A 72,089-nucleotide genomic window follows, 5' to 3' on the forward strand; every position below is an offset into this window, starting at 1 on the left:
GATGTTACGATGTTTGAGGAAACCCGTTTGACTAGAGCTAATAACTCGTTGAGCGACCGGAGCCAAGCGCGAGGCATAAGCTTTCGCACGGATTTTGAACGGGACGTTAATCAAGGTAATGGGTCTAAAAAGCTTAATGTTATCCGCCCCTTTCACCTTAGGAATAAGGCTAATGGCTCCATAGTTCAAACGGGATAGGTCAACCGTGCCTAAAGCGAAGCCGTTGACAATATCATAGAACAAGTGTTTAAGGCAGGGCCAAAACTTCTTAAAGAACTCGACAGGCCATCCGTCCGGCCCAGGCGCCGTGCTCGTTTTCATGCCGTGTAAGGCCTGGTCTATTTCCTCAGGAAGGAAAGCAAGGGCAAGCCTATCGTTCTCCTCCTGCGATACACGTTCCGCGGTATCCCACAGATCACTGCGCAAACGTAACGGTTTTTCGTCGGCCGTCCCCAAAAGACCTATGAAAAACTCGTAGATATGAGTCATAATTTGTTCCTGCGTCAACAGGATACCGTGATCTGTTTGGAGACGCAGAATGGAGCACTTCCTTTTCCGCCCGTTCGCGTAGGCATGGAAGTATCCAGTGTTTGTGTCTCCTTTCGTGACCCATTTGACTCCGCCCCTGCGTCGCCAATATTCCTCTTCCGCGCGCAAAATCGCCGTTACTTGATTTTCTAATGCGTACCTATGAGCCCACTCGGCCTCCGAGAAGGGGCGGCGATCTGCCTCAGCATCTAACAGCGCAATAGTCTCTACAATGCGCGCGCGCTCTTTCTTGGACTCGCTACCGTGGTTAGCGCCCCACCCACGAAGGAAGGCACGAAGCTTGCCGGCAGCCGCGTTCCAGCTCTCTGCTGGCCCGCGTTGAGGCCCCAGATGAGTGCAAATCTCGCCCCAACGCTCTACCACCAACTCGGCAAATCCCTCCGCTTCGAACCAAGCCGTTTCGAAGTAAAACCTAGGACTACGTCGGATGAGATCCTCCCCTGAGGAAAGAATCAGCGGAACATGGTCTGATCCAATGCGCGTCTCCGCCACGAGAGAGCACATGGGAAACAGCACCTCCCATTCAGGCGTAAAAAAGACCCTGTCCAGCACGCTACGGACCGGCTGCGTTTGTTTGTTAGTCCAGGTATATCTGGCACCAGTCCGTGCTGCTTCCCGCAATGCTGCTGCCGCAATGGCATTATTGAATAAGGACACCCTAGCCCAATCAATATTAGCATTATTCTTATCCTCCCCCGAGCGAATCAAGTTAAAATCACCCCCCACCAGTACTGGGAGGTTGATTGCCCTTTTGGCCCCAACTAGGTTGGTCAGTTCTAGTAGGAACGCCGGCGATCTGGCGTGGTCAGCAGGTCCGTATACACAGACGACCACCCACGACAAACCTGATACACGATGTTTAATAGTAGCGGATAAAAGGAAAACGCCAACATCCCACTGCAGAACATCACATACATCTTTATTACAACCCAACAAAATGCCACCAGAATGCCCAACAGAGGAAACCCAATGCCAATCAAAACGTTGTAGGGGGTCATAAGCAAGCAATTCTCTGAAGGTAAAATCAGTTTTAATCGTCTCTTGGAGCGCAACCACGTCAATACGTTCTTTGGCCATGTATTCTTTAAGTTGCGTGCGTCGACCACCGTGGCCACAGCCACGGGTATTCCAGAACATGTACCTCATCTAAATAACCCGGTTACGTAGGCGCACACCCCGAGAGGTCACCGCCTTCGCCACTCTCTTCCTAGTCGTCACTCGGCCATTAGAAGGAAGGACACCAGCTTCCCTAGCTTGTGTCACCTCGTCGGGCACTCTCTCGTCACCAGCCTCTACTGGCACAATAGCTAACTCGTTGTTGTTAGCGCAGCGCACGGCGGCGGCCGTCAGCGCAGCCTGCGCCTCTTCCCTAGCACGCACGAGCGATATAATATCGGACTCAGACCCTCGGGTCTCCACACCGCAATCGTGTAAAATGCTCGCCAGGTGCTCATCCAAGAAGGCATTTAGAATGCGGAAAGATGGCAAGGGGCTACCTGCGGCGTCCATGTTCTTGTCGGCGATGCGGAGTTTGGCGCTCTCCAAGGAAGAGAGATCACCGAGCTTGGCCTTGGCCCGAACGCTAGGAGCGCGCTGCACCACCGGGATCGCCTTGGTGCGCCTGGCCTTGTTGTTAGTACCCGTCACCCCCAGCGCCGCCCCCAACTCGCCACCAAGGTCAGAAGTCTCCACCTCCGCCACCATCATCGCCTGCTTGTTAGCCAGTTTCCTCCCCGCCGTTTTCTTTGGTTGCCTACCACCGCTGTTGGAGCCCCGACACGGAGCAGGCGTAAGGTCGCCACCCTCGATCACCACACAACCAGAGTCCGCCCCCACGGCCACTGGAGAGGATGAGGCAGGAAGAGAAATAGCCGAGGAGACCCCGCCCGCGCCACTCGTAGTCGCCGCCACCTGGATCGGAGCAGGGTTGGTCCCGAACTCGTTGAAGGAAAGCTCCAGCGACCGGGCTAGCGGAGGCACGCTCACCGCGGTGTCCTGGGTCGCCACCCCCATGGCACCAGTCTCAGCCGACAACGCACCCAACTTATCCCAAGTTTCCGTGTCAATGGATGTATCCTGTATGTTGTCATCTTGTTCCTCCCCCCTGTCTTGCATCTTGGCATCCTGGTTCGCCGCATCACTAGGGCCGCCCTCGCACCCATGCAGCTCATTGCCTAGTTCAGCCCTACCTTGTTTGTCATTGCCCAGCAGCCGTGCGCCTGGATTCGCGTCCTTGGTAGGAGGATTGGAGGGGCCAGATCCAAGCCCAGCCCGCTCACCACCCCTTTTGGGCAGGGTCTCACGCTCCACCTTGATTTGATATCCCTCGTGGTTGAACCACACCTCGACGACACCATTCAGCTTCTCCGGAGCTTTGCAAGCGAGCTTCATCCGAACAGGCCCCAACATGATCAGAGACAGTTCATCGACCACGATTGGCCGGCCCAGCATCCGGAACCCCTCCCTGATGCGGTCTTCACGTCTGTGCTTCTTTGGAATGCCATGGAGTCGCACCCAAGTCTCCGGCATCACCATGGGTTGGACCTCCTTGTGAAGCATGTCGCGCACACGCGCAGTAATGTCATTGATAGACAAAAACAACTTACCACTTGATTTCGCCATGTGTAACAGATCTGCAGAAGGAAAGACCACCACGAAATCGTCGTCGCCCACTTGTGTTACCTGCCAATCCCAATCTCCGGTCACCATGTGCTTCAGTTCTTGCTTGAGAATCCGAAGATTAAGCTTCCCCGGCTCCGCAGAGAGGATGGCAGCGTTCTTGATGCGAGCATCGATGGGGGCTTCGGTCTCGTCCGCATCCTCGAACTCTAGGCAGAAGAACCCTTCCCCAGATATGGCACTTCCCATGATTTGAAGGTGAAGCTGCCGGCCCCTCGTCGGACAGTGAGCGGACGCGTGCCCTTCTTCCTTGCAGAGCACACAGAGGGGCAAGAACTTGCACTTGGATTGGAAGTGACCGAGGCGCCCGCACTTGAAGCACTCCACGTCCGGTGCCTCCTCCACTGGGATGGGCTCCTCCGTCGTCCCCTTAGATGCAGAGGGCAGCGCCACCGCCAGTGGATCTGCAGGTGCACGCGGCTTCTTGGCCATTGGATCCCCGTGGGCCCCACCACAGTAGGGGTGAGTCTCATGCTTCCTCTCAAGCTCGCGCCGTCGCTGCTAAACCTTCTTTTTCTTCTTGCGCTCCTGCTGCTGGATCCACCACGGGGGAGGAGGACCCCAATCCCCCTCACGCCCGCCATGGTCACGAGATCCGCCACGTTCTTCTCTGGCCTCGCGGCCACCCGAATGCTCGCGCATCACACGCTTCGCCTTGTCGCGCAGCTCCCGCTCCCTGCGCCGCTCCGCCTCCGGATCTGACACCTCCATCGGTCTCTTGTCTGCACGCCGATCTCCCATCACCACCGCCGCGAAGGATTGGAGGAGGGGGGGAGGGGGCAGATCTTGATCGTGCGGGCGGAGTGAGCGAGGCGCCGCACCTCGCGAGTGGTAGCTGGAAACCCTAAAAGGGGATCCAGGCAACCCCTCCTCACCCATTTATAGCCAGTGGTCGAGCGAGTACCGGGCCGAGGCGCGTTGGGCCGCTGGGGCACTTGGGGCCGTGTGTCCGAGGCCATCTCCAGGCCCAGCCCCACTGGAGGGTCAGATAAGGGCCCAGACTGTCCCCCCAGCCCAGGCCCAGAACCCTCAGCCAGCCCCACACCCGACGTCAGCCCAGGAAGACCCCCCGCAGTCGGCCCATCCGGCCCAACCCTAGGGCACGGTGCCGAGTGCATCGTCTCCAGACCGCACGGCGCCCCCGCCGCCTCCGCCGCCGCCACCACAGGGGGTGCCGGCAGGCACGGCCAGTCCTCCCTGGACAACTCCGACTGCGCCACCATCAGGCTCGCCGCCGCCTTGGCTCTAATAAGCGTCGCCGCCCCCGACGAACCGCCAGCTCCCGGGCCCGAGCTGCACGACCTCGACGGCAGCCAGATGTGCGAGGCCATGGATCTGGAGCCACGGCCGCCCGGCGCGAAGCGCCTTCCACGCCCCGAGCCCGAGCCCACACCACTCTTCTGCGTCGCAAAGGCCACGAAATCTCCAATCGACGGCCCTGCAGGCACCGCGCACAGGCCCCGCTCCGACTCCAGCTCCCCGTCCTCGGCCTCCTCCTCCGAGTCCTCCGCCGCCAGCGCCCAGAAGCGGTTGTGTCGACCGTCGTCCACCGCTGCTGGTGAGCCGGCGCGGCCCTCCCCGCCGCTCACCTGGTGGCTGCTCGCGCTGCGCCGGACCACAGACCAGTCCGCCGTCACCGCCGTGGTTGGCTGCCCCACCGTAGCAGCCGCGTCGCCCGCGCTGTCGCCTAACCCCATTGTCTCACTCATCTCCACTTGCCTAGCTAGCTAGCCAGTTTCGTAGTAGTCTGCTAAGTAATCTCTTTGTTTAACTCTTACCTTTCTATCTGCCATGCGAAAAGAGGAGGTAAGAGGGATGCAATGTAGGAGGCCTGAATTTATATAGATATATGTATTATCCTCGATGATGAACATATATAGTTGTGTAGTATCTTTTGTGAACAAAGAGTTGACGCGTGAGGAACATGCTTTTACAATGGTTAAAAAATGCGCTGATACTTTTCGCTCCCCCAGTTGATACGGTCTGATCCTCTCTATAGAAAAGCCTGATTCGTTCTGATCACGAATTATTTGGTACCTGCAGACTAATGATGCACCCTTCGTGCTAGCTTTGCATTGAACCTGTCATACCCGAGCCATGGCTCCGGAGTACAGCTAGTGTATAAGTATTATATAATCAAACCAGATCATCCTCCCAATCTCCATCCAATTAAGCGCGTAGGTATCTTCACGGACAGATCCGACTCATGCTTGGCATGCATGATCGATGAGGCTTTGCTGTCCCCCCAGGGCCGGATCGGCTTTCATGGTCGGATCGACTCAAATTGCACAAATCCCAAATGGTACTTTTCAATCAAATCTTTTCGGTCATCATCGCATGCATGTGTTGCGCGCTGCATGCATGGATTATATAAAGAGAAAAAGAAAGCTCTACTAATTTGCAACTCGATCGATCCCTAACTAACATGATAGTTCCTCCTCATGTGAAAAGCACTATGTGCCTCTTCTCCCTCCCCCACCCCATATATATACGTACTACACAACTGACAGGAACAGGATGATATTTTATATACGTGCGTTTCACCCGCTGGGCGTGCATGCATGCACGTTACCTGCAGCAAGTTGCATGCCAATGGACTAGACCGCGTCCATCGCCTAGCAAAAGGGTTTAGGGCTTCTCCAATGCAAACCCCTAAAACGTACACGGTATCCGTCCACGGACATGTCCGCCAACAGTGATATGGGAGCCGGCCATTTAATCATATCCGCATACATTTTAAAACAAAGTTAAATAAAACAGACGGATTTTATTAAACATGATGAATTCACTAAAGTTCGGTCATAATTTACGCCGTCGTCTGTGTGTCGCCTTCGTCGCCGGAGTGGTCCCCCTAGCGGTGGAATGGCGTGGGGGCGCAGCAGCCCTACCCGGCCGCCTCCTGGCGCTTGTGCCGGAGCCGCTCCACTTCCTCTTGTGTCATGCAAAGGGCCGCCACAGCTAACACCGACAAAGGCCGAGGAGCCTTGCCCATGCCCATACCGGCGGCGGCGGCCGTCTCACCGGGAGACCACTGCTCGCCGGTCTTGACGAGCTCGCCATGCGGCCGTCACGGCGGTGGTGAGCCACTCCTGCGCGCGCTGCCTGCCTCGCAGTCCTCTTATCTGCTTTGACGGTGCTCTTCGACGACGAAGATCCACCGCCACCACGGCCACCAACGTCGTGGAGGAGCCCACAAACCTTGCCGATCGCCGGCGGCACCTCCTCCTTCACGGCGTTGTCGTGCCAGTGCGGCGACGATGTCGGCTCCTCCGTCACACAGTGCCTGATTTGGACGCCTCGGTTGTGTGAGTGGGACGCCAGCTCAGCCTTCATGCGACAGAGAGGAGGAGAGGCCGGCTCATGCTTCACGCGGTAGCACAGTGGCGACGAGGGCTCCTATTTCACGGACCACGGTCATGGAGAGTCCCATGCGTTATGAGCTCGATCTGTCGCACAAACGCATCGTCCGTGATCGCGGCTTCCGAGAGGAGGCACGACTGCTGCAGCAGCTGCTCCTCCTCGTCACTGGAGGAGATTGTCATCTCCTCCTTCTTGAAGGAGCTGATATAGTGGAGGATGAGGGCCCCAGAAAGTGAGGGCGACGACTCTAAGATCTGGAGCCGCCACCGCCTGTCGACATGGAGATACGGTACTTGGCATGGTGGAGACGGTGGTCTGGTGCCGGAGGGGAGGGGAGAGGGTGGGTGCATAGAGGTGGGCGCAATGCGGACGGTGTCGGAGTGGAACTTTATAAATAGTCCTGGTTAGGCAAAGTGACGCAAAAACGGCTTCAATGTGGCGCACCGGCCGGAGTAGGCTTCTTGTCCGCCATGTCAGTATTGAAGCGGAGCCGCCCGCTAGATCAGTCGCGTCGCTCTGACCAGAATCAATGTCGTGGAGTCGTGACCGCTCTAGAGTGTCGATGATTAGCATGAATGTGTGGCAACCGCTTCGTGCGGGAGAGGGTTTTGGGTGGAACCGGGGTGTTAGATGCGGGCATCACAGCATTCCAGACACCCGCAAAGGCCCCCGATTTGCAGGAAAATGGATGTCTGGACCTGTCCGTGGACCAATGGGTACCGCGTTGGATTGCAAAACCTGTCCAGACCGCTCGGTCCAGCCGAGAGCGTAGGGTGGTGCAGCCTTGGTCGAGGAAACTGTGCAAGGTACGCCATGGTCGAGGTTGAGTCCTGGGTGGCCGATGTTGAGGTAGTCATTGGGGAGCCGCGGGTGCAAGGAAGTGTCGTGTAGTCAGGAGTGCAGCGATGCGCTAGAAAGAAGACAGTGTTGACGAGGCACTGCATCGGGTTTGCTAAGACTGGACACATCGTGGACGAACACACGCGTCGGTATTCAGCACCGGACATCCGTAGATGAGGATAAGTAAATATTGGCGAGGGGTCGCACCGGATTTGCCAAGCCCGGGGACACGTCATGGAAGAAGGCACGTGTCGGTGTTGCCAGCACCGAGCATGCGTAGACAGGGACCAACATAAACTGTAGACCATGTTGGAGGGACCAGCAAAGGAAGACTCGACGATGGTTGTGGCGCAAATGCGGGGGGGGGAGACAAGGTGTCAATGTTGCCACGGTTGCCAGAGTAGATGAAGTGGTCAAAAGGAAGATGACGGCGGCGCTGGTGATGAGCTGGTGCTAGACGAAGGCGAAGATATGGTCGGCGATGTGGTCGGCGGAACCAAAGGTAGCCCGTGATGGGCCACGTCGATCGCCTATAGAAGCGTGGCGGCGGTCCTCGAAGTAGGCGAGGAAGAACCCAACATATTTACGAAGACTGTGCGCGGACTGCACCTAGGGAGGTGGCACCACACGCACCACGTAGACATCGACGCATGAGGACGGCGTACCACGACGCTACGGCCCAAAGGGGCGACACAGCAACAACGCATATGTCGGTGCAACGACGGGGAAGACCTCTGGGCGGTGGCGTGGACCCCATGCCATGGTGTTACGACCTGAAGGGGCGACCTAGCGGCAGCGCGCAGGGTCGGTGCATCCGCGGGGAGAATCACGGGGTAGCGGCGCGGCGGTCTGTTGCTCAATCGGTGTAGAGCCGCGCAAACTCGAGGAAGATCTCCACGGGAATCTGCGGAGACGTGCGCAAACGACTGATCAGGTCGGTCCCGCAGCGTCGATGGAGCAGATCGCGGGTGGGCGAGTGCTCAACCGATAGCTCCCGAGGTCGGGGTGTCCGCTGGATCAGATGAGGTGGCCGGTCCAAGCGTCGTGGATTGGTGGTTGGCGTGATCGGCCGACCATGGCTGCGCCAACTACCCTCGTGAGGGGCGTGTGAGTTGGCCCCGTGCAGACATAGAATGACCGACGATCAACGTCGACGGAGACGGGGTTGATGGAGGAGCCCTAAGCGGAGCAGGACGATGACGAGCGACGCAGAACGACGGGCGGACGGACGCGTTGACGATGGCCGTTACGGGCCGACGTTGTCGCGCGAGGCGCCGTGTCAAAGAAGAGGTTGGGTAGTCGTGCCGGTGTCAGAGTAGAGGCGCACGAGGGTCGACGGGCGGCGGACGATGCAAACTGATCTTAGATCGGAAAACCAAAAAGAACCACCGATCAAAACGACCAGTGTGAGAGAAAAACCCGGATCAAATGATTGGAAAAAAGACTCTCCAAGGCAGTCGATCAACACGATCGTAGACGAACTCTAAGTACAGGCGACGCGGCCCTCGGTGAAGATCATGGAGATCGACTTCCTGGGGCGCACAGTGCGGAAGCGGCGACTGCTCGGGTTTAGGATCGGGGTTACGCTGATACCATATAAGAGCAATAGAGATGGATTGGTGGAATCGACGATGTATTGCTTGAGCCGCATGAATGTATATAAGAGTACATGATCTTTTTAGAGTACAAGACAAGTTAGAATAATTTCTAGTCTACTCCCTCCATCCCATAATATAAGAGCGTTTTTTAAATGGAATTAAAAGATTTGCCTCTTCAATTAAATAAGGGAAAGTAGAGTTTAGAGTTTTACGACGCACTCACAAATAAGCGGCATGACAATTACTCATACAATATGATGTTTCCTAGTTTTCTTACGTCGGCAGTAACCCAAAGTTTAACATCTCCTAAAATGTTGGTTAGGAGGACCGACGGGGGTGCGCTTTTCCAACGGAATACGCGGACGTTTCTCTCATTTCAAATGGTCCAAAAAACAAGCATAATGAGGAAAATCATTGTATGGAGGTGAGGGTTGCGGTCGTCGGTTCTCTTTTGCCACCACTCAGTGACAATTTCATCTAACTGTCATTCGAAGCTGTCCATGTGCGCGAGCCCAAGCTTCTCTATGATTGATCTTCAGAGCCTAAGAGCGTTTATGACATTAATAAGTGTCAAAAATAATTTTATATTATGAGATGGAGGGAGCATAATACTCAAGAATTTGCGCAAATTGCACTCCTTCTGTATTATTTATATACTACGTGCCAACTTAAAAGTGCGTACTTTGAGTAGTTGGAGGCGCCGGCCATTTGGTCTTGCAACTGGGAGCTGTCAGTTGATTTCTATATTGCCCAAAGCAGGCCGCAGCGCCAGCCTTCTCGACTTTAGTTTCGTAGTTCGTACATCCATGTGTATGGCTGTGCAGGGCCGGTCCTGGGATTTCGGGGGCCGGGGCGAAATTAGAACCAGGGGCCCCTTAATATAAACATTTAACCTCTCCTGCCACATTTACATACCTCACTACAATTCTTTGTTGATATGTGGCTATCTAAAAGATCTACATGTTTTACATAATAAAGCAAAAAAAGTCACTTTGGAAGCATACCTCGGCCATCAGCAACACATCGGCTGCCTCCTTGTACATGTTCTTTGATAAGAACTTTGCTTTTTCGTGAAATATTAGAACCTTCTGATAAGCTTTAGAGATAAGTTGGATAATTAGGTAAATGTCATATGCTATATTAGAAAATCATTGAACAGAAAATTGATCAATATATTACTTGATATGTCACATGCAAATCCAAGAACATTTTATCTCTACTTTGATCCTGGAGACCTAAGATGAAATCTTCTACATGGAAGGAGCCATTTGAATGCCTTTCAGATTATGCTTTTGCATCATCCCCAAAATTGACCGTCTGAGTTAAACAGATGAGTTCATAAAAAACTTGATGCAACTTAGTGGTTAATCCTGCTTCAAAGACATCGTCCCATACTTCTAATTTGTAATCGAACAATCACAGCATGGCTCTTAATTTTCGGATACGAAGCAAATAATGCTCGTGGTGACTTCTTTTTTACGGTGGAAAAAAGGAAGGGCAGAAATCTAAAAAATCTGTACTACTCCACAGGATTGGATCAAAAAGTAGCAGAGAGATCCTCACCGGAGTGTGACAAGAAGCCTACTTGCGCGCCCTTCCTCCGTTGCTGCTGCTGTAGAGGCGGCGGCGGCGAAGGCGGCGGCGGCGGCGATTGGGGAGGGTTTGGCGTGCGCGGTGGGCGTAGAAGACGGGGAAAACGCGACATGGGTGTTGAACGCTACTACATGGGGCCTTCCGTAGCGATCAACATGCCACCGGTGCGCTAGGTCATGCCTAGTATCTCCGTGTGGGAATTGTACGGGGCCTACGCTTGGAAACAGTACGTGGTGGGCTATCTACTTCGTGGCTGAGTGTCCGCGTTAGGCTTCCTGTGCATCCCTTGCCGTGGGCTATTTGCGTACCTGGAGGGGGGCCCTGGGATATTGGAGGCCTGGGGCGGTCGCCCCCCCTGCCCCTCCCCAGGGCCGGCCCTGGGCTGTGCTTAGTGGGTAAACTAATTTAACCTGATAAAAATTCATATTAAACGCTGTGTATGCTACAATGCGCACATTACTTGCTTCGTTTTCTTTCATAGCGGAATATTACCTGGTTCTCCTGATAGTTGTGATCGTCTAGGGCTACATCGACCATGTGTACGTTCATGATTAGCATATTCAGCTTCAGTAAGTGTTGGAATTCAGACTTTTGTTTCAGTGTTTTTTTCTGGAAGAAAGTTACAAAAGGAACCTCTCGACAGTTTCTACAGTTCTACGTGGAGCGTTTATCCTCTGTGATTTTTCATTTGACTTGTTGCAAGTTTAAGCTCTATCTTCCCTGTTTGTTCAGATGGGACGTGTTAGAAGTAATCTCGGTGCACTGAGAGTAGTCACGTAGATGTTATTTCTGTTTCTGAATATGCTGAATAATAGCCAGAAGTGCGCTTTGTTCGTGCTGCGGTTTAATAGCTTCAATTGTTAGTTTTCTTCTGTTATCTTCTCCTCTGTAATAGGAAGAGCGATGACCACGATCTGGCCGTGGGATGGCGCGGGTATAACGGATTGTGGGCTTCCAGTTTGTTACCATGGAATAAAAGGAAAGAAGAGAAAAGGACGCAGGGTTGAAGCGTCGCAAAACTGCTCCGTTGTAGAGTCTCCTCTTTTCTTTGTTCGTCTAAACTTTGCAAGGTTCAGGTGTGTATGTGTGTGTCCACCTTGCGTGTGTTGATCCAGGACTTGATCCAACAATTGGTATTCAGAGCGTTGGTTCACGGGAGGCGGTGCACGGCGGCGGAGTGAGGAGTTGCGGCGGCGGTGATCGGCAATGGGAGATACGTCACCGAAGAAGGATCAGATCAGCGGCGGCGTCAGCGGTGGCGAAAAGTACATGCCGCCAGCAAGAGGCCCGGAGATAACGGTGCCGTGGTCGTGCAGCGCGCGCCGACGAGGACCGGCGGCGTCTCGATCCAATATCCGATGCTCAACGACTCCAACTACGGTCTCTGGGCCGTGAAGATGAGAGTGTTGCTCCGCCCGTTCGGTGTTTGGTCGGCGTTGGAGGGCACTGCGGAGTTTGACCAGGGAAAGGATGATGAGGCGTTCGCCGCTCTCTCCCAGTCCGTCCCAGACGCGGTGATGATGGTGGTGGCCAACTACGAGACTGCTCACGACGCCTGGGAGGCCATCCGACGCATGCGCGTCAGCGAAGATCGCGTCCAGAAGGCGCGAGTGAAGCAGCTCAAGCGCCAGCTCGATCTTATGGAGATGGCGGACAGCGAGTCAGTAAGCGTGTTTGCACAGAAGCTCATGACGCTCGTCGGACAAATTCGTCGCTGGGCGAGATGGTGTCGGATGAGTCGATCATTGAGGTCCTCTTCAACGTCGTGCCGAGCCGGTTTGGGGATATCGTGAACACCATTGAGCAGTGGGGTGACCTTACTACCATGACCGTGTCGGAGGCAGTCGGTCGCCTCGCCGCGTTTGAAAAGAGCCAACGCGGGTGGCACCGTCACTCTGGTGGGAAGGAGGACCAACTGATGCTGATGACGCAGGCCCTTGAGCAGTTGATGAAGGGCAAGAAAGGCGCCCCAGGTGCGAGCAGCAGTGGTGGTGGACGTGGCCGTGGTGGCGGCCGCGGGCATGGCCGTGGCCGTGGTGATCATGCCAACGGTGGGCAAGCTGGGCGCGGCAAGCAGAAAAAACACAGGAAATTCGACATAACCAAGGTGAGATGTTTCAACTGCAATGAAATGGGTCCTTTCAAGTCTGACTGCCCGGAGCCAAATAAGGAAAATGCAAATTTTGCTCAAGCAGAAGAAGATGATGACCCTGGTTTGCTCATGCTGGAGACATGTGAGCTCATGGTTTCAGAGACGGTGCCGACATAACAGGTGCTGCTCAATGAGGAAAAGGTTGTCCCAAAGCTGTCAGGTGACCGTGACATTGCCTGGTACTTGGATACAGGGGCAAGCAATCATATGACAGGAAACTCAGACAAGTTTGCTGAATTGGATCAAACAGTGAGAGGCAAAGTACGTTTCGGTGATGGCTCGGCTGTAGAAATCTGTGGACAGGGTTCGGTTTTGTTGCAGTGCCTCACCGGAGAACACAGGGTCCTATCTGATGTCTGCTATATACCGCGGTTCAAGAATAACATAATAAGCCTCGGGTAGCTGGTTGAAAATGGGTGCAAATATTCAAGCAAGAATGGAGTCATGACAGTGTGGGACAGGCGGCGGAATGTGCTGGCTCAGGTGCCTCGCACACGCAACCATATGTACATTCTGAACATACAACCGTCAGTGCCAGTGTGCTTGCTCACACACGCAAAGGAAGATGCATGGTTGTGGCATATGCGCTTTGGGCATGTCAACTTCAGATCTTGGCGAGCACTAGCAGCTGGTTGCATGGTCGATGGATTGCCATTGATAGACCAAGTTGAACAGATATGCGACGGCTGCATGATCGCGAAGCAGCGTCGTCTGCCTTTCCCTATGCAAGCTGCATATCGCGCAACTGAACATTTACAGCTAGTGCATGGTGACTTGTGTGGCCCAATCACACCAGAGACCCCCGGCGGTAAGAAGTATTTTTTGCTCCTTGTCGATGACTACTCCTGGTATATGTGGGTAGTCCTACTGCGCAGCAAGGATGAAGCGCTCGGGGCCTTGAAAAAGATTCAGAAAGCAGCCGAGACCGAACGGAATCTAAAAATGAAGGCACTAAGGACTGACACAGGTGGAGAGTTCATGTCAAAGGAATTTGTTGAACACTGTGATGAACACGACATCAAGCATTTTCTCACAACGCCATACACCCCGCAGCACAATGGTGTCATTGAGGGAAGAAATCAGACTGTAGTTAGGATGGCCAGGAGTCTTCTCAAGAGTTTGGGTGTGCCTGCAAAGTTTTGGGGAGAAGCTGTGTGCACTGCAGTGTATCTCCTCAACAGATACCCTACAAAAAGTGTGAAGAACATGACGCCATATGAAGCATGGCATGAGAAAAAACCAAAGGTGCAGCACTTGCGTACGTTTGGTTGCGTCGCTCATGTAAAATTAGTTGGACCTGGACAAAATAAACTCCCTGACAGAAGCAAGAAAATGGTGTTTATTGGATACGAACCTGGCTCAAAGGCATACCAGATGTATGATCCGGAAGGGAAGAAGTCGGTGGTGTCTAGAGATGTTGCGTTTGAAGAGGGTAGGTGTTGGGACTGGGACCCACAGTCAAGTTCAGGTGAAGAAGAACGAAGCACTTTCACTGTCGTGTTTTCAGATCAGGGCAGAGTCCAAGAGGAAGCAAGCTCAGCCGAAACGGCCACCGTGGCAGAGAAAAGTGCTGCTGGAGAAGGTGATTTCAGAACTCCTACCGTGGCAGCATAAATTTCCACGACAGTGAACTCCACGACCATGGAAGCACCACGGCTGGGTGTGAAGACGCGGCCTTTCGGTGTTGGGGTAGCAATTCCTTGCGACCTCGGCTCCTCACCCATGACTCCTGCACCTGCATCACCCTCACTAGAGTCACCATGGACAGAACCGTCACAGGGGCCGCAAGGTAAACATCCTCTTGAAGATATTTATTAGGAGACAGTGGAGATAAAGCAAGCTGATTCCGGCTTATGCCTGTTTGGTCTGGGAGAGCCAGCTAGTCATATTGATGCAAAGAAAGAAAAATGTTGGGAGAAAGCCATGAGAGAGGAGCTGACCTCGATTGAGTCTAATGGGACATGGGTATTGTGTGATCTCCCAAAAGGGCATAAACCCATAGGTCTGAAATGGGTGTGCAAGTTCAAGAAGGACCCGGATGGTGCCATAGTGAAACACAAGGCAAGACTAGTTGCGAAGGGGTATGTGCAACGTCAGTGGGTGGATTTTGATGAAGTGTTTGCACCAATGGCTCGTATGGAGCCAGTCAGATTGCTGGTGGCGTTGGCAGCTGAATTTCAATGGAAAATGCATCATATGGATGTTAAGTCGGCATTTTTAAATGGTGATTTGAACGAAGAGGTGTATGTTTGTCAGCCCCCAGGATTTGAGGTAATACGTGAAGATAGCAAAGTCTATCGATTGAAGAAAGCATTGTATGGCCTCAAACAAGGCGCCAAGGGCCTGGAATTCAAAACTAGATGCAACCTTGAGAAATCTTGGTTTTGAAAGATGCTCTTCTGAATCTGGACTCTACAAAAAACAAGTGGATCAATCAGGTCTGATTGTCGGTGTGTATGTAGATGATCTCATCATAACAGGAGGTAGTGATCGAGCCATAGAAGATTTCAAAAAGCAAATGAAGTCTAAGTTCAGTATGAGTGATTTGGGACTGTTGAGCTACTACTTGGGGACAGAAGTGAAGCAAACAGAGGATGCAATCACTCTATGTCAATCAGCATATGCAGCTCGAATCCTTGAGAGGATGGGAATGTCGAGATGTAATCCTATACATACACCGATGGAAGCCAGGCTGAAGATGAGCAAAACCGGCCAAGCAGAGGCTGTTGATGCAACCCAATACAGATGTGTAGTGGGAAGTTTGAGGTACCTGATTCATACTCGCCCCGATTTGAGTTACTCTGTTGGTTTTGTTAGTCGCTTCATGGAGAAACCTACAGCAGAACACATGAGTGTTGTGAAGCACATTCTAAGGTATCTGAAAGGAACATTGAATCTTGGATGCTGATACAGTAAAGGTGAGAGGAGCAAATTTCAGCTCATTGGGTATTGCGACAGTGATCTAGGTGGTGACATTGATGATCGCAAGAGCACTACAGGGGTGTTGTTCTACCTCGGAAAGAATCCAGTTACTTGGGCATCTCAAAAACCGAAAGTCGTGGCTATGTCATCATGTGAAGCTGAGTATGTGGCAGCTGCATGTGCAGCTTGTCAACGAATTTGGTTGGCCCGGCTCCTAGGTGAATTACTTGATCGTGAGCCGGAAAAATGGACACTAAAGATCGACAACCAATCAGCAATAGCCCTGTGCCAAAATCCTGTGTTTCATGAGAGAAGCAAGCACATCGACATACGTTATCATTTTGTGAGAGATTGTGTCAAAGAAGGAAAAGTTACAGTGGAGCATGTTAGGTCTGAAGAACAACATGCAGACATCCTGACTAAACCTCTCCCAAGGTCTCTATTTCAGGAAATGAAGAAGAAGATCGGCATGCAGGATTGAAGCCAGTGCACCAAGTTTAACGGGGTGAAATGTTACAAGTAATCTCGGTGCACTGAGAGTAGTCACGTAGATGTTATTTCCGTTTCTGAATATGCTGAATAATAGCCAGAAGTGCGCTCTGTTCGTGTTGCGCTTTAATAGCTTCAGGTGCTAGTTTTCTTCAGTTATCTTCTCCTCTGTAATAGGTAGAGCGATGACCATGATCTGGCTGTGGGATGGCGCAGGTATAACGGATCGTGGGCTTCCAGTTTGTTACCATGGAATAAAAGGAAAGAAGCGAAAAGGACACAAGGTTGAGGCGTCGCAAAACTGTCCCGTTGTAGAGTCTCCTCTTCTCTCTATTCGTCTGAACTTTGCAAGGTTCAGGTGTGTATGTGTGTGTCCACCTCACGTGTGTTGGTCCAGGACTTGATCCAAGTCAGGATGCCTCTGAACAGTACCCCCAATTCTTGTTTTCAGTTTCAGCTTTGTTTGTTTAAAACAATTTTGGTTTCAGCTGTACATACTAGATATGGACACAAATCTCTACATACATTCATGGCCACCGAATTAAACTTATTAGGAAACTTGCTGGCCAAGAGTCAAGATGTTTCACTTGAGAAGTCACATGAAGCTAGCTCGGTAATAAACAGTTGATTAAATGACCTCACAGTGGATGCGCATTGTTATAACATAGACTAAACGAGTGACCGGGCGTGTCCGTTTTGAGCTCATATTTGTCTATCCGCACAGCCACAATCCTCATTTTCTTCCTTATATGTCCGGTCATTTGCACGTGATTGGTGAAGACGAAGAGAGAGAGAAGAGAATGAATAAAGAAAGAAAAATGTGGTCCGGTGTGGGACCGCGTCCTATGTGGCGGGCTGACCGAGCACGCCCAGACGAGTCCGTGAACCCTCATATCCTCCCTGCATTTGTGATGGATATGAGGGTTCGCCGACAACCCGGACGTATAGGGATGATATGAGGGGTCTGGTTGGATCTTTTTTTATCTTCTCTCTCCTGTCCGATCACTGACGGGGCGCGTCCACGGGTGTATGAAAAATGGTTTGAGGCGTTTGGTTGTAGATGCTCTTAGGGTCGATCTCCCTATGGCGACACGGGCGGCCACCGAAAACACTAGCCTCTTAATCCTTGCCATCATCCGGAGAAGCCCCACACATGGAGGGCGGAGGCGGGGTCCTTCCCGCCCCTTTTGCATCAGAGGATAATGGCAGGCTTGCACACGGTGGATTGACTGCTGGGCACCATCGCCAAGTGGCATGTATGGTGGCATACCCTGCCTTGTGTGTGCGGTCTAGCGGTGCTCACCTGGTGCGAGGGTCGCCAGAATGTCAAATCGGTGCACCGCACTCCAACTCGGCGGCGGTGGCCGATTGACAATGGTGTCGAGGCATACACCGCAACGATCCTTTTTGATGGAAAAGTTATAGTTGTGTGACTACATAGCTGCATCTCTTATCTACACCATCCATTTTGCACTAAAATTCGTGCATACGAATTTCTCTTTTTTTCCCAAATAATAAATTATTTGAACTTGAAACTTTGTAGCTCAACATCACACAAGTACTACCATGTACAGATTTTTTTTAGTTTATTTTGGCACAACAGAAATATATAAGATAATAAAATTCATTTTAAATTTATAGGTTGACAAATTTTTGTTGCATCAAGAAAATCGGAAACATTTTACTCCTAGAATAGTACTTGTATGGTGTTTACCTTTTTTGCGAAAAGGATCCATATCTATTATGAAAATTCAGCAGAAGTACAAAGGATCTCGAACATAATAAAAATTACGTTGAGACTCCAAGAACCCCAAACAATCACTACTGCCACCAAAATGAGCGGCCGATGCGCCGTTGTCGCCGCTCCCCTACCAGAGCCGCCTTAACCTTGTCGATGACAGTTGGGAAGTCTTCATGCACGTGCCCCTAAGGGCCAGCGCCCTGGAGCCGCAGTGGTCGCCGTTGAACCCTTGCATAGATCTGAAACTCCTGGCACCAAATCTCGCCACAAGACGAAAAACCCTAACCTCACCGCCCCAAAGAGACGGCAGAAATCTTGGCCGGAGCTCCGTCGATTCCGTCCAGATGGACTAACTCGAGGAGGATCAGAGTCCGGAAGACAAACTCAAAGAAGTAGCACTACCATCCACCCGAGCACCGCACCTGCAAGGACTAAAACCCCTAACCTAAATTACTAACTGGAGCGAAGGCACCAACATTCCCATCCCCGCCATCGGCCGCCAGAGCGGCAGGTAGAGGGGAGGTGAATCCATGGGCTCGCCCGCGAAGTTTGGAGGGGAGAGTTTGCCCTAGCCACTTAGGGTTAGGGAAGGAAAACAAAGAGAGATCCCAACAAAGCAAATTCTTGTATGGTGTTTACCTGCAAAACTTCAAGGTAAGATGTTCTCTTTTTTGGAAGAAATGAAAAAGATAAATTCATATATGAAGACATCACGGATCTTGATGCAAGTTGGATGTCCTAGATAGAAGGTGTAGCTACATGGTATGATACAAAATCCACCACTCCTTTTCTACCTCTCAGGCGCCCAGATTTTGTTAGGTAAGTCGGCCCATTGCGGGGCGGCGACGGATTGTGGCATTCTACAGTGGCAGTGTGGCGTGGCGGAGGTGGTGCTCGATAGCAGTGTCGGTGATGCTGGCCAGCACTGCGAATGGCTGGAACATGGATTTAGAAACTTGATACATCGAATCCCATGGCATGGTAGTTGTTCTTATGAAAACCCTAGTATCTATTATAAAGACTTGTCAAAAGTATAAAGGACCCCAAACATAATAAAAATTACATCAAGGTCCTTAGAGCTCCGAACGACCACTGTCGTCTCTAGAATGAGCCGCTGACGTGTCGCTGTCGCCGCTCTATTACCAGGGGATGGACTGACCTTGTCGGTGGCATACATGTAGTCTTCGCGCATGTGCCCCTAAGGATCAACAACATAGATCCATAGTCGTCGTTGTTGGACCCTCGAATCGAATTGAAGCACCTGACACCAAATCTCGCCATCGCGCATGCACAGAAAAAATCTAACCTTTCGGCCCAAGGAGATGACAAGAATCTATGCCAAAGCTCCCTCGATTCCGTCCAGATAGAAGAACTCGAGGAGGATCGAAGCTGGGAAGACCAACTCAAAGAAGGAGCCTGCCATCCACCCGAATGACACATCTGCAAGGACTAAATAAAACCCTAAGCTAAACCACTAGCCAGAGCCATGGCACCAGGATTCTTCTTCTCGCCACTGGCTGCCGAAGCAACAGACAGAGGGGACACATATCCACGAGCTCATCGGCTAAGCCTAGAGGGGATGAGTGTGCCCTAGCTGCCCAGGGGAATGGGAAGGAAACTCTTCACATATTCATATACCATGATATGTCGGTTCTTGTCTTTAAAGGAATTTCTAGGACTTGATCCTCAGGGCGAAAGCCCATGGTGTGGTTTTTTACTGGTCGGATGCGGCAACAACAGTGTTGGCGTGTCATTCCCTTCCTGGAAGCGTTGCTTTTGGATAACCATTATTGCGGTCTTGGTGCTGTCAAGGGTGGTCGGTCGGCTGCTTGGTGTGGATCATCGTTGCTTTTCTTCTTTCTGTTTTGTACTAATTTGGTTTTGTGTATCCTTAGTGTCTTTAATTGCTCTTGGTTTCATGTTTGCAGAGGCATAGCGTAATTGATATAGTGTTGATATTGATATAGTCCCTTTACAAAAAAGTGCCTAAGACTCGGACTAGATTAAACATAAGCTCAATATCTTGTGAATACTAGAAGAGCAAGCCGTCAGAAATATAGGTAGAAACTATGTGGATAGAATTGTTAGCTATCATGCTATGTATGAAATTGTGATATCTTTTGGATAAAATTTAAACTTGCCCTTACAACATCAAATGATAATAATGCCTCAAAAACTAAGAAATGAACATTCAAATATCCTTTGAGTTGCATATATTATGTGTATAACACTAATTCTAATGACCAACTATAAAATTATGATCACTCGCCTACCGATGACTAGTTAGCAAACAAGGCCAATGGCAAACATCGGACAACCCTGAAATGCATGTCTTCCCCACAACAAATGCATGTGGTGAAGACATGACATATATTAGGACTTGACTTGGGGCTGAACTAACCAGCAAGTTGGCGTGCTTTTCGAATTTCTCAATAGAAATTAGCACTTATATTATCTTAGAAGATTTAGTTACCACTGGCACTAGATGCGCAATCCGTGAAAATGTATAATCAGGATTGCCTATATATGTTTAGGTTATAAACATATTAATAGAAAACATCAACAAACAAACTGTGAAATGCTATCCCTTCCTCACAATGCCTTCGTTGATTCAACAATGGCATCTAGTGAAGGGGTAAATTTGTTATGACATGGTGTTTCTCCTTGGTGTGGTATGGAACCCATCAATGTGTAAACAAGCTTTTGCTAGTCTTTTTTGTCATTTAGCTAGTTTTGCAACAAAATATTTGGCTAGAAATGACATTCTTTTTTTAGAAAAAGGAGGATGACCCCCGGCCTCTGCATCTGGGCGATGCATGCAACCATTTTATTAAATTTACAAAGACCTTACAAAGTAATACATCAGGTAGTCTGAAGCAATCATCTTGGCAACATTTGCCGCTACCACTATCCACTTGATGAAGGGGTGCCCATAGTCTGAGCCTAATACCAAACATACACCACACCAAAGCCTAACATCTAAACCGAGAGGCCCCAACCAAGCCGCGTTGCTAGGGCACACACCGGTCCGGCAGACTCACAGAGGTCGTCGCTGCCGTCTTCCACCGATCCATCTCCAGAACAGACACTGATGCATCACCCTTGCCAGGCCTGCCGTCGATGCCACCATGGCGCCAGACAACACCACCATCCTGCACGTATCCATCCATACACACCCGTGGCCAAAACTCCGCAATGCCATGCCACCGAGATCCGCCATCAGCCTTGCGGTAGATGTAACACCGCTCCTCCTCTAGTCCCCTCCAACCAGTATTTGCTCCAAAACGATGCCCCCAGGAGGGAGAACACACCAAAGGCGCCGCCATCGTCCGATCTAGGAGACCCAGATCTAGGGTTTCCCCAGGAGCATCCCGAGCATGCTGACGCAAAGTGCAATGATGATGCCTCAACAAGGAAACGACATCGGAGAGGCCACCATCGTTTGCCATGATCATAGTCGGCGTGATTTTCATCGGCAGTCGCACCATCAGGCTGTGCGCCGCCGGCGCCACTGGTCCCTTCAACCGGAGCAAACTCCAGAAACGGTGCCCTCAAGAGGGACGGCGACGCCAAAGCACCACCATCGCTCGATCCCAATGACATCTAGGGTTTCCCTCAGAGTTGCCAGCGGTGTCAAGCACCCAGACAAGGGTCAAATCCCGGCGTGATCAGAAGAACCCGTCAAGATCCGCCTAGTTGCCGACATGCCGCACCCGCCACCGCGCCGGCTGCAACCCGGTGCCAGCCGCCGGACATCATAGACACGTCCAACCACTAGCCACGGCCAGATCTGGCCGAGGCCAGCGACACCATCCTTGTCCTGGTCGCAAGCACCAAATCTCCCCGATCTGGCTGGAGAGCACCACCATGAGATGAACCTTGACCTCCACCGCCGACCACCGCTCGCTGAGTCCCACCGTTGTATGCCTAGATGTGCATCGGACTGGGATGCCACCGGCCGCCACCAGGTCATGTCTCCCACAGAGCAAGGGGAGGCTGTGAGAGATGTGCCACGCCGCCGCCATCAGCCACACGAGCTTCGCCCGACAGCGTCTTCTGGCGGTGGCAGGTGGGGAGAGAGGATTGGCAGCGGCGGTTGCTGGTGGGGAAGCCACCCTCGCGTCACCCTGGGTAGGGGCGACCGAAGGGTGTGGGTTCAGATCTGTTCCTACCAAAGTTTACATCCTAGAAAACTCAAGGAAAAAGCAGTAAGTACTCTTTCTCTTGTTGGATCATGTAATTACGAACTATGCCAACTTAGATAGTTAGTCATGCTAGCAAATCAGATAGGAGACATACACGCTTATGAACGAGGGGATTACATCATTGGTCTAAGCTATTCTTTAGAAAACCAAGTAAACTAAGAATCAAATATACTCCCTCCATTCCCTTATACAAGGCCACTTCATATTTTTATATCTATCTTTGACCATTAATTTCACCAACACAAAGTGAGTTATATGACAAAAAAATGTGTCACTATGTAACATGTGATTCATCAAGATTTTAGTAGTTCCAATTTCTTTAGCTTTAGCAAGTTGAGCATCCAAAACTCCAAGTGGAACAGATTCACTAAGCACAGTAGAAGCATCATCAAAAGTATTAGCAGAAGTAGAAGCAGTGACTACTTTATGTGACATAACAGTGTGTCGAGCATGTGATGGTGGGGGTCACAAGTTCACTCAAAATAGTAGGTGAATCAAGAGTAGAGCTAGTAGGCCAGTATGCACCTTGGCTTGTCTTAGAAGGCTTGATCTTGGTCTTAGTATCCTTGAATTTTCCCATAGTGAAATATAAATTTCAGAAAATAAATAAATCCCAAGTGAACTTAATAAATAGACCTATGCTTCCCGACAACGGCACCAGAAAATAGTCTTGAGGACCCACAATTGTAGGGGACTACAACAGTCTTCGAGGGAAGTACTTCAACCAAAATTTATTGAATCGACACAAGGGGAGCCAAAGAAGAATATTTAAAAGTCTTAGTGTTAGGGCATATTTCTCCCTTAGTGGTTTTGGTGCTTGATGACAATGCATTTGTTGACTAATCGTGTGCATTGAGCATTTTAGATATTAAAGACGATTCGAGCCCCTCAGAGTTATAGAGTGAAGTCTGTTTTTTCCTGCATTTCTTTTTCGATGCACTTGAGTCGTGCGAAATCATACTATCAAGATGGGGTCCGCATCGGAAAGGTTTGGGTGGAATCATCACATACACGTCTTCATTTGCACCCACTTCCATTCCCGCAACTTTGGAGTTCATCCCCTGTTTCTCAGTTGTCCTATCATGAGGCAGTGGTAGTACCGCTCTGGGCAGCGGTAGTTCCGCTCTGGGCAGCGAAAGTACCGCTTGTGCGTACTGTCGTCGTTCAGTGCCATGGCTACTACCATTTATATGATGCGCTCTGTTGCTCCTATGCACTCAGCGGCAGCTGAGCGAAGGTAGAGCAGTAGTACCGCTTGCGGTACTTCCGGCCCTACTATCGCCCCACTTCCCCCGGTCTCCCCATAGCTTCAGAACATAAGCGGAAGTGGCGCTGTAGTAAAGCGATAGTACCGCTTTCGTGCGGCACTACCGCCCTTTCACTACTGTTGTGACTACCGCTTATTCGAGGCCTCCTGGACTGGTTTGCATCAGTGTGGCAGTAGGGCGGTAGTACGACTGCCGTTGTACTCCACCTACTACCATGAGTTCCTATCTAATGCACCCTAAGCGGTAGTACCGCTCGGGCGAGCGGTAGTACCACTCCGGTGGCACTACCGCCTTCGGGCACTCTACCCATGCATTTGGCTTACGAACTACCGCCCTAGCAGTAGTACCCCTCATCTGAGCGGTAGTACCCCTCATCTGAGCGGTAGTACCGCTTGTGTTCTAGCTAAGTGCAAGAAAACGGTTGGCTTTCTTCCCACTATAAATAGGGGGTGTTCTTCCCCAAGAAGACTTACCTCTTTCTTCCTCAAACTTCATTGTTTCTCAAAGCTGCATTTTCACTCGATCTCTCTCCCTAGCCAACCAATCTTGTTCATTTTCTAGGGTTTGGTTGAGAGGGCCCCGGTCAACACTTCCACCAATAGATATTTGATGGCTCGTGTCCGCGTCAATATTTTCCCTGAAGAGGAAGGGATGATGTAGCACAGCTGCGGTAGGTATTTCCCTTAGTGATGAGACCAAGGTTATCGAACCAGTAGGAGAACCATGCAACACTATGTAAACAGTACCTGCACACAAAGAACAAATACTTGCAACCCCATGCGTAAGAGGGGTTGTCAATCCCTCCCGGGTAAAAGATAGATTGGTTTGTAGTAGAGTGGATAAGTAGATCTCGCGGAAACGCGAAATAAAACAAATGACAAAAAATGCAGCAAGGTATTTTTGTGTTTTTTGAATAATATATCTGAAAATAAAAGTGGCAAATAATAGATCGGAGAGCAAATATGATAGAGAAAAGACCCCGGGGCCGTAGATTTCACTAGTGGCTTCTCTCGAGAAAAATAGCATATGGTGGGTAAACAAATTACTGTTGTGCAATTGATAGAACTTCAAATAATTATGACGATATCCAGGGAATGATCATTATATAAGCATCACGTCCAAGATTAGTAGACCGACTCCTGCCTGTATCTACTACTGTTACTCCACACATCGACTGCTATCCAGCATGCATCTAATGTATTAAGTTCATGTAGAAACGGAGTAATGCAATAAGAACGATGACATGATGTAGACAAGATCTATTCATGTAGGAATAGACCCCATCTTGGTATCCTTAATAGCAACGATACATACGTGTCATGTCCCCTTCTTTCATGGGGATCAAGCACCGTAAGATCGAACCCATCACAAAGCACCTCTTCCCATGGCAAGAAAAATCGATCTAGTTGGCCTAACTAAACCAAAGATTCGAAGAAGAAATACGAGGCTATAAGCAATCATGCATATAAGAGATCAAAACTCAAATAACTTGCATGGATAAAATAGATCTGATCATAAACTCAAAGTTCATCGGATCCCAGCAAACACACTGCAAAAAGAGTTACATCAAATAGATCTCCAAGAGACCATTGTATTGAGAATCAAAAGAGAGAGAGAGGAAGCCATCTAGCTACTGCCTACAGACCCGTAGGTCTACAATGAACTACTCACGCATCATCGGAGATGCACCAATGAGGATGATGAACCCCTCTATGATGGTGTCTAGATTGGATCTGGTGGTTCTGGAACTTGCAGCGTCTGGAATTGTGTTTCGTCGACTCCCCTAGGGTTTTTGGATTTTCGGGGTATTTATAGAGCGGAGAGGTGGTGTGGGAGGTGGCCGAGGTGGGCACAACCCACCAGGGTGCGCCTGGGCCCTCAGGTGTGCCCAGGTGGGTTGTGCTCCCCTCGGAGCCCCCCTCTGGTACTTGTTTGGACCAATGGGTGTCTTTTGATCCAGAAAAATTCTCCAAAAATTTTCACTGCGTTTGGACTCCGTTTGGTACGGATTTCCTGCAAAGTAAAAAACAAGCAAAAATAGGAACTGGCACTGGGCACTATGTCAATAGGTTAGTCCCAAAAAATGATATAAAGTTGCTATAAAATGATTGTAAAACATCCCATAATGATAATGTAACAGCATGGAACAAGCAAAAATTATAGATGCGTTGGAGACGTATCAATATTCGATTCACCCCACTAATCCCTTGAGGATCTTGTTACTCTTGGGTGTTTGAGCACTCTAGACGGAAGAGGTCACCCTGGAGCCAAATCCAATGTGGTGAAGTTTCGTGGTTGTGTTGGGAATGGGAGCCTCCAATTAAATTGTGGAGATTTCCCCAACCTTGTTTGTAAAGGTTCGGTTGCGGCCTTCAAGGGCACCATGAGTGGAACCACGACATCTTGCATTGTGTGATGGTGTGAGTAGAATACGGTAGCCCTAGTGGCTTCTTGGGGAGCATTGTTCCTTCGCACTATTCCAACGGAGATGTACTCCCCCCCTTAAGGGAAGGAACTTCGGTAATACATCCTCGTCTTCATCGGCTCCACTTATGGTTATCTCTTACCTTTACTTTGTGCAAGCTCGTATTGTGTTGTATCCCTCGCTTTTGCTTGTGTTGTTGTTGTTGTTGTTGTTGTTGCGAGAGATACAACACAATACGAGTTGTTGTTGTTGTTGTTGTTGTTAGCATCATATAGGTTCACCTATCTGCATATCTAGACAACCTATTTGTTGCTAAACCTAATTTGTTAAGAAAAGCTAAAAATTGGTAGTTGCCTATTCACCACCCCTCCTCTAGTAAAGCATAATGATCCTTTCAATTGGTATCAGAGCCTCGTCTCTTTTTAAGAGCTTAACTGCCTAAAGAGTATGGTTGACGACGGGTCTAGTGGGGAAGGTCTTCCCACAGCTGATGCGGTGGCCACGGTCACTCAAGAAGACCTAAATGAGGCTATGGCCTCACTTAGGACTTCTATGACGACCGAGGTCAAATCCTTGTTTAAGGAATTACTTGAGGGTCTTAAACTTTCTACCGGTTCGTTGCAAGTGGTTAATCTTGATAACCCACAAGTATAGGGGATCGCAACAGTTTTTGAGGGTAGAGTATTCAACCCAAATTTATTGATTCGACACAAGGGGAGCCAAAGAATATTCTCAAGTATTAGTAGCTGAGTTATCAATTCAACGACACCTGAAAGACTTAATATCTGCAGCAAAGTATTTAGTAGCAAAGTAGTATGGAAGTAACGGTAATGGTGGCAAAAGTAACAGTAGCAGTTTTGTAGCAATCGTAACAGTGGCAACGGAAAAGTAACAAAGCAAAGATCAATATGAAACGAGCTCGTAGGCAATGGATCAATGATGGATAATTATGTCAGATGGCATTCATCTTGCAATAGTTATAACATAGGCTGACACAAAACTAGCTCCAATTCTTCAATATAATGTAGGCATGTATTCCGGATATAGTCATACGTGCTTATGGAAAAGAACTTGCATGACATCTTTTGTCCCACCCTCCCATGGCAGCGGGGTCCTATTGGAAACTAGGGATATTAAGGCCTCCTTTTAATAGAGTACCAGACCAAAGCATTAGCACTTAGTGAATACATGAACTCCTCAAACTACGGTCATCACCGGGAAGTGTCCCGACTATTGTCACTCTGGGATTGCCGGATCATAACACGTAGTAGGTGACTATAACTTGCAAGATAGGATCAAGAACACAAATATATTCAAGAAAACATAATAGGTTCAGATCTGAAATCATGGCACTCGGGCCCTAGTGACAAGCATTAGGCATAGCAAAGTCATAGCAACATCAATCTTAGAACATAGTGGATACTAGGGATCAAACCCTAACAAAACTAACTTGATTACATGGTAAATATCATCCAACCCATCACCGTCCAGCAAACCTACGATGAGATTACTCACGCACAGCGGTGAGCATCATGAAATTGGTGATGGAGGATGGTTGATGATGACGATGGCGACGATTTCCCCTCTCCGGAGCCCAGAACGGACTCCAGATCTTCCCTTCCGAGGAAGAATAAGAGATGGCGGCGGCTCTGTATCGTAAAACGCGATGAATCCTTCTCTCTGGGTTTTTTCTCCCTGAACGTGAATATATGGAGTTGGAGTTGAGGTCGGTGGAGCCTCACGGAACCCACAAGGACAGAGGGCGTGCCCCAGGGGGTGGGTGCGCCCTCCACCCTTGTGGACAGGGTATGCGTCCCCTTTGGTTAATTCTTTCGCCAATATTTCTTATTTATTCCAAAAATGATCTCCGTGAAGTTTCAGGTCATTCCGAGAAAAAAAAATCTGCACAAAAATAACACCATGGCAATTCTGCTGAAAACAGCGCCAGTCCGTGTTAGTTCCATTCAAATCATGCAAATTAGAGTCAACAAGGGCAAAAGAGTTTGGAAAAGTAGATACGATGGAGACGTATCAACTCCCCAAGCTTAACTCATTGTTTTTCCTCAAGAAATTCAGTTGACAAACTGAAACTGATAAAGAAAAACTTTTACAACTCTGTTTGATCTTGTTGTTGCAAATATGTAAAGCCAGCATGCAAGTTTTCAACAAAAATCATGAACTTACCATATTCACAATAACATTTAGGTCCCACATTTACTCATATCAATGGCATAATCAACTAGCGAGCAATAATAATAAATCTTGGATGACAACACTTTTTCAAAACAATCATGGTATGATATAACAAGATGGTATCTCGCTAGCCCTTTCTAAGGCTGAAAAACATAAATGCAGAGCACCCCTGAAGATCAAGGACTGACTAGACATTGTAAATCATGGTAAAAGAGATCCAGTCACAGTCATACTCAATATAAATTAATAAAAATTCATACAAATGACAGTGGTGCTCTCTAACTGCGGCTTTCTATAAGAAGATGATGACACAGCGATAAAAGTAAATAGATAGGCCCTTCGTAGAGGGAAGCAGGGATTTGCTGCGGTGCCAGAGCTCGAGTTTTTAAAGCAGAGATAAATAATATTTTGAGCGGCATGCTTTCATTGTCAACTTAACAACCAAGAGATCTTGGTATCTTCCATACTAGATACATTATAGGCGGTTCCCAAACAGAATGATAAAGTTTATACTCCCCCACCACCAACAAGCACACTCCACAGCTGGTCCAAAACAACGGGTACCGTCCAACTAACAACACTCCTGCGGGGGTTTTGTTTGCAATTATATTTTGATTTGATTTGAGCATGGGACTGGGCATCCCGGTTACTAGCCATTTTCTCGTGACTGATGAGCAGAGTCCACTCATCGTGAGAATAACCCACCTATCATGGAAGATATTGACATCCCTAGTTGGTACATGAGCGATTCGAGCATACAAAACAGATTATCATTTGAAGGTTTAGAGTTTGGCACATGCAAATTTACTTGGAACGGCAGGTAAATACCGCATATAGGTAGGTATGGTGGACTCATATGGAACAACTTTGGGTTTATGGAAGTGGATGCACAAGCAGTATTCCCGCTTAGTACAAGTGAAGGCTAGAAAAAGACTGGGAAGCGACCAACTAGAGAGCGACAACAGTCATAAACATGCATTGATATTAACCAACATTGAGTGCAAGCATGAGTAGGATATAAATCACCATGAAAATAAATATCGTAGAGGCTATGTTGATGTTGTTTCAACTACATGCGTGAACATGTGCCAAGTGAAGCCACTCGAATCATTCAAAGGAGGATACCCTCCTATCATACTACATCACAACCATTTTAAAAGCATGTTGGCACGCAAGGTAAACCATTATAAACTCCTAGATAATTAAGCATGGCATGACTAACTATAATCTCTATTTGTCATTGCAAACATGTTTCATTCATAATAGGCTGAATCAGGAACGATGAACTAACCATATTTACAAAAACAAGATAGGTCGAGTTCATACTAGCTTTTCCTCATCTCAATCATTTCATCATATATCGTCATTATTTCCTTTCACTTGCACGACCGAACGGTGTGGATAGTAATAATAGTGCACGTGCATTGGACTAAGCTGGAATCTGCAAACATTTATTCAAAGGAGAAGACTAGGTAATATGGGCTCTTTGTTAGATCAACAATAATGCAAATGAGAGCCACTCAAAATTTTCATCGTGGTCTTATCCTCTCGACCCCCAAAGGAAGGAAAATAATTTCAAAGAAACACACTGGGATGTTTTTGGAGTTTTTGTTTTTCTGAAGAAAGTAAAACAAGAACGAGACAAACTATTTACACGGGAAAGCTCCCAACAAGCAAAAGAAGAACGAGAAATCTTTTTGGGTTTTATTCTTAATACTACAACTAAGCATGCAAAGAATACTAAACTACAACTATTTTTTTGGTTTTTCTTAAAGTTTTTCAAACACACAAGAAGAAAGCGGGAAAAAGGAAAATAAAATAACATGGATAATACAATGAAAAAGTGTGAACACGGACAACTGAAATGAGTGTGTGAACATGAATGTAATGTCGGTGAGAAATACGTACTCCCCCAAGCTTAGGCTTTTGGCGTAAGTTGGTCTAGGGCCACCACTGGCCCGGATGATATCCGAAATCATAGTTGGGGTCGTATTGTGCTGCGGTAGCTACCGCTTGGCGAGCTGCCTCCTGGAGGCGAGCGGCCTCCGCTACTTTCTCATACTTGTTTGCCTCCTCTCTAGTTATAAATTATCTCCCATTTACCTGAAAGTTAAAGAAGGCAGGACCAGGAAGGGTAATATGGACGACACACCATCTGTCAAAGATTAATCGGTACTGGAGGGACTGTTTGTTCCTCTCAAGAAACTGGTAGCGTACCATAGCATTATAATCTATAAAAGCGGGTGGCGACTCTTTGTCATTACCTCTAATGGGTACTCTAAGATAATTAGCTAAACGAGTTGCATAAATCCCACCAAATAAATCTCCCTCTTTAGCATTAAGATGTAACCTCCTCGCAATAATGGCCCCCAGTTATATCGCTTGTCACCTAACACCGCACACTTGAGGATAATAAGATCTGGAACGCAAAGGTGGCAGTGATCATGTTTACCGTTAATGTATCTACCTAAAAAGAGAGCAGAATAATGTATGGAAGGAAAGTGAATGCTCCCTATGGTGGCTTGTGTGGTATTTCTAGTTCTCCCATGGTGATGCTAGCAAGGAAATCATTGTATTCAGATTTGTGAGGCTCACTAAGAATAGCCCACTTTGGAATTTTGCATGCATCACTAAAATCTTCTAAGTCCATGGTATAAGATTTATCTTAGAGATCAAACATGATAGTATGGGTATTGCGCTTAGATGAAAACTCAAACCTCCGCACAAAGGAATCGGTGAGGTAATAGTATTGTTGGCACTTGTCTGACACGAAGTCCTCAAGGTCGGCATTTTGTATGTATGCCTAAAACTCATCCTTGAAACCTGCATGAACCATGAATTCATCCGATGGCCATTCACAAGGCTGCACTTGAGCTTCCCTTGGTGGTTCTAGGTCCGGCTCACGTATCGCGAGCCTCGGTGCTTGCTTCCTCGAAGAACCACCTTGGTACATTTTCCTGGACATTTTTCTTCCTCTGAAAAAATTCTAAAAAATTTAGTGACTCAAAATAAAAGTGAACCAAACTCAACAAAATTGATAGCAACTACTCCTACAAGTGCCTAGAGGCTAAATCATGCATCAAAACTACTTTGGACCATTTAAATTTGACATGCAAGCTCGAGAACAAGGTCACCACAGCAGCAAAAATTTGCAATAAATAAAGCACTAGAACAAAAACTAATTGGACCATTGGAAGAGGCACAAACCGAAGAACAATCCCCGAAAGCAGTTTTGCGAAAGGAGCTTTGAGCAAGGAGATCGAAAATGGCAGCAAAATGAGCAAGAACACGAGTTTGAGCTACGGGATGATTTTTTCTAGAGGAAGACGAAGTGGATGGGTGCTGGAATAAGTGGAGGGGACCCACGTGGGACCCACAAGGTAGGGGCGCGCCCCAGGGGGTGGACGCGCCCTCCACCCTTGTGGCCCACTGGTGAGGCCCCCTGGTGTGTTCTCAGTACCAGAAATTCTCAAATATTTTATAAAAAATCATACTAGATTTTCAGGGCATTTGGAGAAATTTTATTTTCGAGACATTTTTTGTTGCATGGATAATCAAAAAACAGACAGAAAATACTATTTTTCCTTTATTTAATCTAAATAACAGAAAGTAAAAGATGGGTACAGAGATTTGTGCTTTCTAAATTCATCCATCTCATGCTGATCAAAAGGAATCCATTAACAAGGTTGATCAAGTCTTATTAACAAACTTCTTCCGAATGACATGAAACCGGAGAATTTTCAAATGACACTAAGTTATCTCAACGGGGATATGCATGTCCAGAACAATAAGAATATCATATTTCTTTTTGACAGTAGGAAGAGGGAATTCAAAACCTCCAATAGTAATAGTTGAAATTTTTCCAATAGAATTGATACTATGAACTTGAGGTTGTTTCTTCGGAAAGTGTACCATATGATCATTACCATTAACATGAAAAGTGGCATTGCCTTTGTTGCAATCAATAACATCCCCTACAGTGTTCAAAAAGGGCCTGCCAAGGATGATGGACATACTGTCGTCCTCGAGGATATCAAGAATAACAAAGTCCGTTAAGATAGTAACGTTTGCAACCATAACAAGCACATCCTCACAAATACCGATGGGTATAGCAGTTGATTTATCAGCCATTTGCAAAGAAATTTCAATAGGTGTCAACTTATTCAATTCAAATCTACGATATAAACAGAAAGGCATAACACTAACACCGGCTCCAAGATCACATAAAGCAGTTTTAACATAGTTTCTTTTAATGGAGCATGGTATAGTTGGTACTCCTGGATCTCCAAGTTTCTTTGGTCTTCCAACCTTAAAAGTATAATTAGCAAGCACGTTGGAAATTTTAGCTTCTGGTATCTTTCTTTTATTTGTAAAAATATCTTTCATATACTTAGAATAAGGAGGCATTTTAAGCATATCAGTCAAACACATACGCAAAAAGATAGGTCTAATCATTTCAGCAAAGCGCTCAAAATCCTCATCATCCTTTTTCTTAGATGGTTTAGGAGGAAAGGGCATGGGTTTCTGAACCCATGGTTCTCTCTCTTTACCATGTTTTCTAGCAACGAAGTCTCTCTTATCATAACATTGATTCTTTGGTTGTGGGTTATCAAGATCAACATCAGATTCAATCTCTACATCATTATCATTACTAGGTTGGCCATCAACATGAACATAATTATTAACATTATCACTAGGTTCATGTTCATCGCCAGATTGTGTCTCTGCATCAGAAATACAAATATCATTGGGATTCTCAGGTGTGTCTATAACAGGTTCACTAGAAGCATGCAAAGTCCTATCAGTTTTCTTTTTCTTTTTATTAGAACGACTAGGTGCATCAGTATTAGTTCTCTGAGAATCTTACCCAACTCTCTTAGGATGGCCCTCAGGATACAAAGGTTCCTGGGTCATTTTACCACCTCTAGTCATAACCCTAACAGCATTATCATTATTCTTACTATTTTACTCATTAAGAAATTCATCATGTGCCTTAAGTACTTCTTCTACTTGAGTTGTAACCATGGAAGCATGCTTACTAATAAGCTTAAGATCGTTAACTGCTCTACTCATATAATCACCCAAGTGGTCAAGCATTTGTGCATTATGTTTCAGTTGTCTACTGACATGAGCATTGAAATTTTCTTGTCTAACAATAAAATTATCAAACTCATCCAAGCATTGACTAGCAGATTTATTATGAGGAATATCACCTTCATCAAATCTATGGAGAGAGTTTACCTCTACTACCTGTGTCGGGTTATCAAGACCATGTATTTCTTCAATAGGTGGTAGATTCTTGACATATTCAGCTTTAATTCCTTTTTCTTTCATAGATTTCTTTGCCTCTTGCATACCTTCAGGACTGAGAAATAGAATACCCCTTTTCTTCGGAGTTGACTTAGGAGTTGGTTCAGGAAGTGTCCAATCATTATCATTACTCAATATATTATTCAATAGCAATTCAGCTTGCTCAACAGTTCTTTCCCTGAAAACACAACCAGCACAACTATCCAGGTGGTCTTTGGAAGCATCGGTTAGTCCATTATAAAAGATATCAAGTATTTCATTTTTCTTGAGAGGATGATCAGGCAAGCATTAAGTAATTGGAGAAGCCTCCCCAAGCTTGCGGGAGACTATCTTCTTTAATTTGTACAAAGTTAAATATTTCCCCTAAGGCAGCTTGTTTCTTATGAGCGGGGAAATATTTTGCAGAGAAGTGGTAAATCATATCCTGGGGACTACGCACACAACTAGGAGCAAGAGAATTAAACCATAACTTAGAAACACCCTTTAATGAGAAAGGAAACAACTTAAGAATATAGTAATAGCAAAAAATTTCCTCATGAGCAAATATGGTGGCTATATCATTTAATTTAGTAAGATGTGCCACAACAGTTTCAGATTCATAACCATAGAAAGGATCAGATTCAACCAAAGTAATTAACTCAGGATCGACAGAGAATTCATAATCCTTATCAGTAACAAAGATAGGTGAAGTAGCAAAAGTGGGATCATATTTCATTCTAGCATTCAAAGACTTTTCTTTCAGCTAAGCTAGCGGTTTTTTAAGATCGTCTCTATCATTGCAAGCAAACAAGTCTCTAGCAGTTTATTTATCTATAACATAACCCTCAGGTACAATAGGCAATTCATATCTAGGGGGAGAATCATAATCTTCAGTTTCAATAATATCCTCAGTTTCAGTAATTTCGTTCTCTCTAACCCTAGCAAGTTGTTCATCAAGAAATTCACCTAGTGGCACAGTATTATCGAGCAGAGAAGTAGTATCATCATAAGAATCATGCATAGAAGAAATGGAATCATCAATAACATGTGACATATCAGAATCAATAGCAGGTGTAAGTGTCGCAAGTTTACTCAAAACAGAAGGAGAATCAAGTGCAGAACTAGATGGCAGTTCCGTACCTCCCCTCGTAGTTGAGGGAAAAATCTTGGTTCTTTGATCTTTCAAACTCCTCATTGTGATCAAAAGATATAAATCCTAAGTGACTCGGAGAAAGGATCTATGCTCCCCGGCAATGGTGCCACAAAAAGGTCTTGATAACCCACAAGTATAGGGGATCGCAACAGTTTTCGAGGGTAGAGTATTCAACCCAAATTTATTGATTCGACACAAGGGGAGCCAAATAATATTCTCAAGTATTAGCAGCTGAGTTGTCAATTCAACCACACCTGAAAGACTTAATATCTGCAGCAAAGTATTTAGTAGCAAAGTAGTAGGGAAGTAACGGTAACGGTGGCAAAAGTAACACTATCAGTTTTATAGCAATCGTAACAGTGGTAACGGAAAAGTAACGAAGCAAAGATCAATATGAAACGAGCTCGTAGGCAATGGATCAATGATGGATAATTATGTCGGATGGCATTCATCTTGCAACAGTTATAACATAGGGTGACACAGAACTAGCTCCAATTCATCAATATAATGTAGGCATGTATTCCGGATATAGTCATACGTGCTTATGGAAAAGAACTTGCATGACATCTTTTGTCCTACCCTCCCGTGGCAGCGGGGTCCTATTGGAAACTAAGGTATATTAAGGCCTCCTTTTAATAGAGTGTCGGACCGAAGCATTAGCACTTAGTGAATACATGAACTCCTCAAACTACGGTCATCACCGGGAAGTGTCCCGACTATTGTCACTCCGGGGTTGCCGGATCATAACACGTAGTAGGTTACTATAACTTGCAAGATAGGATCAAGAACACAAATATATTCAAGAAAACATAATAGGTTCAGATCTGAAATCATGGCGGGCCCTAGTGACAAGCATTAGGCATAGCAAAGTCATAGCAACATCAATCTTAGAACATAGTGGATACTAGGGATCAAACGCTAACAAAACTAACTCGATTACATGGTAAATCTCATCCAACCCATCACCGTCCAGCAAGCCTACGATGAGATTACTCACGCACAGCGGTGAGCATCATGAAATTGGTGATGGAGGATGGTTGATGATGACAATGGCGACGATTTCCCCTCTCCGGAGCCCCGAACGGACTCCAGATCTGCCCTCCTGAGGAAGAAGAGGAGGTGGCGGTGGCTCCATATCGTAAAACCCAATGAATCCTTCTCTCTAGTTTTTTTCTCCCTGAACGTGAATATATGGAGTTGGAGTTGAGGTCGGTGGAGCCTCGTGGGACCCACAAGGACGGAGGGCGCGCCCTCCACCCTTGTGGACATGGTGTGGGTCCCCTTTGGTTAATTCTTTCGCCAATATTTTTATTTATTCCAAAAATGATCTCTGTGTAGTTTCAGGTCATTCCGAGAACTTTTATTTCTGCACAAAATTAACACCATGGCAATTCTACTGAAAACAACGTTAGTCCAGGTTAGTTCCATTCAAATCATGCAAATTAGAGTCCAAAACAAGGGCAAAAGAGTTTGGAAAAGTAGATACGATGGAGACGTATCAGTTAATCTCACCGTCTCGGATTCGCATGCCAAGTCCAGTAAGGAGGGAACTAGTCGTGAAAAAGATAAGATGCCTCAAGGAAAGAATGGGACGAGCATCCATGCCGCAGTTGCCCCTCCCCGGGTCTATGGAGGACCGGTCCCCTCACCTCATATTAACAACCTTGGTTCTCCTCCTAAGCTTGTGAAGAATGATTTTCCTAATTGGGTTTTTCGTATCAAGTCTCATTTGAATCAGAGCTCAATACATCTTTGGAGAATCATTGAACAAGGCTTCTACCCGCATGATCCAAACAACCTCACCCCAAGAGAAGAGGTGGACAATCAATTCAACCACTTCGCCTTGTTCATCCTTCAAGTCGCAGTGCCTCCCGAAGAGCTAGCTTACTTGTGTCCATTCACTCGTACAAAAGATGCATGGGAACACATTGTTTCTTTGTACAAGGGGAGCTCGAGCATTCAACGCTCCAACTTTGAGGTGATACTTGATGAGGCTGAAGAGTTTGTGATGAATGAAGATGAGGATCCTCGTGAGCTCTACTGGAGGTTCACAAATCTCGCGATCTCACTCCTAGATCATGGGAGTAAGGATACATATGATAGTTGGATCAAGCGGAAGTTCCTCAAGGCCATCATGCCATTCAACAAGGCCATGTCCTCCGTGATCCGTGATGTCTACTACACAACTTATTCTTGTAGACTCGTGTTGGGCCTCCAAGCGCAGAGTTTTGTAGGACAGTAGCAATTTTCCCTCAAGTGGATGACCTAAAGTTTATCAATTCGTGGGAGGCGTAGGATGAAGATGGTCTCTCTCAAACAATCCTGCAACCAAATACAAGAAATATCGTGTGTCCCCAACACACCCGATACAATGGCAAATTGTATAGGTGCACTAGTTTGGAGAAGAGATGGTGATACAGGTGTAGTATGGATAGTAGATATTGGTTTTTGTAATCTGGAAATATAAAAACAACAAGGTGGCAAAGTGAGCACAAACAGTATTGCAATGCTTGAAAACAAGGCATAGGGTTCATACTTCCACTAGTGCAATCTCTCAGCAGTGCTGACATAATTGAATCATATAACAATCCCTCAACGCATGACAAAGAATTACTCCAAAGTTCTTATCTAGCGGAGAACATAAGATGAAATTGTTTGTAGGGTACGATACCACCTCAAAGTTACCCTTTCTGATCAATCTATTGAGCTATTCTTATAAGTGTCACAAACAGTACTAGAGTTCGTACTAAAATAACACCATATGATATGCATCAACTAACTCTAATGTCATCTAGATACTCACATGTCACCACAAGTATCCGTGAGTCAATTATACGGTACGCATCAAACAACTTCAGATTCATAACATTCAATCCAACACAAAGAATTTCAAAGAGTGCCCCAAGATTTCTATCGGAGAAACTAGGACGAAAACATGCATCAACCCCTATGCATAGATTACCCCAATGTCACCTCGGAAATCCGCAAGTTGAGTGCCAAAACATACATCAAGTGAATTATTATAATACCCCATTGTCACCACGTGTATTCAGATGCAAGACATACATCAAGTGTTCTCAAATCCAACAAAGTATTCAATCCGAAAATAGTGAAACCTCAAAGGTAAAAACTCAATTCATCACAACCAGATAGAGAGGGAGAAACACCATATGATCAAACTATATTAACAAAGCTCGCGGTACATCAAGATTGTGCCAAATCAAGAACACGAGAGAGAGAGAGAGAGAGAGAGAGAGAGAGAGAGAGAGATCAAACACATAGCTACTAGTACATACCCTCAGCCCCGAGGGTGAACTACTCCCTCCTCATCATGGTGGCTGCCGGGATGATGAAGATGGCCTCCGGTGATGATTTCCCCCTCCGGCAGGGTGCCAAAACAGGGTCCCGATTGAGTTTTCATGGATATAGAGGCTTGCGGCGGCGGAACTTCTCATCTAGGGTTCTTTCTGGGATCTTGGGTATTTATATGAATTTTTGGCGTAGGTCTCATGTCAAGGGGACCCACGAGGGAGCGACAAGCCTGTCCGGCGCGCCCTGGAGGGAGGGCGCGCCCCCCAGGCTTGCCGCTTCCTCGTGAGGCTTCCGGTCCTTCCTAGAAGCTTTAGGGGTCTAGTTTTGTCCATAAAAAATCACCATAAATTTTCAGCCCATTCCGAGAACTTTTATTTCTGCACAAAAAACAACATTTTTGCTGAAAACAGTGTCAGTTCGGGTTAGTTCTAATCAAACCATACCAAAACCATATGAAATTATTGCACACATGGCATGAATACTTCATAAATTATAGATACATTGGAGACGTATAAGCATCCCCAAGCTTAATTCCTGCTCATCCTCGAGTAGGTAAATGATAAAAGAAATAATTTATGAAGTATGAATGCTAGCATAGTGTATAAGTTTGATCTATGATAATTTCAATCACTTTTCCTAGCATTATAACACCAAATGTTTCTCATAAAACTCATCATAATAAAGTAGCAATCAATTCATATGTTATGGTTCAAACAATGCATTCTTTTGAAACTTAACAACATATGTTCTTAGTCACCAAACAATTGAAATTCAACTTATTTTCAACAAAGTCTAAGTAAGAGCTCCACATACTCAATTATCATATAGTCTTCTATGATTGCTAGTAATCAAAGCATATTTTTAGAACAAAAGGCATCCGTCGAACACAGAGAAAGATAGGGGCTTAATGTTTTGCCTCTCAACTTATTTATCAAGAGATGGCAATAAAATCATGCCTACGATGGGTTATCTCTTAGTCTTATCTTCAATAACTAGAAATTTCTAAAAACATGATGAGACATAATTGTGCTAAGAGATCATCTCTTAAATAAGAGAAGATAATCATTTCTTATGATTTCTCTCTCCTCCACCTCATTGTTTATCTTATGTGGCACTCCGAAGATAGCACCATTGTAGATGCTCTTAACATGTTAGTCAATTCCGGCCTTTCAAGGGATGATTAATCTCTAACGTTCTTATCTAGTTGTTTGATCAGTGAGTACAATATGAGCATATACATGCAATTTAAGTGCAAATTATAATATTCTCAAAGTTACACAACCATAATCATGTCCTAGTTTTTGAGGACCAGACTTTCCTGGTACTCACACATTTATTGAGGACTAGGCTCGGTGCGTAACCGAGATTAAAAATCCTAGTACTCATACTTAAAAGGTCGTATGCATCCCTAGTTGGTGCAGAGGCCGGGGAAGTGAAATTCTCCCCCAATTTTAGACACATCTCGTAGCTGAGCTCCTCCTCCCCCCCCAACCCGTGGGCAGCGCCACCCCGCACCGGGGAAACCCCGTCGGCCGCCTCCAGTAGGCGCCAGCGGCCCCCACCTCCCGCCGCCGTCGCTAGGGGTGTCGCAGGCTAAGCCTACGCCCGTAGCGGCGGCGACGACAATCCTCCTAGGCCCGCAATTGGATCTAGGTGGTGGTGTTCTACTCCGGTCGAATCAAGGGCGGTGGCGCAGGCCGACGACGACCAGGGTCGGCATGCTGGAGCCAGCGATGGTGAGATCTCTGCGACGGCAGCTAGGGCGCCCGATCTGGGCCCAGATGGGCTTCAACGAGCCGCTCCACACGCAATCGTGCATCTTCGCTAATCCGGCTACGTCAAGCGGCGTCTTGGTTGGACCTGCAACACGAGGGCGTCGGGGGCTCTGGCCCTAGACGCGGCAGTGGTGGCCATCTCCTTCGCCGGAGGTGGTCGGCCTGACGCTAGATGGGCAGATCTCGAGATCCATCATCTAACTACGGTTGCGAGTCGGGAAGACATAGTTGCCGGTGAAAACTGAGCCGATGGCAGGTAATGGCGGCGTTCTGTGTCGTTACCTTGATGAAGGCATCGTCGTGTAACTATTGTCGACGCATTCGTGCTGCTCCGGGGGAAACCCTAGAATCTGGTTTTCCAGATCCGACGATGGCGGCACTGCAGTGTCGTTTCTTGCTTGGAGTCATCGTTTGTGGAGCAGCGCTGGAAGTCAGAGGCAGGAGGTGGAGTGGCTTCATCTTGCATGGAGCTTCGGTGGAGATGTCAAGTCATGCCTGGCCGACAGGTGTTACGCCGTGTCATGCCTGGTCGGCAGGTGCTACGCACGACAGATCTTTCAAAGACTTGAAGTTGTGTCGGCTGGTGGTACTTGGCGACATGCTGCTGAGGTGTACCGGTAGCGACCGCGACGTGCTCAGTAGTTCGCGCGCAGGGAGGTGGTGCTATTGGGCGCCGTGGTGGCGTCGACGGCAACTAGACCGGGCAAGGATGATGCGTCAGTACAGCTCTAAAGATGGAATGGTGGCAGTTGGCGGCGGCGGCCTCTAAGAGGGCGCCGGACCGGTGTGTGCCCCGTACCTGGTAAGTGGCTTGGTTGGGGTCTCAGGTCTTAGATGTTAGGCTTGATTGCGAGGTATGTGGTATTAGGCCCGGACTATGAGCATCCTTCCATCAACTGGATAGGAGTAGCGACAGATGTTGTCTAGATGGTGGCTTCAGACTTACTGCTGTATTTTTTTGTAAGATCTTTTGTGAATATCAATAAAGTGGCTGCATGCATTGCCCAGATGCAGAGGCCGGAGGTCTTCCTCCTTTTCTAAAATAAACAAATATGGAGAAAATATCTCTTTCTCGAACAATTGCGATAATCTTATAGTTGAACAAACAAATTACCACGTGCATATGAAAACATACTCTATCCATGATCTTAATCATGTCCCAGGCTCCCAGAATAAACCAAGCACGTGCAGTGCTGTATAGGTTCACCTGCGTAAAAGAGAAGCCCTCTGTTCTTTCCTGGTTTTGGCGCGAACCACGGCCACCGTTCAGAAATTTCTATATTTGAACGAGCGCTCCTCGTGCTTCTCCAATCTCCCAACCCAAACAAGGCACACCCGCTGTATAGAATTATAAGCTCGCGACGACACAATGGGCACAAAGGGAAGGGAGGGTGCACCATTCCATTCTCCACAAGATCGTAAGAAGGAAGAATGAGGGGCATCTTCTCTCTGACAATGGCGCCGCTCCTCCGCCCTGGCGCCCTCGCCGCGGCGCTACTCGCCCTCGCCGTCGTCGGGGTGGCGCAGGGCCAGCAGGTGGGACTCTTGAGGGTGCCGAACAGGTCCCCGCCCACCAAGGCAAACATGGACAGGGTGGTGCTCCCCGTGGACAATGCCGGGGGATTCGCCGGTTTGTGGAACATCCTGAGCGAGAACGCGGGCGTGTCCGCGATGCACCTGGCGGTGATGCGGCACGGCAAGGCCGTCATGTTCGACACGACCACGACGGGGCCGTCGCTCATGCAGCTGCCGGCAGGGAACTGCCGCGTCGACCCCCGGAGCGACCCGCCGGGCGGCATGGACTGCTCGGCGCACGCCGTGGAGTTCGATTACAACACTGGCGCGGTCCGGCCTCTCAAGGTTGGTTTGCTTGGCTGATTGTTCGCCGCGCCGATTTGCTTCTCGCGTGCATGCTGTTCATCGGGAGCGTGCCTGCAGATCTTAACCGATACGTGGTGCTCGTCGGGAGCGTTCGACGTGGACGGCATGCTGGTGCAAACGGGCGGCTACTTCGAAGGGGTGAAGGTTGTGAGACGCCTGAACCCACAAGGAAATGCCGACTGGGTCGAGTTCCCCAATACCTTGGCCGAAGGAAGATGGTACTCCTACGTACATAGTCTAGCTAGCTAATGAGTAGAGTCGTGCTTCATGATTTAGCTAGCTATATTAATCAACCAATTTTCATATGTGGAATTAAGTAATACTCTACTAATTGACAGTAGTATAACAGATATGATCAAGAAGGAATTTACAACTGGTTTTTGCATGCATGAGCTCGCAGGTACGCAACGCAGCAGGTGCTCCCGGACGGCCGCTTCATCGTGGTCGGCGGGCGGCGATCGTTCAGCTACGAGTTCGTCCCGGCCGCCGGCCAGTTGAACACCCAATTCACTCCCCTCCCGCTTCTTCAACAAACGACAGATGACGTGGAGAACAACCTGTACCCCTTCGTCCACCTCCTCCCGGAGGGGACCGTCTTCCTCTTCGCCAACGACCGCTCCATCGTTTTCGACCCCCAGAACGGGCAGGTCCTCCGCGAGCTCCCGAAGCTCAACGGCGGTGCACGGAACTACCCTGCCTCCGGCATGTCCGCTCTGCTTCCCCTCGATCTCCGCCGCGGTGAGAGGCTGAGCGCGGAGGTGATAGTGTGCGGCGGCGCCCCCAAAGAAGCCTTCAAGCTCGGCGAGGCCAACAAGTTCCCGCACGCGCTCCGGGACTGCGGGCGCATCAACCCGTCTAAGCCCGGGGCGCGGTGGGCGATCGACTTCATGCCAGTGGGCCGCGTGATGGGCGACATGCTCATACTGCCCACCGGAGACCTCCTGCTGCTCAACGGCGCCGCCCAGGGCTGCTCGGGGTGGGTTTTCGCCCGGGAACCGGTGCTGACCCCGCTTCTCTACTCTCCGCGGAAACGACGGGGCGCGCGGTTCCGCGCCCTGGCCGCGTCCAACATCCCACGCATGTACCACTCCAGCAGCGCCGTGCTGCCCGACGCCACCGTGCTCGTGGCCGGCGGCAACACCAACTCGGCCTACAACTTCTCTGGCGTCGACTTCCCGACGGAGGTGCGCGTCGAGCGGTACACCCCGCCGTACCTCGCCCCGGAGCTTGTCGCCACCAGGCCGGAGATCGACCTGGCGTCGGTCCCAGCGAACGGGGTGAAGTACGGGGACAAGCTCACGCTCAGGTTCACGTCGCGCGGGCCAGCCGTGACCGAGGCCGACATGAAGGTGACCATGTACGCGCCGCCGTTCACCACACACGGCTTCTCGCAGAATCAGCGGCTGCTGGTACTGCAGGTCACCGCGTTCAAGCCAGAAGGGAACAAGTACAAGATCACGGCCCAGACGCCGTCCAAGCCGACGCTCGCGCCGCCAGGCTACTACTTGGTGTTCGTTCTGGTCAAGGGGGTGCCGAGCAAAGCCGCTTGGGTGAAGATACACCCCTGATGAGCTGACTCTCCGGGTGCATGCATGCTGTTCAGATGGCGACTGGCACGACGATATGCCATAGAGTAACAGCATGCCCGCGGCCCGCCAAGCAAAAGATTTCCATGGGGCGTAGGCAGTCCACACCGCCCATATGGTCTCTCCAAATGTACTTTACTAGTGCACAAATATATATTTACACTAGAGACTTGGGTCGAAAAGGTTAATCGATCCAAACTGCAACTTTGTAGTGTGCTTAGTCTTGTAAAGCGGAAGAACGCAGAGTAAAAGTGTACGTGAAATCAATTCTTTTTGTTTTTGATTTCGTAACTCTTGTATTGGTTGTGGAGAGCAATATGAACAATTCTCCACTTATAACAGACATGGTGTCACTAGCATTCAAGTTCCATTTGTTTCTTTACTATACTCAGATTTTTCTTGCGCACATGCAGTACATAAACCCAAAACCTCAGAGATACCAGGCGGGGAATAAAAACACAACTTGACTTCTCCAACGAATGGGAACATTAGTCGGAATGGATTTTTAGGCCTTCGATTTGATTGGTGAAAAATGTGCCGTGCCGTACTATATCATAAAATATTCACAGTCGAATGAATTTTCTTGGCATATATTTTTGTGGCATATTGTACACATGTCAGTGCTTACATTGATGACCTAAGTTTCTCTGCCAAGCTTATATTCCCATGCGAGTGAGTAGCATTTCCAACATTCCTTTTGTCCTTTTTAATCTTTATCGATGGAATGCTTATATGCCCTATCCTCTATTACTAAATAGTTGTATAGAAATGCTAACTGGCAAACGTTCGCTAGGAAGGAACTCCCAGCGAACGCCCTCACAACGTTTGATTGAGATCTTTTGGTAGTTTTTTAAAAATAATGTCTTCCACGAAGGAATTCCCATGCTAGTCTAAAGAAACTGCCACCCCCTATAGCTAAAATTGCCATAGAAATCATTCGCAAATGCCATCTTCCCCAGCGAATATTCGCCAGCTATTGAAGTCCATAGATGTAACATATTAAACTACATCTTAAGATGAATCTAATTGCATATTTTTCTCCAAATACTAAAATAAGTTGTGACTTAAACACTCTCCAATGGCTAGGTTTATATGTCCCCTCTCTTCTGCCGATCCTCTACGAGAGTACAAAGTATCTAAACTATCAAAAATCCGACGCTAAGTAATCCGTGAAGACAACCCCCCCCCCCCCCCCCCCAACATATCTTAATGGGACCGACCCATCTGGATCTTTTCACTTTGGTTTTCCGCTTTTTGGTTGTTTCATTTTCCAGATTTTTTTATTACCTTTCCCATTTTTATATTTTTGGTACCTTACTTTTTTATGTTTTCTTTAATCTTTTTCCCTTTTTAATTTACTTTTCCTGTGTTTATTTTTCACATTCCCCATTCTGTGTTTTACTTTTATTATTATTTTCACAGATCCATGCATATTTTTACTATTACTTTGAAATTTGTATTTCTTCATAAATCCAAGATTGAATAATACATTAAGTTTCTTTTGATATATATGAACATTGACTCTTATGCTAATGAACAGTACTTTTATTATACATAAAAAATTCTTTTGAATATAAGAATATTTATATTTTCATACCAGGAACAATTTATGTGAATAAACAAATGTATCTTGTTTAATGGGCCATGATAAACACCGTCCATCTAAAGCTATCTTCGTGCGGCGCTGCATGGCCCATTAAACAACCTTAAATGCGTACTTTTCCTATCTGGCACCATAATATACAAAAGTAAGTGTGAATATATTTAAAATATGTTGTGAACTTTTTTTCAAATGCGTACTTTGCCGATAGCAAAATCAGTACTCCCTTCGTTTCAAAATATAGCGCTTCCTCTATTCCCGTGCTTCAATTTTGACCATAAATTTAACCAACGAGACCGACTGCGTCGGGAGAAAAAATTATATAATTGAAAACTTCTTTTGAATACGAATTCATTGGTATAACTTTTGCTCCCTTCACAGTCGGTCTTGTTGGTTAAATTTATGGTCAAAGTTGAACCTCGGAAGCGCGGGCGCACTATATTTTGGAATGGACGGAGTAGATGTTACCACGGGATATGATATTCAGTAGATTTTTATATGCGTGAACATTAATATTTTTTTCCTCTTCCTAAACCCAATAAATTTTTAAAACTTGTCAAATAGAAAATTCCATAACAATTGGCCCAACATGGGGCATTGCCTAGACCTTTAGCGATGTTACTCCTCATGTCTTGCGTCATCAGCTCCAAACAAGAGAGCGAGACACCTCAAATGCTCCCTGATGAATAGTAAAAACACAAAAAAGTGTAAAATGAATTTTTTTTAATGGCAACAAACATTGAAGATTTTTTACATGCGTGCATTTTTTTGAAGAAAAAACATGTCCAAATATTCTGGCCCAAAAAACGAATCGATGTCAAAAATACTATTTTGGAATGCATTTTCAAGCACTGATATTTTTTGTCCAGAGCATTGCGAACTCGTTTTCTCCTCATGAAACTATGTATGTATGTAAAACATTCAACAATGTTTAATTCGGAAAATTTCAGAATTTCTATTGTTATTCATTTTTCTTTTTCATGGGTCAAAGTGCATTTATGCTCAGGAGAAGAATGGTACTTTCACAATGAGAGCTCCTATTCAACCCATTATTTTTAGAATATCCCCTCTAACACGTGCTGGGTCGACAGCCCATGTTGCGCTTCTTTTTTCAGTTCCGGTATGTTCAGCCATTTCTTTATTTCGGTCGGATTTTCAATCGACTTTTTTATTTCAACCATTTTTTTACCATTCACAAATTTTTTCAAACATGAATTTAAAAAAATGTAATATAAAATGTTCATGAGTTAGAGCATAGCTCATGATTTGATTTAAAAATATATGAGTCTTATAGAGGTGTTCATGGATTTAAGAAAAAGTTTCATGCATTTTTTAAATGATAAAGAAAATTTATAAAATATTCATAAAAGTTGGAAAGTATTCTTTTATTAAAAATGGAAAATATAAGAAAAAGGTCAAAATGAATGGCATTTTTTTAGGAGCCGAAATAAATGGCAGAAACTTATTTACTCACTCGCTCGTGTCGCTCCCCGGGGCACGGCTCGGGCGATAACCTAGCTGCCACCCCCGTTCCTCCCCCTCCCTCGCTCTAGCTGTCGCCGCCGGAGGATGCCGACGGGCATAGCCCGCCCGACGGACGATGGCGGCGGGGCCCCTTCATCGCGCTTCGTGCGGCTTCAGCCCAGAATCGAGGCTTGCATCTGGTGGCGACTGCGTCTTGGCGACACAGGCAAGCTGGGGCGACGTCCTCGGGCTCAGCGGCGGCATTGTTCCTGCCTTTCCCCGGCTAGGGCGTGTGGGGCGGCGCTAAGGCCAGCCGTCGTCGATCTGGCGCCCGACGCCCGGATCTGGCGATAGAGGCGCTCCGGTGTGCTGTGATGGCGATGCTCTGGTGGTGCGGCTATGGGGGCGCGGGGAGTTCCTAGGGTCCCCTCCCTCAATCGGGGGAGTTGTGCTGGCGGCGGCAAGCTACAGCTCTTGGATGGCGGCGCAGCGGCGCCGCAACGGTGGAAGTCTTTGCTAGTGCCCGTGGATGTGTGGTGTGACAGCGAGCCATGGATCGAGGACGGCAGTGGGGCGGTGCCGCTCTGGGTGGCCCCAGTGTGTTCATTTCTGGCGCCGGGTTGTGGGCATCGGCTCGGCGACGCGAGGTGTCATCCTGCGGCTGGCTGCTATGGTTGGCGTGGTGGACGGCGGCCAGGAGCTTTGGCCCGGCGGGATTGGCTTGGCTTGGACGTGGGGACTACTTGGATGTTCGGGTGTGAGCGCGGCTGCTGTTCGTTGGCTCGTTCCGGGTAAAAACCTTGGGTTAGACCATGGTCGTGTTGGAATTATGCCCTAGAGGCTATAATATTTGTATTATTATATTTTCATATTCATAATTAAAGAGTTTGTATTTTATGCTTTAACTGTTATGATTTTAGAATATGCGATTCAGTGGAAAACTCATATACACGCGTGGAACGGTTAAATAAAAAGATTCCTAGTCTTGCCTCTAGGACTAGCTCAAGTGTTGTTGGTGATCATGTTTTCCGGATCTTAAGATATCCTTGAGTGTAAACGATAGTCCTAAAACAACATTGAGATTATGACGTTGGAAGAACGATCATATTGAATCGACCCAAACTTGTCTCTTATGAATTGAGTTTATATCGTTTGTAATCAATTGTAATAACATGGAGTGTTAATATATGATTTTTCTCCTTAAACCATGAGAGTATCATAGTCACTTCTTACTATATGTTGGACTATGGGGTTTCTCACTTGTAACACGGTGATCATAACGACAACTTACGGGCTCATCGAAAAGTGTTGACAAGGGACTAGATAGCTCGAGAGTGATATTTGCTCCTCCGACGATGCAGAGATATTCTTAGGGGCCTCTCAGTGTGAGGGCATCCATCATTGTCCGTCCTGACATAGGTGACTACGTCACGAGGATGCCAGAACACGACAACGAGAAAGAAGAACAAAACAGGTAACGAGGATAACGGTATAGTGAGCATGTGATGACTCGGGAGGATACCGATGCATCCCGGGTTTTGTGAAGTATCACGAAGCAAAGGGAACATCACATGATAACCAAAGTTTCAATAGAATGTCATTCTTGTGCTCATAAGGATAGATACAGACGTCCACGGTTCCGCTATCGGTCATTGAACAAACGGTTTCGTTCATGTCTATGAGTAACCTACGGGGTCACAAGCTTAAGGCAATCATGATCTGTAGAGTGTTAGTAGGACGGGAGTGATAATAATATATTTGTGGAATTGTTTCATAAATATTCGAAATAGTTTCGAGAGGATCTGGAAACGTTTCAGGGTCACCGAAAGGGTTTCGGAGAGTATCGGGTAATACCGATAAATAATATATAGGTGGAAAATGTTTTTGGGAAGGGTCTAATATTGACTAGAGGGCTTTTATATTAAATTTAATATCAACGGACCTTAAAAGGTTAAACCGGAGAAGGTAACTTGGGCCACAAGGGCCCAAGTGGAGGTGGTGCGGCCCCTTTCCAGAAGGGGAGGCCGAATCTACTAGGGGAGGACTCCAACTCCTCCCCCTAGGCCGGCGCACCAAGGTGGGGCCTTCCCTCCTTGGTGGCTGCCCTCTCCCTCCCCTCCAACTTATATATACTAGGGTTTTTTGCTCTATGGAGATACACAAGTTTTGGAGCCTCCTCTAGTTTTCTCTAGTTCTAGTTCTAGTTCTAGTTGATCCTAGTTGATCTAATTTGAGCTAGATATAGATCTTCTAATCCTCATAATTAGAAGCCAAGTGTGGTTCTAATGTCCTCCCTCTAATTCTCGGTGATGATTAGTTCTGGGCGGCGAAGCGTTGCCAGATCGTGAAGGCTGCACGCTTGCAACCAAGTAGAGAGGTCGTGCATTCGGTCTTAGATTTGAGGGACTGTTCGTGGACGGTTAGCGGGATCGTCCATCGACGGTTCAAGGGACTCCAAGTACGATCTACACCGACACGTTCTTCTTCCACCACAACTCAGTGACGATAACTATCGTGATACCAACTCGTAATGCATCTTCATATTGATCTTCGGTGTGCGTAGATGCAAATTTTTTGTTATCAAATACGTTTCCCAACAGGTCGATGCTGGCAGCGGCAGCGTCTTTGGACCTCGTCCCCCCCTGGAGTCGCCACTGTGGAACTCTGACCTCTCCCTTGCCCCAAATCCCTAGGTTCTCCAGGTGAAAATCTAGCTCCCGTTTGTCCGAAGCGTGCGATGGCGGTGTCTTCGTCGCCCCCCCCCTCCCTTGGGGGCGTCTCTTTTGGAGAATGAGCCTGCGTGTGTTGCCTTTGCTTTTGTCGTGTTGTTAATTTGGTCTCATCGGCAACTTGGAGAACGTCGAGATGGTGCTCTTTAGTTTGCAGGTTGGATGTCGGGGTGGCAGCCCGGGGCTTCAGTGCAGCGGTGGCCCTATGTGATGGCGTTGCGGCTTTGCTCCGCGTTGGTGGCATTCCGGCGCTTCAAGGGTGGTGAGGTCTGTCATGGCTGTGGGTTTTTGTATGATTGTCCCTTCATCAATCATGTGGCCGGGGTTTCTTCATGCTTGTCCTTAATCAATGTGGTCGGCGTTTTCGCACAATTGACCCTTATTAATCGCGTGTGTGTGTCGGGTTTTTGCTCGATTATCCCCGATTAACTGGTCAATTCTCTTCTTCTTAATGAAATGCATGAGTCCCTGCCCCTCTCAAGGTGTTTTTAAAAAAATGGCAGAGCCACGCAGCAGGCGCTGCTGCTCATCCCTCCAGAGTTCGGCCCGAGGCACCCTGTCTGCTATTGGCTGAACCCAATTACTAAGCCGGATAGGCCTAAGCTGCACACCCTTGGCGACACGCGCTTAATTATTGAATGTAATATAGCCAGGTCCGTATGGGCGCTATCTCAAGAGGAGTTGATTGAGCATATGTGCTAAAAGGGATCCTAACATCAAGAACTGGATTTTCTCAATGATCGAGATTACTCTCTCATGAGTAGTTCATTCGTTTGGTGGTGACTATTTGGGCTATTTGGATCGCTACGCGAAAAGCAATCCACAAGGAGATTTTCCAGAGTCCCTTGTCTACTCCTTGCTTTATTTCCTCTTATTAACTAAGCTATAGATCCTCGACAAGCCGGCGAGAGAGGACATCAGGACAGCTCGAACCAGACGAATGTACCGGGTGGCATCTCCTGACAATCTTACCCAGGTCAATGTTGATGCGGCCATGTCAAGGAACGATGATTTCAGTGCAGTGGGAGCCGTGTGCAGAGACCTTCTCGGCGCTTTTTGGGCGCCTTTGTTGTGTATTTAGAGGTATTACGGATCCAACAATTTTAGAGGCAATGGCAGTGAGAGAAGCACTAGCGCAGCCCGAGGATGTTTATGTTCATAGAATTCTCATGGCCTCTGATTGCAATATTGTGGTGGACGGCATCAAACGAGGAAGTGCAATAGTCTTTCCCTCTGTGATGTCGTTCATGAATATAGGAGCTTGAATGTCGAGGCAAAGTACAGCTAGCCTCAGAAAAGATGGTGCCACCTGCCACGTCTCGTCATCTGTAACACAAATCTTCTGCAGAGGGATCGTGGACCCGATCAGGCCATGACACTACTACCATAGACTGCTCGAGTCTGTGACCGTGTTGTCTGCCTTCTCACAGAATGACACACAACGGCGTACAGTTGACCGGTGCAGAACATTCAGATTTGCTGCAGCTTGAGTAGACTGACCTCATTGCACCACTTGATAACAAAATTTCTACGTGTTGGATGGATGCACCGCATTAAGTGCTAGCAGTATACTTAGACGTGATTACACCCGTCCCTAAGCGCGCGTGCACGGTCACAGCGAGAGCGCGACGAGGATGGCCTGGCGGCACCGCGCGCGCGCCGTCTCGACGCGCTCCTTGACGGTCTCCTCCTTGACGGCGGCTTTGACCATCTCCACGTCCATCTCCACCAGCCGCAGCACGCGGAAGAGCTCCGTCGCCACGCGCTCGTCCACGCCGCCCTCGGCCATCAGGATCTCCGCCTCCTCCCGGGCGCGCTCCGTCACCACGCCCGCCACCGTGCCCAGCAGCGCGCCCGACCCGTACCGCCCGCGCTCCATCAGCCCCTCCAGCTTCTCCAGAAAGTCGGCGATGGCCCACCCCTTGGGCTTCTCCAGGGGGAGATTCTTGGTGCGCTTCCACCCGATCTCGTAGTTGGGCGGCTCCTCCTGCGTCAGCGCCGTCCGGCGGAGGCGGCCGTCCGTCGAGATGGCCGACGGCACGCGCCGGACCACCGAGAAGGAGGTGGTCGCAGTCGCCGACGGCGGGGTCTCGTCGTCGGGGATGCGGTGGGGGTTGGCGTCGGCCTCGTCGGGAGTGGGTTCTTGCTCCTGGTTGTCCTCTACCTCTTGCTGGGCAGGCTTAGGGGTGGAGGTGGTCGGTTTGGGCGCCGCGGTGCAGCGTACGGCGGTGATGGGGGCGATAGGGACTTGTGGTTTGGGGGTGGAGAGGAAAGGTTTGGGAGGGAGGAGAGGGCGGAGGAAGGAGGCGGCCATGGCGGATGAGGCGTGGTGGGAAATGGTGAAGCGAATGGCTGTGCCGTTTTTACGTGATAGATAGGTTTGGAGATAAGCTTACAAATGCGCTCTGTCGCCGCGCGAGAACAGAGAAGAGACATCAGACTCGAGCTGGATCGAATCGATATCTGTGGGAACAGGATTAAATCAGGAAAAAGTCTTCCAATCTACGCTGCGCCACATAGTGTGCATTTCGTAGGAAGAGCAAAGCCCCAGCGACACAGTGAGCCGGCCCATCTGAGCCAAGCGTACAGTAGACCTCTAATCTGGTTTTGTGAACATTCTAGAAGATTCCGCCTGCGTTTGTTTGGTTTTCTTCATCTTTGTCTTTCTCTTTATTCTCTTTCAGGTTTTTTCTTGGTTTCATATATTTTTTCTTTTTTTCAGATTCTTTTTCTTTTCTCCTTTATTTCCAAATTGTGAACTTTTTTAAAATTCATGAATATTTTTCAAATCCATGAACATTTTTAAAATTTGCCTTTTTTTCAAATTCATGAACTTTCTATAAATTGTTGAAAATTTTCAACTTCCCAAACATTTTTAAATTTTGTGAACATTTGTTAAATCCACAAACATTTTTCAGATTCATGAACTTTTTCAAATTTACAAAAAAAAATCAAATTTGTGAAATTTCCAAATTCATGATTTTGTTTTTGAATTTTCCAAATTTGTGAACGCTTTTCAAATTCATTTTTTTTCAAATTTGTGATTTTTTCCAAATTCATGATTTTTTCTCAAATCCACGAATTTCCTTTTTCAAATTTGTGAACTTTTTTGGAATTCAGAAACTTTTTCCAAATCTGCAAACCTTTTTATTAATCCATGAGCATTTTTAAAGTATGTGTTTTTCAGTCTGTAAACAACGGGAAGCCTGTTTTCCCCCTCAAACCATCACTAGTTTTTTCTGAACTAACAACAAGCGAGCGAGCGAGCAGATCGGTCTAGCAATCAAGCGAGCCCGAGCCGATCTAGCGTTCAAATGACCGTGGTCTAGCAATCAAGAGAGCGAGCGGTCAAGGGGTGCTTAATGGGCGCCCAACCGAGCGTTCGCATGAGCGCTCACGCGCAAAACCAGCAATGTAGGAGTTGAGGAGGAGGTCTCTCTAATCTACCGACTAATCACAAGCCTTGTTCGACCGTCTTGTGCAGGCGATAGGTGCCCCATGGGCCAACACACTACTTTTCCTTTTGCGTTAGGGTGGTCACAATGGAAGCTAGTATCATACTCTAGTATCATGCATATGATATTAGTGTATGATACTACCTCCAGAGTGTATAGTATCACAGTTTGATATCATAGTGACCTCATTTGTTGTTATGCATGACACATACTAATACATCATTTCATATGATGCACTATCATATTATGATACTCAATTTCCTCATTTAATTGTATGTCATCTCAGCAAAATGTCTAGTTGATATGCATGATACTACCTATGGTACTCTCATTGTACTTCCTTGCCCGCATTTGCTCCTCCATTGTGACACATTGCAAATGTTGTTGTCTCATGCCTGTTGATGCAAAGCTGCACCCTACCGTTGCAACCTAGCCAGTGCTTGTAACCGGTGCTCGGTGTTGCAGGGCCCACCACAAGCCTCACGCTCCTCGCTACTGATGCTTCATGCCCTTCGGTGCCTAGACACACCACACTATTGCAAAGGAGGCCCAGTGTTGCAAGGGCGTAAGGCCGAGCCCCACTTGTCGGCAGCGCTCAACGCTGCATGGTCGATCCAGGAGCAATTGTGGGGTTGGCCATGAGGTTTCGGGGATCCACTGTGAAACTAAAACATGGGGCCCTTTAACACAAAAATCAACATATGTATATAGATGATATTCCAAAAAATCAAGTGCATACACCGACTCGTTCGAGGGATCGTTGACCGACAATTCGAGGAACTTCAAGTACGAACTACAGCGACTCATCTTCTTCCACTGCAACTCGGAGTTGGTAACGATCTGACCCAAACCATTTTTTGCATCTTCATAGTGTTTGGTTGATCGTAGGGCAAAAAAAATATTTACTACTATGTTTCCCAACCGTATGTATTCCACTGTACTAGCCACTGTGGTAGCCCCTTTGCACGTATAAAAGGAGGTCCATTACTATGTAGAAAAGGGTGCCAACCTTCAGCATTTGAGCACATGATACGTCTCCAACGTATTTATAATTTTTTATTATTTCATGCTATTATATTATCATTTTTGTATACTTTGTATGCCATTTTATATTATTTTTCTGGACTAACGTATTAATTTAGTGCCCATCGTCAGTTCCTATTTTTTGCATGTTGTTAGTTTCGTAGAAAAACTATACCTACAGAAGTCCAAACACGATGAAATTTTACGATGATTTTTCTGGACAATAAGATAAACTAGAAGTTTCGGGGGAGGATGAGAAGACCCATGAGGGCCCCACAAGCCAGGGTGGCGCGCCCCCCTAACTTGTGGGCTCCACGTAGCTCCATTTCCCCTAATATTTGGCCTATAAATTCACATATATTCTGAGACCCTCAGAGCGAGACCCAAAACAATTCTTCCACCGCCGCAAGCTTCTGTTCTTCGGCGATCCCATCTAGAGCCATGTTCCAGTACTCTGCCAGAGGGGGGAATCATTGGGGAGGCTATCTTCATCAACATTGTTACCTTCATGATGATGTGTGAGTAGTTCCTTCAGGACCTACGGGTCCATAGTAGTAGCTAGATGGCTCTCTCTCTCTCTCTCTCTCTCTCTCTCTCTCTCTCTCTCTCTCTCTCTCGATCTTCAATACAATGATCTTCTCTCAGATCAATCTAATGTAATTTTTTTGTGGTGTGTTTGTTGGGATCTGATGAATTGTGGGTTTATGATCATATTATCCATTGAAGCTATTTGAGTCTCTTGAGATTTTTTTGCTGTGTAACTTTATAGCTTCGTATTTCTCTTTGATCTATCCGTCTACTTTGGCCAAGTTAGATTGATTTATCTTTAGCCGGCGAGGTTCAATCTTGGAGTGATCTTGTTGGGTAACGTAGTAGAAAATAAAACAATTTGCACTTACACACACCCAAGATCAATATGAAGATGCATAACGGGTTGTGATCACGATCGTTACTGTCACTGAGTTGCAGTGGAAAGAAGATTGTGTCAGTGTAGATCGTACTTGGTGTCCGTCAAACCATCGATGAATGATCCCACGAACAGTCCCTCGAACCGAAGACCGAAAGCACGACCTCTCTACTTGGTTGCAAGCGTGCAACCTTCATGATCCGGTAGCGCTTCGCCATCCAGAGCTAATCGTCGCTAGAAGGGGGAGATTAGATCCACACTAGGCTTATAATTATGAGGATTATAGGATTAGTCTAGCTCTAATTAGTTAAAAAGGACTAACTAGAACTAGAACTATTCGTAGTTCATAATTAATTTGCACTAGTGATTAAATTAAACTAATACATAATTGTGCTCCTACTCAAATCAATATCTCTCATAATTGATTGTAAGTGATTCAAGATCCTGATCTCATTGACACCCATGGATGGTAGCATCTCATATGATGTGAATTTCAATTGGTAGTCTATCTTTTACTGATCATATCACCATATGACTCTTGTTCATCTTTCGATGCTTCGTGCTCCGAGCTCAGAACTTTTCTGCTAGAACTTCAAGGCAACCGAGTGTTTCTATTGTGAATTCCTACCTCACCCGCCTTACACTTCAATCCTTGTTTGTACTCATGGTAGCCTGTAGTACTCCGAAGGCCACATGTTATAGATGGTTGCAACACTGGGAAGGGCACCTTTTAACTTGATAATTACTGTGAGAGATCACCCTAATAATGGACTAATGCACAATCAAAGGGTGCAAACAACAAAGGGATAAACATCTCAGGCAATTCATAAAAGTATGATATGGTATAGCCCTGGGCGCCGGGAATACTTCATGATCATCTCCAATATCCAGTTGAAGCATCGTGATGGCCAATATTTCGTTGTCGTGGCGGCAATTTCAAAAAACGTTGTCGCTACCTCTTGAGCTTGCGTTGGTTTTTCCCTTGAAGAGGAAACAGTGATGCAGCAAAGTAGCTTACGTATTTCCCTTAGTTTTGAGAACCAAGGTATCAATCCAGTAGGAGACAACGCAACAAGCCACCAAATACATGCACAAACAAACACCAACTTGCAACCAACGCGACAAAGGGGTTGTCAATCCCTTCACGGTTATTCGCAAAGTGAGATTTGATAGAGATGGATAAACGGTAAAGTAATATTTTTGGTATTTTTGGTTTGTGGAACGGAAAGTAAAGATTGCGAAATAAGGGAACGGCGACAAAAATTGGCAAGTTGACGGGAAACTAATATGTTGTAAAATAGACCCGGGGCCATAGGTTTCACTAGAGGCTTCTCTCAAGATAGAAATTATTACGGTGGGTGAACAAATTACTGCTGAGCAATTGATAGAAAAGCACAAAGTTATGACGATATCTAAGGCAATGATCATGAATATAGGCATCACGTCCGTGTCAAGTAGAACGAAACGATTCTGCATCTACTACTATTACTCCACACATCGACCGCTATCCAGCATGCATCTAGAGTATTAAGCTCATAAAGAACGGAGTAACGCATTAAGCAAGATGACATGATGTAGAGGAATTAACTCAAGCAATATGATGAAAACCCCATCTTTTTATCCTCGATGGCAACAATACAATACGTGCCTTGCTGCCCCTGTTGTCACTGGGAAAGGACACCGCAAGACTGAATCCAAAGCTAAGCACTTCTCCCATTGCAAGAAAAACCAATCTAGTTGGCCAAACCAAATTGATAGTTCGAAGAGACTTGCAAAGATATCAAATCATGCATATAAGAATTCAGAGGAGATTCAAATAATATTCATAGATAAGCTGATCATAAATCCACAATTCATCGGATCTCGGCAAACACACTGCAAAAAAGTATTACATCGAATAGATCACCAAGAACATCGAGGTGAACTTTGTATTGAGAATCAAAGAGAGAGAAGAAGCCATCTAGCTACTAGCTATGGACCCATAGGTCTGAATTAAACTACTCACGCTTCATCGAAGAGGCAATAGTGTTGATGTAGAAGCCCTCCGTGATCGAATCCCCCTCCGTCAGGATGTCGGAAAAGGCCCCAAGATGGGATCTCACGGGTATAGAAGGTTGCGGCGGTGGAAAAGTGGTTTCGTGGCTCCCCTGGATGTTTTTGGGGTATAAGAGTATATATAGGAGGAAGATCTAGGCCAGGGGGTCTACAAGGGGCCCACAAGGTCGGGGAGGGGCGCACCCTATCCCCCTAGGCGCGCCCTCCACCCTTGTGGCCGCCTCGTGGCTCTTCTGACTTGCACTCCAAGTCTCCTGGGTGTCTTTTGGTCCAAGAAAAATCATCGCGAAAGTTTTATTCTGTTTGGACTCCGTTTGGTATTCCTTTTCTGCGAAACTCTAAAACAAGGAAAAACAGAAACTGGCACTGGCACTGGGCTCTAGGTTAATATGTTAGTCCCAAAAATCATATAAAATAGCATATTAATGCATATAAAACATCCAAAACAGGTAATATAATAGCATGGAACAAACAAAAATTATAGATACGTTGGAGACGTATCAGTTGTCTTGGCGACCATTTCGGAAAACCTTGTCGTGGCACCAAATTCAGAAATTCTGTCGTGGCACAAACTTATAGTTCCTGTCCCGCACCTTAGTACACCTTCTCCACGTCGGGGTCCTCCATGTACATTTGCCATCGTCACCTGTAACCTATAGGCTATCTCTATGATATTTACATTAACGTGGCAATCTCGTGGCTCTAGCCATCATGCTGTGACGTGCAGGCCACTTAACATTACAAGATATAACCATCTCATACATAAACTCATTATCATGATGAAGGCTATACCACATCATATGCATACCCTACAAAACCAACTTAGATGTCCTCTAATCGTTTTTAGCAAGTTTTAGTTACATGGTTAACCAGTTTTAACAAATAACACTATCTACCTACGTCCACAACAAAGGTGATAAATCTTGATGATAGATTAAGTTTTGGGGTGTGTGAAAGAAGAGACTTTTACAAAAAAATCACGTCCCCGACACTAAACTTCGTCAAATACGCGTGAACCCCTAGAAGATCGATCATATTCATCACCCTTTTGTGTATGGAACTATTCACTATTCTTGACTATGGTGAAGCCCAAGAAACTATTAGAAGATCGTCGACAGCCAAAGCCGAGCGATTGTCAGAAGCTTTTGAAAAGTGACACCACGCCATCAATGAACTGAACCGAAGCAACACTCGAGGGAAGCATAGCAAGAACATAAAACCCTCACATCCGCATGTGATCTATATTGCAACCTCCACCTACTCATATAACTGCTCATGATGCCACTATTGGGTAACGTAGTAGAAAACAAAAAAATCACACCTACGCACACCCAAGATCAATATGAATATACATAATGGGTTGTGATCACAATCGTTACCATCACCGAGTTGCAGCGGAAGAAGATTGTGTCGGTGTAGATGGTACTTGGAGTCCCTTGAACCGTCGATGAACGATCCCACGAACATTCCCTCGAACCAAAGACCGAAAGCACGGCCTCTCTACTTGGTTGCAAGCGTGCTGCCTTCATGATCCGGCAGCGCTTTGCCGTCCAAGGCTAATCGTCACCGGAGAATTAGAGGGAGGAGATTAGAACCACACTAGGCTTCTAATTATGAGGATTAGAGGGTTAGTCTTGCTCTAATTAGTCAATTAGGACCAACTAGAACTAGAACTAGAAGAACTAGAGGAGGCTCAAAAACTTGTCTTATCAATATAACAAAAAAACCTAGTATATATAGGTTGGGAGAAGAGGGAGGGCTGCCACAAAAGAGGAAGGAGTCCTCCTTGGTGCGCCGGCCAGGGGGAGGAGTTGGACTCCTCCCCTACCCCAATTAGGTCTCCTTCCTTAGGGGAGGGAGGTGCCTCCTCACTTGGGACCTTGTGGCCCAAGTTGCCTTCCACCTCTTGGCCTTTTTAGGTCCATTGATACTAAATTAAATATAAAAGTGTTCTAAATATTTTTAGACCATTTTATATATAATTTAACATCCCCAGAAACATTTTCCACCAATATATATATATATATATATCGGTAATATCCAGTATTACCTGATACTCTGTGAAACCCTTTCAGTGACCCAAAATGCTTTCGGATCCTCTCGAAACTATTCTGAATATTTATGAAAAAAATTCTGAAAATACGTTCTCATCACTCCGATCCTACTAACACTTAGCAGATCATGGTTGCCTTAAGCTTGTGACCTCGTAGGTTCGGTAACTCGTAGACATGAACGAAACCCCTCGTTTAATGACCGACAGCGGAACCTTGGACATCCATATCAATGCCTATGAGCACACAAATGATATTCAAGTGAACCTTTGGTTATCATGAGATGTTCCCTTTGCTTAGCGATACTTCACAAAACTCGGGATGCATCGGTATCCTCCTGAGTCATCACATGCTCACTATACCGTTATACCCATTACCAGTTTTGTTCTTCTTTCTCGTTATTGTGTTCGGGCATTCCCGTGACGTAGTCACCTGTGTCTGGCCAGACGATGATGGATGCCGTCACAATGAGAGGGCCTAAGAATGTATCTCCATCATCGGAGGAGCAAATGCCACTCTTGAGCTATCTAGTCCCTTGTCAAACTTTCCGGTGAACCTGTAAGTTGTTGTTATGATCACTATGTTACATGTCACGTTTGAGAAACCTCAAAGCCTACTGTATAGTAAGAAGTGACTATGATACTCTCATGGTCTAAGGAGCAAAATCACATGTTAAGACTCTATGTTATTCAAATTGATTACAAACGATATTAACTCAATTAATAACAGACAAGTTTGGGTCGACTCAATATGATCGTTCTTCCAATGTCATAATCTCAATGTTGTTTTAGGACTACCGTTACACTTAACGATATCCTAAGATCCAAAAGACGTGATCACCCACAACACTTGAGCTCGCCCTAGAGGCAAAACTAGGAACCTTCTATTTAACCTTTTATCATTCCACACGTGCACATGAATTTTCCACTAAATCACATATTCCAGGATCATAGTAGTTATAGCATAGAATATAAACTCTGTAATTATGAATATGCAAATATAATAATACAAATATTATTGCCTCTAGGGCATATTTCCAACACTTGCCCTGTGATAGGAGGTGCAAAGGCACGTATTTGTATTGTTGCTACTAAGAATAAAACGACGGGGTTCGGTCATAGTGATTGGTCTTACTTTGCATTATATCATCTTGCTTAGAGTGTTACTTTGTTTATCATGAACTTAATACTTTGAGATGCATACTTGATAGCAGTCTTGGGGTGGAGTAATAGTAGTAGGTGCGGTTGGATTAATGATCTACTTGTCATGGACGTAATGTGTTGGGGATATAACTATTGGGTATGACCTGCCCAGGAGGGGCCGGGTCATGCCACTGGCGGCTTAAGATGAAGAGGCCCAAGAAGATATGAAGATGGCGGTTCATAAAGCAAGCTTATTGAAGGCCCAAGACCCGGGGATGACTTAAGGCCCACGGGTGTGAGCCGCCATATGTTTAACTTGTATTGTAAGGCAAGCTTAATTAGATACCGAGCCGGACACGTCTCGTATGAGCCGGTCGGGACTCTGTAAGCCGCCGGGCATCCACCTGTGTATATAAAGGGGTGACCCGACGGCGGGTTAACTCAAGAAAAAACTCATCGAGAACTAGGTCAAGCGTATTCGCTCCCTGGTAATTGAATCCCAAGCAATACAACGTAAAGCATGAGTAGGCTTTTACCTAGTTGAGAGGGGCCGAACCTGGCTAAACTCTTTGTGTCCTTCGTCCCGTTTAACCCCTTCAAGCTAACCTAGTTGTGATGGCTCCACACCTAAGTCCTTTTGCTAGGGTATCTGCCGTGTTAAGTCCACGACAGTTGGCGCCCACCGTGGGGCCAGCACACGGTGGTTTCGAGTTCTTGAAGGGATCGAGGGATACGCCGTGGGCCGGATGACCAAGAGTCGTCGCAGCAAGCTCTACATAGACGAGGCTGGCTGGGGCCCCGACGCTGGCTCAGTTGAGTACGGGTAACGGGTCCCCTTCGGCGGAATCCACGTCTTCATCGGCAAGATCGGCGAGTCGGGGCCTGAGCCGGACACCTGCACCGACATCGTCGAGACGGCTCAGCATGCACGACCTGCCAAGGTTCAACCCGCCGTAAAGCACGCTTTCGTGGGTTTTACTCAAGGAGTGAATCTTGAGGAAGGATCTGTGTCCGGCAGAGAGATGGCCATCTACTCTGGTGATGAGTCCTCAACCGGCGAGACCAATTCCATATATCAATTGCAAGACGATGGGCTTGGGGGATGTTCCGATGGCGACAGTATTCCGGACCCCCTATGGGCCGCCGAAACGGGTTGCGATCTTCATGGCTGGCACACAACCAATGCTCAATTCAACAACTGCTGCTGCTATGACTTCTAGTTCAAGGGCCGCGGCGACGGCCGGAGCAAGTGGCTCTGCGCGCCCGCCGGCTCAGGTTCTGACTGAGATTTTGGATGCTTTGGCTACTTTAATGGGGGCAGAGGTAACCCGAGAGACTCAGGAACAACATAAAGTGGATGTCGCGAAGCTGCGAGATGAGATAGGTCAAGCCAAGGAAGAACTTCCCTACAAAAAAAATACACTTCCGTGATGGTACGTGTTTGTCACAGTAGGTCACGTTTTCTATCATGCATGTACATCCATGACAAATTTATGACAGAATCAAGATAGTCATACCTGTGCTGTCGTAGAAGTGTTCCATGACATTACCAAAATTATCATCACGGAAGTGTCCACTTCCATGACGATAAATCACGCGTCATATAAGTGCTTTCGTCAAGGGTGACCAACACGTGGCATCCACCGTAACGGAACGCCTTTAAGCTATCGGGTCCGGTTTGGGATCCGATAACCTGTTAACAGCCCCGACCAATGGGGATTTTCCACGTAAAATCATCATTGGCTGGAGGAAACACGTGTCGGCTCACCGTTGGGACAGATGTCATCCACTCATTGGACCCAAAGCGCCTATGATATGTCGACACGTGGCACGACCCAACAGAGGCCCATTCCTGTGAAAAGGCCGGTCCGTTTGACTTGGTCAAAAGGTGGCGGGCCGGCCCATGGAAAGCCTATTAACGGCCTGTTCGCATATAGCCCATTTACAGCCCGCTAACCCAGGGCCTGTTTACGACCTATCCGAATTAGGCCCAGTAGTGTCATCTGGGCCGTCCAATATAATTCCAACCCATTTTAACTTCCGGCCCATGTATGGCCCATGACATCTTTTGGCCCATATGAGGCCCTTAGTAACCCTCGGCCCATTAACGGCCCGTGGTAAAACTGGCCCGTAATGAACATTGTATCACTTTATACCCATTATCGTCCCATTATTCCGTTGGGCCGTTAGCCCATGTTATCTTTCGGCCTTCTCAGGGCCCATTTATTCTTGGGCTCATTTCCAGCATTCGTTTACTTTCAGCCCGTTACTGTCATTTTCTGCTTGTGGGCCAAATACAGCCCGTGGTTACAGTCGGCCCGTTTGTGGCCCGTTAATACGTTGGGCCGTTTTCATAGCGTCATCAAATACAGCCTATTAACGACGACCCGTTATGGTCGGCCCATGAACGGACGATTTCAACTCTAGCCATTTACGGCCATAATGTGGTCTGTTATTGGCCCATGTTTGGCCAACCGATCATACGGCCCGTAGAAGGCCCATTGATGATATGGCCCGTAGAAGGCCCATTGTGTCTACGCCCCGTAGAAGGCCCATTGTTTCTACGGCCCTTAGAAGGCCCATTGTCTCTACGGCCCGTAGGAGGCGCATGTTAACTACAGTAAATATGTAGCCCATTGTTAATGTGGCCTAGTTTTAAAAAATAGGTTATTCCGACCACTAGCTAACCGCGGAAAAAGAACTGCACTGACTACAAGAAAACAAATAAACAAGACAATGGTTAAATAAGCAAGCAACTTACGCTAGGCTATCACGGCTATTACACATATTACATCCACTGGGCATCAAAGTTCGCCACAAGTGCAAATATAGGGAGCACAGCAGCATATAAACGCCGTAGCAAAACAAGTCCAGAACTGAAACCACTTCAGAAGAGCTCAAGAAACAATATCCTGGGTACCCATAATGCTGGCAAGATGCTTAGCAAGCTTATTAACTTTCTCTTGTTTGGCGCTTAAATCCTCCAGCACTTGCTGTTGCACCAGAAAGTATGCATCTGAATTCTGCAGGGACTTCCTCAGTCCTTCGGCTTCCTGTCGCATAACATCTGATCGATGTCTTTCAGCTTGAAGTTGAGACTCAAGAAGCCGAACTGATTCAGGCAGCGAGTACGAAGAGCTGGTGCCAGCAGTAGTAGCCAGTAACTCGAACACTACATCAAGACAGGACTTTGGGGTTGTCTCAGTGTCTTCAATATAGTTTTTATCAGCTTTCTTGGAGAACAACAGGGATGTCTCACTATCTTGAACCTGATCTGCATTACTTCCTTTACCATTGCATAACGGGGTACTCTTCTCCAATATTTTATCCGCGTTCTAAAGGAGAAACAAACAAACACATCACAGGTTTACAATGTAGTATATGAAACTCATTTTGGTAAACCAGTTCAGTAGTAAGGTGGACAGGATAACAACATGAAACAAACATATATCTATGTAGTATGGTCACTGTATGGTCTATATCATTCTAGTTTATGTTGCCAAATCAAGATAGATACAGTTCGAATCATATCTATTTAAGACAAAGCAGCATAGACAGAATATAAGTGTGGGAAACTACACAGCAATAACAACACTTGTAATGTGCATGGCATGAGAACATAACTGTTTATTCAATTGAAACTGAAATCAACATAGAGCAAGTTACAACAGCAAACACGTTAAAGAAACAGGTTTAAAACATACCTGTTGCGCCATTGGAGTTTCAATTGCATCCTTCAAATTTGAAATTAGTTGGTATGAGTAAATACAGTGATGCAAGAGCAAAGTAGTATGAACCATAGCTACGGAACCTGACCTGAGAACAATTCTTCTTCTGCTTTAAGCGTTGACTTGGGGTTCGGAGTGGTGGTCCTCGTGCTTTGGGCACTGCAGTTGCCTTACTAACTGCTCGTGTTTGGGTGCTCTGTGGTGGAGACGGTGCTGTGTCAACGGGAACTGGGTTACTATCTGCTGGGGTTGGGGTTAGAAGGGGTGTAGCTGGTTCTCTGTCCAACTGGGTAGGGGTACAATCTGCGTGAGTCTGGGTTATGTGTGGTGGGGCTGGTTCTTGGGCAAGTACAACCGTGGTTCTATCTCCATCGACAGGTAGCACGATCTTTTCTGAAGACCGTGTTTTTACTCCCACAGATACTGCCATCACCCCCTCCAATTGAAATGGCTGATAAACAAGAAAAGTAATTGAATGTACAGACATTGTAAGATAGACAGGTGCAATGGATAGTAGGGAAGAAAACAGGGCATGAAATAATTCACATTTATGTTGTCTAACCAAACAGAATAGCAGGACATAATTTCAAATATATGATGGCTAATTAAACAGGATAGCATGACACAATTTCACATGTATGATGGCTAACTAAACAGGATAGAATGACATACTTCAAAATATGATGACTATGTAAACAGGATGACATGATATAACTATACGATGTGTCTATTAAAGTGGTTGGCATGCCATAAATCACAAACATGCCGTCGATGGAAACATGATGGCATGATATAATTCACGGATAGAATGACATAATTCAAAATATGATGACTATGTGAACAGGATGAGATGATATAACTATATTATGTCTTTAGAAAATGGGTTGGCATGCCATAATTCAGATACATGCTGTCTATGTAAACATCATGGCATGATATAATTCAAATATATGATTTATATACTAAGGAAGTGAGCAGAGGGCAATCGCATATATGATGTGTCAACTAAGGAGATGGCATTCAATATCGTGTATATGATGTAAAAACTAAGCATTGCAATACAACATATGCATGATATGAGTAATATAACCCTGCCAAGTTTGAGCATACACCTCAGGGGGATAATAGGACTGGTCATCTGCCTCTGAATCCTCCTCTGAAGAGCTATCTGTAACCAGCAACATATCTGCTTCACCAGGTAGCATTGTCTGCTCTGAAGACCTTGTTTTCACTCCAGATTTCTCCATCACCAATTCAAATGGCTGATGCACAGGAAGAGCAGTTGAATATACAAACATTGTCGACAAAAGCAATGAGAAATACAAAAAAAGGACGGCATGATATAATTCACATATATGACGCTTGGCTAAACAGCATGGCATTGCATAATTCACATATATAATGCCTTGCAACAAGATAGCATTGCATAATTCACATATATAATGTCTTGCAAAAAGATGGCATTGCATAATTCACATATATGGTAATTAGACACTAAACAGGTGGCATTCACACAAATCATGTCTAAACTAAGCAAATGACATAGCAATGCAAGATACCATACGCACGATATGAGCAACATAACCCTGCCAAGTTAGAGCATGCACCTCGGGGGGGGGGAATAGGACTGGTCATCTGTCTCTGAATCCTCCTCTGAGGAGCTATCTGTAACCAGCAAGACATGCGCTTCGTCAGATAGCATTGTCTGCTCTGAAGACCTTGTTTCCACTCCAGATTTTTCCATGACCGTGCCGAATGGCTGATGCACAGGAAGAGTAATTGAATGTACTAAAATTGTTGACAAATTTAACACGTAATAAAAAAATGATGTCATGATATAATTCACATATAAGATGACTGGCTAACCAGGGTGGCATTGCAAAATTCACATATATGATGCCTGGCTAAACAAGATGGCATTGCATGATTCACATATACGATAAAGAAACTAAACAGATGGCATTGACACAAAGCATGTCTAAACTAAGCAGATGACATCTTTGATGTATACAGTAAGCAATGCAAGGCACCATATGCATGATATTACCAACATCAGCATGCCAAGTTAGAGCGAAGACCTCATGGGGTAAATAGGAGTGGTCTTCTGCTTCTGAATCCCCCTCAGAACAGTTATCTTCCTCTTGATTACGATCCGAAATGGGTGGAGGGGGGCTGCCTTTGCGCCCACCATGGAGCGACGTCTGCATGAAATTTTATTGCCACGCAAGGCTCGTCTCTTTTGCTCTACATGTTCAGTTCCATTGTGTACAATAACTGACATGCATAGGAATAAAACATAGTGAGATTATGTAAGGAGTGCATGCACAAATCCAGAGTGAAGGTAGCAAACTGTGGATAGACCCAAAACCAATGATAGCAGGCAGATAATAGCTTTAGTTAAAAAATACAGATAATGGCTCCTTTAATGTTTGTTTGCACCCAACATGAAACTCATAGTAGACACCCGAGATTAACCAGATAGTAGACAGATAGTACTGATTGCTGCCCCAATATGTACCCCACAACCATTTAAAAACTCAAGTTTCAGCATAAGTTTGGACCTGAGTCGGAGTCTAATAGGTGAACACGACGATAAAGTAGCATGTCATCATATTAAGCGATGCATAACGTAAGCAGACACGGAAGAGTGCGACCTCTCTTGCGGACCCGTGTAGTCCTCAAGGTCATCTGCTCAGTTGATGATGGTAATGCAGTTGTCGTGGCTGCCGGCGGCGGGGAAGAAGATCTGAGGCGGCGAAAGACAGTCTGGAGAGCGGATCCCTGCTGTGGTGAACCCTTCCGTCGTTGGAGCAGCTGAGCTGGGGTGGAACACAGCACCGCAGGAGCAGGACAAACCACACAAGGTTTTCTTTGACACATATCTGTAACAGAAGTAATTGTGTAAGGGCTTGTTTGAATTTGAGGATTCTAACAATGCAGGGATAGGAAATAGACAGGAATAGGATAGGAATGCACGTGCAAAACAGAGAATTTAAAAACACAGGATTTCTGCCAATCTGGGTGTTTGGTTCACAAGAATTGGAAGATCACAGGATGCAAAGAAGCATGGTGAGATTAAGTCAAACCACAAGAAGTGTACAACCTCTTTGGCGAAGCCATGTCGATCTCAGCGTGATTGGGTTGGCCGGTGAGGATGCTCCGGCTGACTTGGCTGTCGGAGGAGGGGAAGAAGATCTTAGGCGTCTGGAGATGGAGCCCGAGGTACTGCTCCGCTGTGATGGAGGGTTTCGTCGTTGGAGCAGCTCCGGTGAGTTGTACGACGCCGAGGCTGAAGCAGGACAAGAGAGACAACGTTAACCTGAGTGGAATTCTAATAGCATCTCCAATAGATGACGTAAAATACATAACCACAAAGTGCTAGATGTATACATCAGCCGCTCATCTCTGAACTTAACTGTCGAAACTGAATTTAACTGTCGAAACTGAACTTAACTGTCGAAACTGAATTTTGCTGTCGAAACTGAATTTTACTGTCGAAACTGAACGCACTAGAGGTGAGGCTACACGTCAGTCGACTGACTTTTTCATCTCTGGTCAGTCGATTTTGCAGCCGTTGGATACGAAATCAAGGGCCTGCAGTTCATCTTCAACCTCCACCCCCCTGAGCCGCCAGCCACCACCGGCCAAACAGCCGCCCCCGCCGCCCGCGGCCGGCGGTGCGCCGCCCCGCCCGCCCCGAAAACACTCCCCACCGCCGGTCCGCCGCCGCCCCGGCCATCCCTGTAGGCCCCCCCGTGCCGAGCTTTTTCTCCGGCGATCCCCACGCCACCGCCCCACCACCGCCGGCGACCACCGCCCCCACCCTGAACCCTAAGATAGATAGTGGGGTACCTCTCCGGCGAGCCCCCCTCCCCGCTGCGGCTGGTTCTTCCTTAACTCCGGCGAGCCCCCCACCCCCTGGAAATCGACTGACCCAAAAGTCGATTCAGCCGACTGAAGTGTAGCTAAATCGGAGCAGCATCGCAAGCAAGAGCAAGAGCGAGAGCAGCAGCGCGAGCAAGAGCAAGAGCAAGAGCAGACCAGGCAGGGGACCGAGAGCAAGAGCAGAGCAGCAGCGCGAGCGAGAGCTAAAGCAGCAGCAGCTCCTACTGATGTGGACGTCGCCGCCGAGGGAGCGACGCCGTGGAGGAAGTGGCCGGCGACGCCGCCGTGGATGGAGCCGCGCCGTGTCGGCTCGGGACCGAGCGCCGGCAGCACCGTGAGATCGAATCAAGAAGAAAATGCGGCGATTAGTGTACAACCTCTTTGGTGGCGCCGATTAGGCCGCAGCTTCATCCGAGGAAACGGTGATGATGATGCTCTTCCGGTGGTGCAGGTGAAGACGGCGGTGTGGGAATGGAGGTGGCGCGAAAGACGAGGGGAACGTCGGGGCAGCTCCTTGGAGGTGGAGGACGGGGTGGCTGAACCGGCGGGACGACCAGATCGACGACGGATCCTCATCCGGTACGGTGGATGAGGGACGTCGAGGTGTTGCTGTGGACGACGTCGTCGGGGAAGAGGCTCCGGCTGGGTGGCGGACGGAGGAGGGTGTGGGGCTTCGCGGGTTTTGCCGGCCTCGGTGTACGAATGGGTGGGCGGATGGGATGGGAGTGGGGAACCATGGCTTAGGGACGCGCTTGTCCGAAATGTGGGGTAAGTTACGAAAGTACCCCCACCGATTTGAGGCGGTTCTTTCGGTTCAGGGGTATCACGGGCATTTCGCGTGTCGGGATTTCACAGGAGGTGGGAGTTTTCGCGCGCGTTGTAATTTTGGAATAGCAAGGCGCGGGTTGAGATGGAGGGAGTTGTCGGAGCACAACGAGACAAAGATATATCTTAAATATTTCGGGCTAACAAGGCGCGGGTTGAAATTTCCGGACAAGCCTAACGTGTACTGTACCAAATCAATTCGCACTACAAATGTCATTCAAAACTTTGAATTCATGTTATGTTCAATTAAAATATTTCGCTACGTGTATAATGCATGCAACCTAGTACTCAAATGAACGTTTTAGTGCATTCCAAACGTATATACTACCGCTTCAATATGAACTAAATTTGAATTCGTTTCTCTATTTGAATAAGATCTACAATAATGATTGTTGTGAAGTCAAAGCATTTGAATTCGTTTCTCTGTTTTAATAAGATCTACAATCGTCATTATTGTCAAGTTAAACCATCGTTTGTGTATTATCTTCACAGCACACCACATGATTAGTCTCGAGTTACATATGAACTATGTGTACTATATGAACTCGAACTCGATTTTTTGAATCCACTTTATGTTGATTTCAAATCATAGTACATTTCAAGCTCTAGCTAGATCTTCACAAACTAAACCATGTCTCATATGTATAATGTGTTTATCACATTATGTATGGTGCCCCGCCCCCTACGCCTACAAGTATTTAGATGTGAGTTGCAAACACCACACATTACCACAAATTCAAATAAAATGTGAGAATGTTCGATATATAGTATTGTTTAGATTGTTCGATATTTAGTTGTAAGCTGCAAACGCCACACATTATCACAAATTCAAATAAAATGTGAGATTGTTCGATGTATAGTATGGTTTAGATTGTTCGACATTTAGCTGTGAGTTGCAAACGCCATGCATTATCACATTATGGTATAACATGTGCAAAACCACAACACGCGTATCACCGCTATATTCATGCATGCATATGTTTAAAACACTATGATCTCCTATTCAAATATATGAATCCACTTTCATATCAAATTATGATCTTTGTTAGTCTCTTACACCCACACAATCCTCTAACCTTTGTAGCTACCACTAACTTTCTCTCGTGCATGCACACGCCCTCCTCGCCCTCCCCCTCCCTCAGCATTCTATCCATCGCGCACATTCATTTTTTTCTTTAGGTCGTTCTCCCACAGTCTCCACAACTCCTTTCCGACACACACCGATCGATAAACCTCTCCAGCGATGTCTGCCTACAACATACACACGCACCTTCAATCTCCTCCTTTATGTGTCCTTGCCTCGTGTCTCTCATACGGTCCCACACACGTGTAAACTCTCGCCCCTCTTTTCATCGATCTCACAACCGCACACTCCTCCCCCTATCTAGCTAGTAGCTGGGCCTCTCGCACCACCTCCTAGCTCCATTCTCTCTGTCTATCCGTCTCGCCGGGCCTTATTTGCCTCTAACAAATGGACGTACACCGACCGATCTCCCGCTATACATATAGCTAGCTAGGTCCTTATAACTCGTTTTCCCCACGCGTCGATCGATCTACCTCATTAGTTATGTCTCTCCCTTCCTCCGACAAACAACAATTGATCTACCGATCTAGTTAGGTTTGCTTACCAAACACATGGTTCCCCTTCATCATCCATGGATGTGTCCCGACAGATCTATCACGCACAGGCACACACAGAAACACATCCCCACTCTTATTGATAATATTGCAGTTCCACCCTCAGTTTGTCTAGTAGGCCTCTCCCACCATCTTCGAGAAGCAACTCCATCACCCATCCAGCACTCTACCCCTCTCCCTCCCTCTCTCTCCTCTCTCTCTGTCCCATCCTATTTCCCGTCCTTCAGTTATGTATGGATGTCGACCGATCTCCCTCAAGACATAGCTGGGTCTCTCCTTCTCAACACATATACGAGTCGTTCTACCTCTATAGTTAGGCCTCTGCCTACCCCTCCCCCCACCCCCTCCCACACACACACACACACCGATACATCGAGCGCTCTAGTCATGTCTCCCTGCCACACACAAACTTGACCTGTGCCCTCTGACGTTCCGGTAGCTAGGTCAGTCGCCCTATATCTTTGACTTGCACACACACACAATTTCGATGGCTCTCTTCATCGATCTCGCACCCACCACTTGATCCTCTCTTTGACTCTATCGATATCTATGACCCCTCCCTCTCTTCTCGTGGATCGCCCGACCCTCTATATATGATATGGATAGGCCTCCATTTCACACACATTGCATGCAAAATTTTGTTTGAGATGTCATCGACACATATTCCCACAAATACATTCACGAAATCAACCTCCCCCCCAAACAAAAAACACTCACGAACGCACAAGCCATTTGTCTAGGTTTGTATCTCTCACACACACCCACGTAGGTGGGGGACGTGCACGAAGAGAAGAGGTGCACGCACGGCGCACGTACTCCCGTCTCTTTCCCAACCACACCCGCGCGGGTACACGGTGGAGCTCATTTCTGTACGAAAAGGCAGCCCACGTGGTAATTTGACACGTGTACTGGTTGTCCACTAGATGGAGGGAGGATCGTCTACCACGGGTGAACAAACAAATTGCGACTTGACGCGTTATGTTAAAAAAGAGGCAAACCATGTGGGGCCTACCTTAGAGGCAAGGCTCTATACACTGGAGTACTTTTGATGTGTCCCGTCAACTCGCAGAACGAGGAGAAGCTTGCTTAGTACGCCGTCTCCCCCGCCCACGGGCGCGGTGGCTCGCAGGATGAGGTGAAGCTTGCTTACTACGCCTTACGCCCGCTCCCTCGCCCACGCGCGCGGTGGCTCGCAGGACGAGGAGAAAATTTTACTAGTACTCCCTCCGTTTACTCCTCGTCCCTACCTTGGTTAGAGAGATTATCATATTGTTTGGAATATATGTCCTTTAGTAGATTTCAATATGAACTACTAGTACATACTCCAAACACTGATGTATATAGACGTATTTTAGAGTGTAGATTCACTCATTTTGCTCCGTATGTAGTCCATATTGAAACGGACGTAATAGTACGCACTCTCCCTCGCCCCTCGACCCTCGCCACGTGGTGGACGTGCAGCAATTCATTCGGTCTCATATAGCCAGAACGATATATACTGCAGTACCATTATTGCTCGACTTCCCGAAGAGGCGAAGAGCCAATCGCAAGGTTAATAGTTTGGAGATGCCAAGCGCAAGGTTTATAGGAGAACGAGTAGTAGGTGCCGCGTCATTTATAAATAAAGTTTTTTTCTTCAGTGGCACGTACGCAATATAAATAGGTTCATATGGAGAGAAAAGGAAACCGCTCCACTATATACATAGGCAGGACGAGCCTACACGGTTGCTTGCTGGGGTTGCTCTCTTCAGTTTTCACACTCTCTCGCACAAAACCACTGTGGCCACATCTCTAACATCCCGGCGGATCACGTCCGCCGGGGGAAGGGGTGGATGCTTAGTGTAGATGCGGTCGCCGTCGCCGACGGCGAAAACCCACTGTCGGCACGTCCCGATCAGGGGTCCCCGCCATTCTCTCTCACAAAGCCGGTGAGGTTGCCTTCGTCCATTGCTCACTGCCGCGACGTGGGTAGTTGCCTCCTCCCGCCGCCCTCCTCTAGGTTGAGCTACGTCCCGACATCCCTCAGGTACAACTCCCTTTACAGCCGGCTTGCACCACTGCTCCAGCTGCCCACATCACTCCATGTGGATATTTCTCTACTTCTTTGCCCCGCACATACCTCTACTGGCTTCTACGTACTGTATTTGTGATGAGTTTATGTCTCATCAACTAGTCCCAGTAATCTTATTCTAATCACGCTTCTTCAATTTCTTTGCCACAGGGATGCTCATCTCGATTTTGGTGAAACTGCACAAAATGATCCGATGGTCAAAGGGTTGCAAACTTCATTTCTTAGGAAGCGCCGACGTTGCCAGCAAATTAAAGCCTGGTTAGGGTTTACGGTTCAAGGGCTAGGGACTGCATGGATCATTTTTTCTTTAGCTGTCTCTGTTTCAATGGCTAGGGACTGCATGAGTAGTAGTAGTACTGTACGCCTTACGCCCGCTCCCTCGCCCACGCGCGCGGTGGCTCGCAGGACGAGGAGAAAATTTTACTACTCCCTCCGTTTACTCCTCGTCCCTACTACCTTGGTTAGAGAGATTATCATATTGTTTGGAATATATATGTCCTTTAGTA

At 47.1% G+C, this 72,089-nt stretch overlaps 3 protein-coding genes across 4 annotated transcripts; 1 reads left to right on the forward strand and 2 right to left on the reverse strand.

Moving 5' to 3' along the window:
* Positions 1–9,127: 9,127 nt before the first annotated feature.
* LOC123074692 (cilia- and flagella-associated protein 70) lies at positions 9,128–10,858 on the reverse strand. Of its 2 annotated transcripts, XR_006436035.1 has the most exons (4): positions 10,590–10,858; positions 10,031–10,122; positions 9,709–9,858; positions 9,128–9,568 (listed from the first exon to the last, which is right to left on the reverse strand). XR_006436035.1 is itself a non-coding variant. In XM_044497468.1 (3 exons), exons 1-3 carry the CDS (start codon positions 10,729–10,731, stop codon positions 9,757–9,759), a joined length of 336 nt encoding a protein of 111 aa, XP_044353403.1. In that variant the 5' UTR covers positions 10,732–10,850; the 3' UTR covers positions 9,601–9,756. The 2 variants fall into 2 exon arrangements, 1 of the variants encoding a protein (XP_044353403.1); XM_044497468.1 differs by lacking the exon at positions 9,128–9,568 and having other exon boundaries at positions 9,601–9,858; positions 10,590–10,850.
* A 30,066-nt stretch (positions 10,859–40,924) lies between these two features.
* On the forward strand, positions 40,925–43,351 carry LOC123074693 (aldehyde oxidase GLOX). Its single transcript, XM_044497469.1, has 3 exons — positions 40,925–41,403; positions 41,482–41,642; positions 41,825–43,351. Exons 1-3 carry the CDS (start codon positions 40,975–40,977, stop codon positions 42,990–42,992), a joined length of 1,758 nt encoding a protein of 585 aa, XP_044353404.1. The 5' UTR covers positions 40,925–40,974; the 3' UTR covers positions 42,993–43,351.
* A 6,856-nt stretch (positions 43,352–50,207) lies between these two features.
* LOC123078990 (uncharacterized) lies at positions 50,208–51,232 on the reverse strand. Its single transcript, XM_044501655.1, has one exon. It carries the CDS (start codon positions 51,115–51,117, stop codon positions 50,416–50,418), a length of 702 nt encoding a protein of 233 aa, XP_044357590.1. The 5' UTR covers positions 51,118–51,232; the 3' UTR covers positions 50,208–50,415.
* Between the last annotated feature and the right edge of the window lie 20,857 nt (positions 51,233–72,089).

This window comes from Triticum aestivum, chromosome 3D (assembly GCF_018294505.1).
Source record: "Triticum aestivum cultivar Chinese Spring chromosome 3D, IWGSC CS RefSeq v2.1, whole genome shotgun sequence".
Classification (NCBI taxonomy): domain Eukaryota; kingdom Viridiplantae; phylum Streptophyta; class Magnoliopsida; order Poales; family Poaceae; genus Triticum; species Triticum aestivum.

Coding starts and splice junctions, on each gene's coding strand:
- LOC123074692 (XM_044497468.1), bottom strand. CDS start 10,731: ATGTCGCGTTTTCCCCGTCTTCTACGCCCACCGCGCACGCCAAACCCT. Junction 10,123..10,589: donor AGGCTTCTTGTCACACTCCG/GTGAGGATCTCT, acceptor TTATCTCTAAAG/CTTATCAGAAGGTTCTAATA. Junction 9,859..10,030: donor ATGTGTTGCTGATGGCCGAG/GTATGCTTCCAA, acceptor CCGAAATCCCAG/GACCGGCCCTGCACAGCCAT.
- LOC123074693 (XM_044497469.1), top strand. CDS start 40,975: ATGAGGGGCATCTTCTCTCTGACAATGGCGCCGCTCCTCCGCCCTGGC. Junction 41,404..41,481: donor GCGCGGTCCGGCCTCTCAAG/GTTGGTTTGCTT, acceptor GCGTGCCTGCAG/ATCTTAACCGATACGTGGTG. Junction 41,643..41,824: donor ACCTTGGCCGAAGGAAGATG/GTACTCCTACGT, acceptor ATGAGCTCGCAG/GTACGCAACGCAGCAGGTGC.
- LOC123078990 (XM_044501655.1), bottom strand. CDS start 51,117: ATGGCCGCCTCCTTCCTCCGCCCTCTCCTCCCTCCCAAACCTTTCCTC.